The sequence below is a fragment of the Paroedura picta genome, chromosome 6 (genome assembly GCF_049243985.1).
Source record: "Paroedura picta isolate Pp20150507F chromosome 6, Ppicta_v3.0, whole genome shotgun sequence".
NCBI lineage: Eukaryota > Metazoa > Chordata > Lepidosauria > Squamata > Gekkonidae > Paroedura > Paroedura picta.
This window is the reverse complement of record NC_135374.1, coordinates 58,950,936-59,022,427: the sequence shown is the minus strand read 5'-3', so window position 1 is coordinate 59,022,427 and position 71,492 is coordinate 58,950,936. Positions and strand designations below refer to the sequence as shown.

Genomic DNA, 71,492 nt, shown 5'->3' with positions numbered 1-71,492 from the left:
AGACTGGAAAGGACAGCAAAAATATAGTGCTGCATAGAATAGGTCACAAGCATTAGATTGCAGTCTGGCTGCAAGCATTACATTGGGCATTTTCTTTATGACATCTTGTCTATTAACAAATAAGGATGCCGAAATCCAGTCAGTGAAGGTCCGTCCTCCATCCCCCCCCCCCCGCCCCCCGTTACTGCATCTCCACAATGGGAAAAATACATCCCCTACTCAGTTTCTAAAGTTATGCAAACATGAAAGGTTCAAAAGCCCTACAAGAAGAAAATGTTAAGACTGCATCAAAATTCAGCAAGAGCTAGTAGTCATACTGGAAAAGTTACAGTGAAATCCTGATGGGATGTTCAGCAAACTTGGCCTGCCATGGTACATGTTAAAATTAGGCTGCAAAGGCCAAAAGGAGCTCAGGAGATTCAAGAAGATCAGTTTATGCTGAGAATTATAGATTTACAGAGCAAGTGCTAAGGAGGAAAGACTAAACTTAAAATACAGACAGAAAATTGTTAGTCATAACTTATTTTTACCAAGTACTGTTGTTCTTTAACTACCCCACCCTGCTTTCCCAAAGGAAATCTAAATCAGCAATAATCACTACAAAGGTTGCTAATCCAAATGAATCACTGCATGAATCAGCTCCTCTGGTGAAAGTGGCTGCTTTGGAGGGTGAACCTTGCGGCAGTGCACCTGTTTGATATCCCATCACCTAACCTCAAAGAATATTGCCAATCCAGGGGTAGCCATTCTCCAGGTGGGGCTGGAAATCTCCTGGAATTACAGCTCATCTCCAAACTATGAAGATCAACTCCCCAGGAAAAATGGCTGCTTTGGAGGGGGGGGGGGATCTGTGGCAGTGTACTCCACTGAGGTTTAGGGATGCTAGGCTCCAGGTGGGATCTGAGGATCCCCGGGAATCTCATCTCATTGCCAGGTAACAGAGATCTGTTCCCCTGGAGGTAAAATCCATTAGAACAGTTTCAGGGTTGCCAGGTCCAGGTTGGGGAAAACCTGGATACTTTAGAGGTGGAGCCTGCAGAGGGTGAACTTTGGGACAGGGAAGGACTTCAAAAAGTTATGAAGTCATATAGTTCCCCTTTTTCTCCTAGTGAGCTGATTTCTGGTCTCTGGAGGTGAGGTGTAATTTCAGGGAGATGTCCTTGCACCCTCTTTACCACAATCCTGTGAGGTAGGCCAGGCTACTAAACAAAATCCATGCGCATACTCAGAGGTGCCCTGGAAGCCTCCCTGGTTTCCCACCTATGGCCTGAGATTAGGAGGGAGAGACAACTGGTGAGGTGATGCATGGGCAGCACTCTGGGGTGGTTGTGGACCTTCCCCCATGCTCTGTATCTCCATTCCCAGCAGCAGTTATGGGCCTGCTGGTCCTCACAGGGCCTGGCTCGGGCACTCAGCTGCTTGCATGAAGCCCCTGGCTACCATGGCTGCACTCAAGCTGGGCAGAGTCAGGATGGAGCGCATTGCCCAATTGGCCTGATCAGGTGGACCTGTGAGGATGCTGGGGTGGGATGGGCTGCTGAGCGGAGGCCCCGGCAGGATGGCTTGCCTGGGAGTAAGTGGGAGGAGGGGAGAAGGGCACTGCTTTGGGTCCTGAGTGGGGGGAATTATAGAAGCACAGCTGTTTCTGTAGCCACCCCACCTCTCCTGCCTCCTTGGGGGGAGGATCCAGCCAGGTACCCAGAGGGCCAGTGGGAACAGCCGCAGCACCATGGTCCATTGCTGAGGACCCACCTCACCGTCTCATGCAAATGCCCCGGACTGGGGAGCTACAAGTCGCCCAGAGGAGAAGGCCCAAGAAGGGCAAGGTGGCTGTGGCCTCCCTTAGCTCAGCACTGCAGGCAGGGCATTTCTGGTAATGTGCAAAGTATGCAAAGTATGACTTGCATGCGACAGAGGAGTGGCTTACCCTCTCCCCCCCTTCCTCACAGTGCCACCAAGGCCTGGTGAGGCCACAGCTGGGGCAGCATGGGGTGGGGGTGAGCACTGGCAGGGGGCACTTTCCCTCCTTCTCCACCTCCACCCCCACGGAGCTCATATTCCCAGGCATCGCACCCTCCCTCCAGCTCTCTCTCACCAGCTGGCACTTCTTCCACATGGAAGAAGCTGGAGGGGCAGGACACCCTTCCTGATTGGCCATTCGTTGGTCAGAAAGCAGGGATGGGACAGTGCGGCAGCATACCTAGATTGGTTAGCAATGAGTGCCAACTCCTCCCAGCACCCTCTTACCGCTTTATTTATATGGAACCATTATGATAGAGGTCAAGCCCTGACACTGTAATTAAAATCACATTTCCCCGGAAGTAAGCCATATAGCTTTTCTATAAATATTATTTTCAAATGAGTAGCTTTGGGCACTCAAGGTCTAAATATGGTAAGCAAAAAGGAAGAGTTCCAATAAGAGAAAAACAGGGACTCTTTTTCCTATCTGTAAAAAGAATTGAAAACGATTCCTTGGGTTAGAGGTGCAATTCCTGAGAATTGCTGCCCCACTATGTGGAGAAATTATATTACAGCAAGAAAATTGTTTGGCATTTAATTTCCTTTAAAACAATTCTCTTATCTGTACAAGTTCTGGCACTTTCAGTAATTAGGTGAAAGGTATAAGTTTAATCAATACCAGAAGGAAAATTAAGACTTTTCAGCCAGAAATGTGTTTCCTATTTAAATTTATGGGAAGCAAAACCACATCAAATGACAGCTTAACTAAACAAAACAAAAATTAATATTAAAAATGAGTTGGATCCTGAATATATTTTCTCAGTTATCAGGAGGAAGGTAATTTTTTTTCCAAAATTCCTCTCTGCCTTCACCTTGCCAGTAAGGTGAATGAGAGGGGATGGCCCTGGATTCCAGCCCATGACTGGCCTGAATACTAGGACAATCCTCAGCGAGGGAGCACCCAACCACATCCATCTATTGCCCAGGAATGATCCGTGAAGTTGCCAAGCACAGGTAGTGGGCAAATGACACAGCCTATGTGTTGTGCCCTGGGATCCATGAAAGTCCACCAAATCACGTATACATTATGTGACACTGGTGAGAATCATGGCTTGGGATGGAAGACAAGTTGCCATAGGAAGGAAGTCAAGTCACCCTGAGAACTAGGAGGACTCTGGCCTTCCATACCTGATTGACTGTTCCAAGATTAACCTGCCAATGCTGTGGAAGAAAGGAGCTTCCTCCACCGCAATCTTTCCTAGGTGGACTCAGCCACTGCCCCGTGCCTCTCCACCCTCTCAAATGAAAACCAAACAACAGCACTTGCTGTCTCAGGGACTGCAAACAACTTCCACTATCCAGTTCCCAAGAAGGATCTGTCTGCCAAGCATGGGTTACATGGGCAATTGACACAAGCTGCCTCCAGTCCTAGAAGTCTCCTAAATTAGCATGGAAAAATAACACGAGGACAACTCACATCTGAGAAATTCTATGAGCTAATTCTATAAGGAGACTATTGTGCTAGGAAGTACTAGGGTTCTTCTGGGTGAAGTTGATGTTGTTTGGGTTGGCTGTAGGGCAAACCTAACCCCACCCAGCAGAGGCAGCCATCATCCCAACCAAGAACCAGGGGCATGACTGGGCCACATGCCAAGAACACCCAGAGGGAAAACAAACAGGAGAATGACAGGAAATAATGATCTTATTCTACCAGGTCCAGAGAAGGATGGCCTAGCAGGGTTAGGTTGACTTTCAAAAAGCACAACTCATCCACCCTGACTGGATCCAGGTGGGATAGATGGGAGCTGAGGATGTCTCCCAGGAGGGAGAAACCCCACTCACTCTGCTGAAGGAAAGGCAGGAAACACAGTTGATAACTATACTGGAAACATCTGGCCACACGCATGGCTCTGGCCCTACCATTGTGTGGCAAAAGTCACACTTCCATTGAAGGAACTGTGCATTACCAACACTGATGCTGCCCCTAATGCGGGGTTCACACATGTAAGCCAGCTTGTATTCTTGCTCCTTGCTGCGGAACCCCACGCGCAACCTGTCTGGCCAAGGCCCTGACCTGTGGGAGAACTGACGTCCCCCCCAGGGCCTAGTTGTACTGCAGAGTGCAGCACCCATTCCAGCCCTCAAATGAGGGTGCTGACATGCCCCAGGCTGGCTGTGTGGGTGCAGACCAAGTCGGTGATGTCCTGGAACAGCTTTAAGACATGATTCATTCAGAAGAGGGTCATCCGGTCATTGGAGGACTGTTTTCACACTGGGAACTTCGCTGCTTCAGTTCCCATATAGGAGCACAAATCTGGGGTGGACGAGGTGCACCAAGTCAAATGCTCCCCCGTGTGGTAGCAGGAAGAGGTGAAGCAACCTGCCCCAACTCAAACTCCAGCCTGCAGCCCAGTGCAAAGCCTCCAGTGTAGAAACAGTCAAGGTGATGCTGCGCTCTTCTTACACATGCTGTAAGATCATGGAGCTCCTCTAGTTGCTACCAGTAGGCAGGAAGGGTGTCCAGCAACAGTGCTGGCTACTTCAGAGGTCTGCTGGCAGATGGATGGTTTGGCCTTGCACACAAGAGAGTTCGGCCTTGATCAGCTCCACTGTAGAGTGATGCAATTTTTATTTTATTTATTTAATATTCCATTTGTATACCACCCTTCTCAGACTTATTTTATTTATTTGTTTGTTTACTTATTTATTTATACCCCGCTTAAATAGCTGTCAGCACCATGATATGTCATTTCATTTCTGGCAGTGCCGTTATGCAGAGAGGGTGTGAGGAATCAGGAGGACAAGGGGAGGGGAGGGTTCTGATCTCCCCTGGGAGCTCATTTCACCAGGGCCAGGGATCCTCAGCTGGTTGGCCTTACTAGAACAAAGTGCTCTCCGGGGGACTTGTTCAGAGAGACGGTCCCTCAGATACACAGGGCCCAGACTGTGTAAGGCTTAAAGGTTAAAACCTTGAATGAAACACTAGTATCAGCTTCAGAAACAACATACATGAACACACATGACACTGCCTTATGTTGAATTAGACCATCAGTTTGTTAAGGTCAGTATTCTGAACTCTCCAGGATCTCTGTCTTTCATATTACCTACTGCCTGATACTTTGAAATAAAAACCCTGAATTGGACAGGGGACCTTCGGCGTGCAAAGCAGGCAGAGGCTCTTCCACAGAGCCACATTCCATCTCCTAAACCAACAAGGTGAGAGAAAACACAGTTTGAAAAGCCTCTAAGTATCATCACTGTTCTCTTTGGTCTCAAGGCTTCAACAACAATTAAATGCATACCAGTATGGCAACAGGGAAGTTGTAATGAATGCCTTTTGGAGCAAAACAGCCTGTGTATTTTTCCTCAAGCAGCAGTTTATGCATTGCAAGCTATTATTGGCTTGTACTAAAACAGTTATTAACTTTTCTCATTCTGAAAGAGAACGTGTAGCGCTTGAGCTGATCATCCTCCTCCCACACCTCCATTTCTTCTCCCTCCTCTCGTTATCGGTGTCACTTCACACACAGTGGGTTGCAATCGCACCACCAGAGGGCAGTCTTTGCCAGCATTGCACACAAATAGAAACTGAATGCCTCAACCTGTGGTCCTCCAGATGTTCATGGACTACAATTCCCATGAGCCCCTGCCAGCCCTAAACAAAAATGGGAGTGAGGTGACCTAATATATAACTGGGAATTAATCCCACCGACTACATTAAATATTTGATGAAAAGAGTCACAAGGTAACCAGGCCATCTTTTCTGAATGTTTCTTAACGCCGTAATAGACTAAACGCATTACTGCAGAAATTATGGTTGATGTTATAACTAATGCTAATTTTATTGTCACAATAAGCTGCTTGAACATCAAACCATAGAGTGATTCTTTTGATAGATTCATGTGGGTGGCCATGTTCGTCTGAAGCACCAGATCAAAGTTTGAGTCACTTTTAAGACCATCTAAGTTTAATCTTGGTATAAGCTTATGTGTGCGCACATCCTTCTTCAGATCCATTGGAATGGAAATTACCTGTCCATACATATAGGTAGAGGATAATCAGAAAATTAGCATAAGCATAATAAATGGTGTTTAACAGATGCAGTGACCCAACCGGAACAAGAAGCTTGGGTTATATGGTCACCATTTCTCTACATAGGACAACCAGGTCAAACCCTATCCCAAAGGAGAAATAGACACAAATCTGACATCAAGAATCACAAGACTGAGAAACCAGTAAGAGAACATTTCAACTTTCCAGGACATTCAATGGGTGACCTTAACATAACAGTTTTATTGCAAAGGAATTTAAGGAAAGGAGTGGAAAGAAACAAAGTTTTGAGTCCAGTGGAACCTTTAAGACTAATAGTTTTAGAAGCTTTCATGTTTATGCACACTTCTTCAGGTACAATGAAATGGAAGTTAGACTGGAATGTATTTCCCTGGTCTGGGGACAGGGGAGATAACTCTATACCACCAATTGTTCTCAATTCAAAAAAGAAGATGCTGTAAGGGCACCTCTGTGCTTAAAAGGAGATGGGTGGAGAATAATAGCAGGGTCTCAGTTAATTACTCTTAACATTTCATAATTAAGGATACATCTGCCCATCATTATCCAATTTTGACATATTTATTTCCTACTCGATGTTCTCCCTTGGAATTAAACCCAAACAAATGGTAACCATATAAACCAAGCTTGCAATTCCTGTTTAGTCCTTTAATCTGTTAAACATCTTCACTATGTTGTATGCTGATTTACTACTCACCCTCGACTTATATGCACGGACTGTTAACTTCTATTTCATTGCATCTGAAGAAGTGTGCATGCACACGAAAGCTTATATCTTGAATAAAACTGTTGGTATTAAAAGTGCTACTGGACTCAAACTTAGTTCTACTGCTTCAGATCAACATGGCTACCCATCTAAGACTAGAAAGACAATTGCTGAGTTATTACAACACCCAGAACAGTAGAATCCTCAGTGATTTAACAGGGATATTGGTTTCTTATCTCATGACATATGCTAACTACATTCAGCCCTTACATCTGTTTGGTGTAGTGGTTAGTAGTGTGGACTTCTACAGCCAGTTTGGTGTAGTGGTTAGTAGTGCAGACTTCTACAGCCAGTTTGGTGCGGACTTCTACAGCCAGTTTGGTGTAGTGGTTAGGAGTGCGGACTTCTACAGCCAGTTTGGTGTAGTGGTTAGGAGTGCGGACTTCTAATCTGGCATGCCAAATATGAGAAATTTATCTTCTTCACTATGAATTCACTATGACCATATAAACCAAGCTTGTTATTCCATTTTGGTCCTTGCATCTGTTATACATAATGTACAATTTGTTCACAATCTGTTATACAGTTTGCTAATTTACTGCTCCCCTCTACTTATCTGTATGGACTGTATGGACTGGTAACTGAAGAAGTCTGCATGCACACAAAAGTTTATAGCTTGGATAAAACTTTGTTGGTCTTAAAGGTGCCACTGGGCTTGAGCTTTATTTGCTGAGTCATCTGTATCATATATGATCAATCAAATTTCTTTGCATCTGAAGCACTAGTTTGAGTGGTTTGATATCTGGACATTGTCAGCACCCAGCATTTGGCTGGATGTTGGAAAACAGCCACAAATGCAGGGCTTGATGGGAGCTCATGGGGCCAATTCTAAATGATTTACAGCTGGCAACAATCAATTTTATATGTTATATCTGGGCATACTGGGAAGCTGGCAAGCACGCTGGGAGCACAATGGTTTTATGCATCTGGTTACCATGCTACCTGAACAGGACCACATTTTTGTATGCACAGGCAGCTTCAGTATGTGCAAACTAGAACTGAACTATAGGTGGCAGTATGAGAATGTGTGATGTACTTCGATCCACTTGTGTTTTCTGTTTATACAGACGATATAGATACAGACAAGCTCTATTTGAAAGCCAGGCTGGCAAAGTGGGTAAAACTTAGAGAGGTAAACCTTGCAGTTCTACCTCCTATTTCAAAGGTCTGAGACAACCAAGGAAAAATCTCTTTTGTAAGTTTTGTTGATCATAACATGGGTAAAGGAGTGGCAATGGAAAACCACAGGAAACCACAGGAAAGCAAAGTCAGAACACACAAGTATAACACTTTCATAGTAAAAATTATTTGGAGTGCCTGATATTAAAAGGTAACATTTTCTCCAATGTATCAGGATGCTGTTTGTAATTGGCAGTTTTAACAAAAGGATGTTCATGTAACTTGCTATGACTACAAAAGCAGCATTCTGCCACTTTTTCTATATCCAGACTCTTTGTATTGAAAATGGAGAGAAAAAAAACGTATTTTATCTGACAGAGTCGTGAACCGCTTCGGTAAGTGTATTTTCCCTGATGCAGAGATGCAGGGAGGAGAAACTGGCACCTGTACAATATATGGTTGCCATACCACTTTCAGAAGAAAAACAGTGGCAATTCTGTTCATAGTCTTTGGGTAAATTTATCTAGTCACGTTATGCCAAACCCCACTCCCAAAAAGCTACTGGCTGACAATCCTGTTTCCAAGGAATCTCAGTGTTAACCAGAATTGAGTTTGAAAACTACTTTATAATTTAAAAAATCATGATTTTATTTTTATCTTGATATAGTGTAGTGGTTAACAGCAAGGGCTTCTAATCTGGAGAGCTGAGTTTGATTCCCCACTCCTCCACATGCAGCCAGGTGGGTGACCTTGGGCTACTCACAGTCCCATCAGAGCTGTTCTCACAGAGATTCTGTCAGCCACCAACCTCCCAAGGCATCTGTTGTGGGGAGAGGAAGAGGTGATTGTAAGCTGCTTTGACACTCCTTCTAGTGCAGACGTAATGGCAGTAAACCCAGAAATAACTAATTATCTCATTATGTGTGATAATGTATGATGGGAAAGGAAAGGAGGTATTATGTGAGTAAGTCCTGGGTTCCTTAAAGTTATACCATCGAGGCAAACTATGATTTGCCATTAAATCTGAGCCAAACTATTACAGGAGACATAGATATTCATTTTGGGATCTGTCTCTGAGGTTTAGATTCTTTTCTTCAGTTAACCTATTAAAGCTTTGTGACAAATATTGAGGGTGTTCTAGCATCTAAAACAGAACTTAAAGAAATTGTGTATAATAACTGTTCTTACCATAACAACTGAAGAAAACATTAATGTTAACTCTTAAAATATCATTTATCTTCAGCAGATGGGAGAACATTTAGGAAACCTTATCTGACCTCAGAATACCTAAACCATGGAAGGGAAGATATCCCAGCTACTGGAAAAGGTGAAATGACTTTGGGTTTGGTACACAATGTGGCATTTATAGAGTTGGACAGACTTCCGACAAGTCCTTCTGAGCTGACTTTATCGTCCTACATTTATCTAATCATTTCCTTTTGTGCCAGTCTGTGTATAGTTCACTTTTGAATTTTGGTTATTTGTTTTGTTCCTGAGATGTTTGCTAGGTCGACCACTGGCGTCAGCAGTGTGTTTGAAACCGTAGCTTTTTAATGAGCATCCTCATTAAGAGCCAGAATGGAGACAATAGAACACATGAGATTATTTTCTATGTCACTGATAGCTGACCTTCCGTTAATTTATCCCAAAGTTTGCGCACATGTTTTGGAGGTTCTCCTGTTCAAGCAATGATAACACAAAGTTAATGTGTTTGCTTAAGAAGAGAAAAGAGCTCTGACGTTGGAGACTATCACTAGAAGGGCACAGAGTAAACCTCAGAACAGAGAAAAAGACATGTCACCAAATGTCAAAATGCTGGTAAGTAAAGTGAAATGTGATGGGGAATTTATTTTCTGGCTAACGAAAGGAAATGAGGGTTTAAAAGTAGATAGCCAGACCTATGTACTTGACCAGACCGAAAACTGGGGTGAAAGAGTCTTGACGGATGCTGTGGAAAGACATCACCAAAGCAGCTCTGAGAAATCTAGTGATTCCACTTGCTAAAATGAAAAGCAGCATTTTGCTAGTCTTACTCTTTGTAGCCTTTTCTTCAACATTTCAGACAATTTCATCTGATAATTTGCAACATCAGGAAGGTAAGTAATAATCTCAGACCTGTAGTGCCAATTCAGTTCTTGTCTTGTATAATTCTATTATTTTAATGGTTTTCTAGATGAAATACCTTAAGAAAAGGAAGAAAATATATTAAATTAGTTAACTGTTGTAAAAGCAACATTTAACTGAGGTCAAAGTTTCTGCTATAGAAAGTAACACAACTGTACCAATACACTTGCTAGTTTAGACTCAATATTTTCCTCTGTGTTTTCATCACAATGTCTAAGTTCTTTTTAAAGCCCTTGAGAAGCAGGAAACTATTTTTGAACAACTGTTTGAACAACTGGCTGCCTTCAACATTCTGCCACCAAATTATCACAAAAATATATGCATTGATTTTCTCATGTTCCACTTATAGTATAATGAGGAAATGCTTGTTTCAATAAATAGCAAAAGGAAGATATGGCTCCAATTTTTTATTCATGTATGAGTGAAAAGTTGGGCCATTCTGCCTCCAATCAGAACATACTCATATGTTATAATATTAGTCTTTTCCTTATTTTCAGATAAAAAACAAAGAGTAGTGAAAGAACACCGAGACAATCAACAAAGGAAGATAGCAGAATTTTTATCAGCATTTGATAAGGTACAGAAAAGTACCAAGGCCAAATTGTTTCCCAAGACCACAGACCTACAAGGTAATTAAACAAAAACAACTTGATTAATACAATCATTTTCACACTATCAATTAAATGCTTACATCAAAACTGAATGAATGATATTTAAGTAAGTTATGATATTTAAGTAAGTTATGTCTGTAATACAGTTAAATAATTATCTCAAGCATATCTCACTGCTTTGGTTTCAGGTCCAGTATTAGTACAAAATTTGTTAATATTATTATATATTCCTTGAAATGAGCTAGAAACCACCAAGTTCAGTTAAACTATCTCTTACCTACCCCCTGTTGATATTACTAGATATTAAATCTCAAAGGATACATTTTTGTCTGTTCTAATTATATTTATTTATATTTACAATTTATACGCCATGTTCCTCCCTAATGAAGATCCAAAAGTAATTTATTTAGATCTCCTCTCCATCATTTTATTCTCACAACAACCCTGTCAAGAATATATTCATACAATTCACATATCAATATCTTGAAGCACCAACATTTTGTAATTGCATGAGGAAGAAGGCACACTAATCCATCGATCTGATCAAATTATAATGCCAGCGAACAAAACTGAACTTTTTGCATCAACTCTCCATTTTGCAGGTTCCATTTTGAGTCACAGACATCCATGAATTATGAATTAATCACAGCATATTCTTCTGCATAATGCCTATATAGGAATCTAATGATCAGCATTAATTTACCACGCACTGGTGCCTTGTCCCATATGTATAATGATGTGCTGGCTATATTTGAACTACATCTTTATTAGTGCTATTAGTAGCCCTGACATAACAATTGGATCTGATGACAGATACTGATCTGGAATAAATTACATTTTAACCACCTGATCAGAGGCAGTATTCAAAGTAATCCAAATATCATTAGTATCACAGATTGCAATGATATTTGATTTGTATGCCTGTAAAGATATTGCTGTACTGTATGTTAATATTTTACGCCAAATTAATTCTACATTTCTAAATGTGAAGATGTCTTCTATTACATATTTATATATGACCCTTTTATAAAATTAGTCCCTTTCGAACATAACAAAGCTGCCCATGCTCACTTCATTGAGGACCAGAAAGTAGACAAACAGAACCCAACTGCAGACTTATCTGAAAAGTTTAAGGTAAATCTATTGCTAAGATACTGGATTCCTTTAAAGGAAGAATGTGACTCTGCGTACTAACCACTGCTCTAAATCACAAAATAAAAGGGCTGGCATGGGAAGCAGCAGTAAATGCTACTTATCTGAAAAGGGTATAAAGTCAAGGCAACCAAGCCTTTCTCTTAAGCATCAGACACAAGAAAACAGATATTTTTCATCCCCTGTATTATTGGTCTCAAGGTGAAGATGACAGGGAGTGGAAGCAGAGTTGCTTCCAGCATGTCCCACAAACAAAATGCAAAGCAAAATTGTGTGTAGTGATGGGGCATCCTTGGAAAAAAAACATCCCAGGAATGTCAAGAGAAGCCAAAAGAATACTGATAAAACCATCAAAATATCTTATGAGTTTCAGCCGAAACAAAATTCTACGTGAATTTCCAAAGTCCTCCTCACACAATGAAAAGCCATGAGAGTTTCTATGGAAGCTGGAAAATATTGGGGAAAGGTATAATTTCAGATACTTAGAAGAACTGCTTTGCTGATTTGGTCTAAGGTTTCATCTAATCATTAGGTGTTTCTGTTAGGCAAACAATAGAACCATGTGTTTGGATGGCTCACTTTAAGAATATCTTGACATGTACAAACTTCATAGTTGTGCATGGACTCAAATACCAGGTGGTATTTAATGAATTGATCCCTTTATTGGTTGGTAGTGTCAATTCCAAAGAGTTAGGTGGAGCCCAAAAGTCAAGACAATCATCACCACCATGTACAGTAAACAAGAGCACTACAGAATGGCAATCCTTAACCGCTGTTGCTCTAAAAAAAACCCTGGAAAGGCCAGAACAGGCGGCATCTGTCCGGGGCCCATCCAGCCATGTCTGGACTTCACTTCCAGTCCACGGCCCAATCAGGATATGCACAGCGCATCCTGATTGGGCCGTGGACTGGTTGCAACCACCCCCACCAACCTGGTGCCGGGCACTCTGTCATGATATATGCCAGTGTGCCCCTGCCTGCCACCATGGAAGGAAGTAGGTAGTCTGGGGACAAGCCAGCCCTCTTGGGGGTGGCAAAAGGGCAGATGGCAGTGGCCACGGCTGCCCCCATTCCCTCAAGCCCCACCGCTGCAGCCCTCGCCGTAGCTCTGGCAGGTGGTGCAGGGTGCTGCCAGCCCTCTTGGCCTCCACTGCAACAGAACAGGGACTGCCCGCCACCTCCACCTGTCCACTCAAGCCCTGCCATCACCTGACCTCTCACTGCTTGGAAGCTGGGGCTGGGACTGGCCCACCCTGTGGATCACCCTCCCCCCACTAGGCTCTATTCATATGCAGATGCCAGGCTTCTGTCCCGTCCCCCACTCCCTCACAGCCCCCTTTCCCCGAGACCAGATGCCCACCCCCTCCCCTCCCTTTTTGTCCCCAGCAGCACCACCACCACCATGCTTGCTGCTTCCCTTCCTTCCCTTCTCTGCATGCTGTCACCCACCTCGCTGCCCAGCACCCAGTCTGCCTGCTCCTTGCCTTGTGTACCCTCCCTGCCCTCCCCAGATAGCCCTCGCTCACTGCCTGCCTGGATGCCTAGGAAGCAGGTGCTGGGCCACACATGTGTGCCACCCTGCCCACAGGGATCTCCCTGCCCACCTGTCACTGACAGCCACCAGCCAGGGCTGCCCAGGCCTCACAAGCCTCCTGGCTGCAGTGCACCGACACCTCCAAACACCGACACATTTGCAAGGCCTTGGGGCTGCCTGTCCTCAGCAGGAGAGAGAGGTCTGCGGCTCTGATTTTCCCCCACATCACCAAACTTGCCCCCTGAACTCTTAAGCTTCTTGCGCATGCCTGGGAAGAGAGATCATCCCCTCGACTGTGCCCTGACCCACAGCACTCTCCCCCATTCCCTGAGCCAGATCCCTGCCTCCTCTGCTGTCCGGGGCCTGCCCACCACTCCCCCCCCCCAGCATCCATTGCATCCTTCAATGCAATGGGCTTGCAGGCTAGTACCAAAATAAATTCCTTTAGATGATTTTAGGAAGCAAGACAAATCACAATATCAATAGGGTGGCACAGTATAGTGGGTACTAATTGATTAACATGACCCAGAATTATAGTTATTCTCAATCAATAAAAATGGCTACTTTCAGAATGTTAATTAATAGCAACCATCGTTGAATTAAGACCTATTCTCTATTCTGTTCTCACTTTAATATTATTGCTTCAGCATTTCTCGCACACAGTCCTTAATACTCAACTTTGCCTCTATGTATACACAAGTAGTTTATATAAAACTTGTGCAGCTCTCCTAGAGTAGATAGTTATGCTGACCTACTTAGCAATCTACACCAAAGTCTCTGGCTAATATAAGGAACTGGAAATGTCAGAGGGCTAAAGGAGGGCTTATTACCAATTTTTTTTCAGTTTTGTCTTTTAACAATCCACTAAAACACCTATCTACCTACTTGTATCTCAATTAGGAACTACTTCCAAAAGAATTCCCTACAAACCAGATTGTGGATATACTTCTTTCAAAATGTTAAATTAAATAATATATTTCCAATTCCTGTACAGTTTCACATGTCTCAGTATGTACTGTAAAGTGATAATAACTTGAACTACTATTTTGACAGAAACCTACCATATTATTCCCATATTTTTGTTTCAGTTTATACCAAGATGTTTGGGAAGACAATCAAAATGGTAAGACATGAGTAATTTAAAAAATCAACCAGTATCCCAGTAACAGATTAAGTTTTTCTTTTACTACAGAGCTACTTTATTCCCACTCTGACCTGGATGGCTCAGGTTACCCAGTCTCTTTGGATCTTGGAAGCTAAACATGGTCAGCCCTGGCTAATATTTCCCCTAAGGAATATCAAGGTTGTGACACAGAAGAAAGCAATATCAAACCACCTCTGTAAGTCTCTGGCCTTGAAAATTGTACAAGGTTGCCATAAATCGGCTGTGGCTTGGCACTTTTCACCACTTTATTCCCTACCACCAATATGCTGGTGAGCTCCTCTGCATACATAGGATACTTATGAATATAAGCTCTCCTTGTATATTACTGGAGGTGCCAGACATCAGCATGCTCAAAATATATGTAGAGCTCCTCCATCAACTGAAATGAATCAGATAAATGTGACACCTGAAACACACTTTTTCGAAATCAGCACATCAAGAACTTGGTTGTATCCTTTCTAGTTTATATATTTGTAATCTTAAAACATATTTTCTCTTATGTGCTTCATTCTGGACAGGAAGAGTTTGATGACAGTCAGTCTATGCCTCCTATCTCTCATGAAGAGGCCATTGTGGATTTTCTGGAAATATATCCTTTAAGTGGAAAGAATTTCAGGAAAGCAACACCATTGTCTTCCAAGAAATCAAAGAAAAGAGGTACATCTTCCAGCAGACAAATTATATTCCTTCCCATATTGTAACTTGGAGTTGCTTCATATTTAAACCACTGCAGATTTAGGTAGTCTAGGGTTATAACGGTTGCATAGGAAGGACAAAATGTGAAGACTCACTATAAAGCCTAGATAGTACTGGGAGACTGATTTGTGGGCCAACACAACCTCAGCGTCATGACCATGTGGGGGAAGGTGTTTAACCATTAAACTTGAGCAGAGGCTCAGTTCAATAAATGAAATGGGCTCTATCAGTTTTTTTGGGGGGTGACCTTTATAAATTACAAAACTGAGTGGAAGTTAAAGATTAAATTGCCATCACCCTTTCCTATAGGGCCAAGAGGCAAATTACTGGCTGCCATTCTCATTTAAAGATGGACAGAGATGTGAGATCATGTCTCCTCTGTTAAGGCTGCAAACTTTCACTGCAACCGGAGGAAGGGAGCGCTTGCGATCTTTGATATTTTATGGCGTTGTTTACCCATCCTGAGCAGCATGGGAAGAGCACGCTAGAAAAATAAAATATTTATTTATCTATATATCTGGCATCATATGTGTACATTTCATGTATGAATGATAGCTCTTGGGAATCTCTGCATTTTCCAGTATGGCATTACAATAGAACATGTCAGTTTTGGAGGTATGTCCCAATGCAGCTAGAGCTCCCCCGGTTACATGTTCTGAACATTTGTTTGGGGCTATGGAAATATGGGCATATAAAACCATAATTAAACTCCCTACATCTAAACATTTCCAAAATGGAAAGGGAGCAAAGAGAAAATAAAATATGCCCAGCATAAGGAAAGCTTTAGATTACCAAGAGATCTATGTATACCTTATTTTAACATGTATTTTCTTTATACATTGCAGCCTGCTTTTGGAAGTACTGTGTTCAAAGCAAGTAGGTTTTGTGTGTGTGTGTTTTTAATTGAGCCAACGAACCATTCTGGTGATTACATCCGACAAAGACATCTTCAGATACTGAAGACTTTCTACAGAGAAAATTAAGCACAGAATACACATAACTATCTGACCATATTTGCTCTGAGCAAATATATTTGTAAAAGGTTCATGACAGTATTTAAGAGGCATACCAATTATTTTTTATTTTAAAATAATATAATAAAATAATTTTATACAATGATACATAAAGTAATAAAATAGTTGGGAATATTTATGGGATATGTTAAGCCTGCCATACCTGAGTTTTGGGGAAAAGATAAATTGCAAGCAAGTCTGTTTCTTCCACAAGTGTGCCTAATAGAAAAAGCTTGAACTTTCCCACAGAAGGTACTGGGAAATTCTCTTACCATGTCTACCTTCTCCAATGGGAAGGAAACAGGAATCAGTCTCTTATACATGTTTTGTGCTCCATTGCTCCTGTACATACATGGAATACCACTATCTTTCATTCTTCCTCTTCACTTCCAGAGAGTATTTTCAGGCACAGGAAAACTAAAGGGGAAGGGAGAAAATAGAAATGGAACAAAAGCAGACACAGAATGATGTACTAGTTTGAGTATTGGACTATCATCAAGAAAACACAAGTTTGAATCCCCACTCTGTCATGAAAAGTTGCTGGGTGACCTTGGACCAATCATACACCCTCAGTGTAACTTACCTCACAGGGTCCTTCCAAGGACAAAATGGTGGAGAGGAAAATGATGAAAACTAGTTGTCCCCACTGTGAAGGGTATAAATAAAGTAAAACAAATAGATAATATTGCATTGGAGCCATGCTACAATTTGGTAGCCTATACAGATACAGAGCCTCTTGTGGCGCAGAGTGGTAAGGCAGCCGTCTGAAAGCTTTGCCCATGAGGCTGGGAGTTCAATCCCAGCAGCCGGCTCAAGGTTGACTCAGCCTTCCATCCTTCCGAGGTCGGTAAAATGAGTACCCAGCTTGCTGGGGGGTAAACGGTAATGACTGGGGAAGGCACTGGCAAACCACCCGGTATTGAGTCTGCCATGAAAACGCTAGAGGGCGTCACCCCAAGGGTCAGACATGACTCGGTGCTTGCACAGGGGCTACCTTTACCTTTACCTTTTTACAGATACATTGGCATCTTACCCCTTCCAACTACAAGTTGGAAGAAAAAAAAGGCAGAACAAGGTTTTTATAATGTTTTATGAAGGGAGGTTATATTGTACCCCACCACAAGTTCCTGGAGAGTGGTAGGCTAAAAATCTAATAAATAAATAAATAAGGTAATGTGTAGGATTTCAACCTTGCCAAACTGGGGTGTGTGATTTGCAATGGCATTCTTCTCAAGACATACGCAATGATTGGGTTGAAGGTGATGACTGATTCTCCCTGAGCAGGATAAAAAAGTGTTGCTTTTCTCTATGTAGTAACTTCCACTAGTAACTTCTACTGCAGTTCACAAACATCTTGACATCAAATGACCACACACACACACAGACATATACTTGTCCATTGCCATCATTCATGGGGTAGATGAAGGTCAATTGCTTCATTTGGTTCCTGTTGCTATAGTGATGAGGTAGGCAGACTGTGTCAGCCAATGGGAACAGGTACTAGGCTATCTCTGATGTTGCTCCCAGTCACCATGCCTTCAGTCGCTCATAAATGCCACTCCCAGGAGGGATAGAAGTTTACTTTGCAGCACAGGATAGGGAACTCTCTCACCAAGGTTTCAACAAGGGCTGTCAACTCTGGTTTGGGAACAACTTTGAAGATGGAGTCAGAAGTGGGCTGGATTTGGGACAGGAAGGGACCTCAAGGGAGTATATGCTATGGAGTCCACCCTCCAAAGCAGACATTTTCTCTAGGGAAGCTGATCTGTCACCTGGAGACAAGCTGTAAAACTAGGGGATCCCCGGGTCCTATCTAGGGACTTCATCCCTAATTTCAACAGATGAGAGCAGATGGCTGATTCTCTCCATTGTCACATCCAAACAACCTTAGTTACGTTCTGCTCACTGAATGTATTCCTGGGTCTCTTCCTCCTGACTTCAGACCACTGTTTCCTAATATGCTCAATAACAGGATGAACTATCCTTAGGAAGGGGCACAATAAGAGAGCTGTCTGAAGAATGTAGCTTGTACAGGAGAGTATCCTGGAAGGTGCAGATTGAAGCACGAGGATCCTAAACCATGAAGGGCTTTAAACGTATTAGTACTGAATTGAACCCTGAAGCTACAGCACTGGAGTGCTACTTCTAAGCAGCTGAACCCCCCAGACAGCTTTGCTGCCATATTTTGTATCAATTCTTCAAAGGCAGGTCCATGCAAAGCATATTACAGTAATCTTATTTGGAGGTTATGGTAGTATGGATCAGTGTCACTAGGTCAGAAGTCTCCATGAAGGGTTAGCCAATGAAATAGTAATTGAACTAATGTTATGTCTACAGGTTTTTTAAATTGTTGGTGATGGTGGCATGATATACAAATTGCTGAGTTTTTAGAAATTGCTACATGTCTTTCTGAGTACAGTATATAAATTTTAAGTTGTTAGTTGCCTTGAGTTTTGAGAATGGTAGAATATGCCCCCCCTCCAATATTATCAGTATCATTAAAAAACAAGCACAGCACAAGATATTTAATTCAGAATTTGTGTATTTTCATTTAACACTGAAAATCTGTAAGGCATATTAAATGTCTACAATCATTTTATGTGCAGTCTAAATGTATGCATGTATATTTCTAAACATGGAATGTAACAGTAATATCTGTTTAATGAATGATAAAATATAAAATCCAGCATTTAATTTTGTTATGATAAAACATATTAGGTTTTAAACAGAGTATCTTTTCATCTGTAAAGTCAGCATTTAACACCAAATTCAATTTAAACAAAGAATATGAAGTATAATCTGATTATAAACACAGGGTAGCATATTTTAAAAGTAGAAAAAAACCTTTAATAAAATTGGTACGAAAAGTAGACATCCTCTTGATATGTTCTAAAATGAATTTGGTATAACAAATTATACACCTCAGTTAGTCATGATCAGTACAGAAATGTACATACAGAAAATCTGGCCAGTGTTAAATGGACAGGATTCATAGTAGCCAAAATGCAACTTGGTATGGCTTTGATACTGATATACCTGTTTATTCTGTTTTCCTTTTCTTTATATATTGTACATATATTTTCAGTATCCTAAAAACAAGAATCCATATTTTTGCTGCTAGTCAGCTGAGTTTGTTTAGGGTCTCCACATGAATCCTGTACTTTTAAAAAGGAGGATAAAGGCCACCCTGCGGCTCAAACCTTGAACAGTATTTGTAGATTTAAATTTTAAAAAATTGAGAGATAGGGAAAATATATAATTTCAGCAGCTAGAATAAATATTTTCCACTCAAGTCTAGTCATCACTAACTGCATCATGAATTAATGAGCCATCAGAACTTCTATATAACTTGAACATAATGCATTGAATTCAAGGTGTAGAGCCAGTTTGGTGTAGTGGTTAGGAGTGCGGACTTGAACATAATGCATTGAATTCAAGGTGTAGAGCCAGTTTGGTGTAGTGGTTAGGAGTGCGGACTTCTAATCTGGCATGCCGGGTTCGATTCTGCGCTCCCCCACATGCATCCAGCTGGGTGACCTTGGGCTCGCCACGGCACTGATAAAATTGTTCTGACCGAGCAGTGATATCAGGGCTCTCTCAGCCTCACCCACCCCACAGGGTGTCTGTTGTGGGGAGAGGAATGTGAAGGCGACTGTAAGCCGCTTTGAGCCTCCTTCGGGTAGGGAAAAGCGGCATATAAGAACCAACTCTTCTTCTTCTTCTTCTTCAAGGCCAAGTGTTCAACAATCATGTGGATGTTGAAATGATCATTCCTTAAATCACCAAATAGTTATTGGCTAGACCAGGGGTAGTCAACCTGTGGTCCTCCAGATGTTCATGGACTAACACTGGCAGGCGCTCATGGGAATTGTAGTCCATAGTCATCTGGAGGACCACAGGTTGACTACCCCTGGGCTAGACCATCCTTGTTGAGGAAAACCTGACAGAGGCACAGAATACAAAGTTTGCCCATAGTTTTGTAGCTGAAAGAGAGAATTTACCACAGGATGGGATTTATTTGGTGGCACCCCTGTGATTTGTATTCAACCAACCTGATGTTAGCATTCCACTATATAGGAATACCAGAATAGTATGGTGGTTATGTTTATTAGTGGTTATGCTTATCTTGAAAGATAAATATTAGATCATTTCACCTAAAAACACTTCAATCAGTGAATAAATTTGGCAATAGCTCTGAAGTAAAGCAAAATTATCAACACAACTTTGAGAAGTGGGTATTTAACACTCTATTTTACCTGCTGGATTCCTGTCATATAAGAACAGCAAGAAGGCATAATCTAACTAGGGCTCAGCCCTGGAATCGATTCAGTAATAACTATCAGTGACTTGCATGGACTGGACTTTTGTCACCATTGATTAACCATTACACTTTCCAGCAACATCTGGACTAAGGAATATGAGTGTTCAAGACTGTGGGGCTGGCTTACAAGCAGCTTTGAGTTCCAACAACACTCTTCATAAAACATCCTACACAACTCTTGCCACAGTACATTTTCAAATATTAGCAGATAACATTGTTGGTAGTCCCTCTCCTATGAACTGATACAGAAAGTCATGGGGCTGAAAGACACTTCCCACAATATTTAAGCAAGGGCTTGTAGAGTGTCAACCAACATTTAAAGGGGAGCTGCTTGTGAGCCAACTTCTCTGAGATTCAAGGCAGTGTATGAGGTAGAAACATGGCAAACAACTTTTTTATTGTATGAAGTAGCATTGAGTTTTTTAAAAAGTTAATGCAGTCCATATAGGCCCTTGTCCTTTAATAAAAGATGGATTTATCAAACTACTTCTATGCAAAGGGAGCAATTTACATGTGAGAAGGGGGCTTTCTGCAAGGAGATTAGCTGTAGCAAGGGTACATTAGTTGCTGAATGGTTGAACAGACAACTACATATGGTTGTTCTGACTGTGCCATAACAACACATTTTGAAACATCCTATATAGCAGCCTGTTCATAAGAGCTGATTATTCCTCTTATTCTGAATCTTCATAAAGATTCTTTCCATTTATTACCATTCAAAAATTGCAATTACTATTTAATTTGGATCTTATTATTGCTCAAAATCTTTTTTCAGTTTTGATCCTGTACCTAAGTACAATACATATGACATTTGTGTGTGCCATTTACACATCTGTACGCTGATTTATATACAATAAAACTATTCTTGAGTGTGAAGATCAATAAAACAATTAAATTGGGAAAATTGGACAAGTTCATAATTTAAAACCATATGGAGCCCCTTGACTTTGCTGTTTTCTTTTTCATTATACTTAAGGAATATATAAATAAAACATTTTGAATTATTTCATCCTTTTTGCAACATCCAGATAAGCAAATTCTATTTCCCGATCTGCTGGACAAGTATTTGTAAATTCGTCTCTAGCATAAGCATTGTTCAAATATCTCCAGATTCCAGTCATTTCAGATGGAAACTCAAAATTTCTATATTTCTTTGCAACAACCTTAAAAGAAGATAATGGAAGAAATAATTAGATGCATGCATTAGTAATCCATAGTTTAATTCCCTCTTCCCAATTTCCTGGTGGCCACAGGAGAAAAAAGAACAATAGGAACAGAAAATAATACAGAATTTACAAAATTACAGTCAGATAGGTTTTCATGGATTTCATAAACTTTTGTGACCATGATTTAAACATTTTAAATAAACAAATGATTGATTGCATTGTTGGGTAGTTCAGGCTCAGTATTTAAAGAAAACTGAGATTTTAACAGAAAGGGAAGTTCCCTTCATGTGCTTTCCGCTAAATGCATAACTGAATCTGAAGATGAGAAACAAAATACTTTGTATTTTAAAATACATAAATGAAAATATCTTGCATAATAAAAATTTAATATAAATTGGGGCTGAAATTAAAATTTTCTAATAACTGCTTTTCTGGCAAATTTGACATAGACACCAAATTTACATATATCATCAGAACTTGAAATTTTCAGCTATTCCTGCCATATCTCTCATTCTATGCTTTGTACTACTTTAGTGCAAAGGTAAGCAAGCACAATAACTGGGGGTGGGGAGAATCCATACCTTGATAATATGCAGTTTTGGCAAGAGATTACAATCTGCTAACGTGAGCTCATCATCATCCAGGAATTTCCTTCTGGAAACAGTGAGTTCTTCTGTGCTATTGGCATCAATTTCTTCAGGCAAGGGGTCATTTAAGTAGTCATTCAGTTTTCTTAAAGCTTTAAGCAAAGATTTTTCCAAATCTAAAATTAAAAAAATTAAATATAGCAAAATATTTCTTAAAGGACTCTTTTTCCCCGAATAGACCCACTCATCAAGCGAAGTTGGCCTTTCAGGGGGTATCGTTGGCTTCTTTCTCCAAACACTACTTCTTGTTCAGCATCTCTGTTGCAACAATGTCTGATTATATTATATTATTATAAATGTATTATAATTCCTGGTTTAGTAGCACAACAGAAGAAGAAGAAGAGTTGGTTCTTATATGCCGCTTTTCCCTACCCAAAGGAGGCTCAAAGCGGCTTACAGTCGCCTTCCCATTCCTCTCCCCACAACAGACACCCTGTGAGGTGACTGAGGCTGAGAGAGCCCTGCTATTACTGCTCGGTCAGAACAGTTTTATCAGTGCCATGACGAGCCCAAGGTCACCCAGCTGGCTGCATGTGGGGGAGCGCAGAATCGAACCCGGCATGCCAGATTAGAAGTCCACACTCCTAACCACTACACCAAACTGGCTCCTAGGATTACATTTCTGCTATTTAGCAATGTCACCTTCCTTAACTTGTTCCTTTTCAAGTTGCCTGAGCTGGAAAAACTGTCCTACAGAGGTCATGAAAAAGTTCAAAGAGAAATAATGAAAGAATGAAAATGTTGAATTGGAATTTATTTGCAGATTTGACACTATGAAATTTAGGCTCAATAGGTACCGGAAGTAGTGTCGTGGTTCGGTCCTTGGTGGCTTGGGAACCGGACCGAACCCCGCCATCAGAGGCGCCCGCGATCACGGAGGTAGGGCATGGTGATCATAGGCAAGCCGGCAGCTGGGCGCCCCACCCGATCGTTGAGGTGGCAATGGCCGCTAAAGAACCTCAATGTCCCCCTCCACCTTTTGACAAGGGCCCGGAGATGGCCCTTTGTTCCAGGAAAATGGGCCATCAGGAACCCCGGAAAACCTCGCATATGTGCATGAGTCATGATTGTATCAGCATGTTCCCTCCGCAAGTACTGGGTGGGGCAATACAGCCTAAGGAGGTGGGTTTTGTATAAAAGGGAGCTTCCACCTGGAGTTTCGGTGGAAGCTCTTACTCCATACCAGCGGACTCCACGTTGCTGAAATAAAGCTTGTTCCTGTTGTATCGTTCACCAGGCCTGGCGTGACGTTTTCTTCAAAAGGGCACCCTGTTTTTTCAGTTAGCAAGCGGGTCCCCGACATCGTAAGAGCTTCCCACCGAACTCCAGGGTCGGCATCGCATCCGAGCGCTTATCGGGACGGATCCAGAGATGGCGTTTTCAAGCAACGGGGCGGTCTCGACCCCCACGAACCCCGGGAACATGAGTTTAATGTCCCCGGGAGATTTCCTCCGAAAATCGGGGGGCCAGGAGCAGCTGTCCAGGACCCCGAGACCCTCGGCAGCGGCGGCCAAGGGAAGGCGCCGGGCCATGGGGTTCCCAAGCACGGCGGGGAGCGCGCCGAGGTCTGGGGGGTTGGCCCCAACCTGGGACACCCAGCTGAGGCAGGCGCTTCGCCCGGTAGGACCTGAGGAATCCCTAGAGGACCTGCGGCGGGCCATGGCGGACTTGGCCAGGCGCTTGCAGGCAGCTGAAGCCCGTGAGCAAGCTCGGGCCGAGCCCGGAGGGACTGGTAATACAACGGCGGAGGGGATCGCGTCGAGTGAGGACGTCTCCAGCGACGAGGACGAGCCCGGCACTGGTGAGCGGGCCCCGGACCCCGACCCGGAGCAGTTTTCAGTCCCGAGTAGGCGAGACGGCCAGCGGAGAGGCGAGACAGCAGAGGATCTCGGGGGAGCGGGGGAGCCGACGGGGCGGCGAGAGCCGGACCAACGCAGGAGCGACGTGCAAGGCAGGGAGCGGCACGGCGTCGTTGGGCAAGTTGGTAGCCGGTGGAGCGGAGCAGGACGAGACGGCGGACGCCGAGAATCCCGGATCCGGAGGGGGTCGGACTACTCTCCAAAACGTTCCCCCCCAGAGCTTAAGGCGCGTTTCGACGGGACGCCGGACGACCTCCCGCAGTTCCTCCTCCACGCGCTGACGCATGCCCGGAGGTATGGAGACCGGTATGAGGACTCCGAGGACTTGGTCTGGGGGGTGGCCTCGTGTCTCCAGGGCAAGGCGGGTCAGTGGTACCTAGGGTTGGCCGAGCGCGGCGACCCGGCAACGCGGGACCTGCAGGACTTCGTGGTCGCGCTCCGCCGACGATTCCAGGACCCCCAGGCTGAGGACAAGGCAAAGAGTCGGATCAAGGGACTTCGACAGGGTACTAGGGGGGTTATGGACTATATAGACATTTTCCGGAGGGAAGCAGGCAAGGTGTTCTCCTGGAACGAGGAGACCCAAATCGAGTACTTCCGGGAGGGCCTTAACCCGAAGCTCAGGGAATGGGCCGTGATCAAGGGGACGGAAGAAGATCTGTCTACACTGGAGGGGTGGTGTTTTGTGGTCGCCAAGCTGGAAGCCAGCCTGGGTTGGGCCGCCGCACCCCCCCGGGAGGCCAAAGGCGGGTCAGCCGAGGCGCCGAGACCGGGCCCCGACAACTCTCGCCCCAAACGACCCCCGAACCCCGAGCGGGAAAGGAGACGCCGGGAAGGTCTGTGCCTGAAATGCGGGGGGTCAGGACATTTCGCAGCAGCGTGCCAACGGCAAGGGGGGGAGGACCGCGGGCTCTCCCAGGGGGGAGGTGCGACACGCCCCCAGCAGGCACGCCGGGCGGAGGACCTCCGCAACGAACCGGGAAGCGCCCAGGCGACGGGAAACGGCCAGGACCTGCTGTAGACGGCGCCGGGCAGCAGGTCCCGCGGTGCGAGGGAAAACCCCTACAGCATGAGGCGCGACCTCCGAACGTGGTAATTTTAGAGCTCCGGAACCCGGAGAACGGACTAAGTTGGGTGGGGGAGGCTCTTTTGGACTCTGGATGCGACCACAGCATGGTCCACCCCCAGATAGCCCGGGCTTTGGGGCTACCGAAGCGCATTCGGAAGGTTCCCCTGGTTTTCGTCCAGATGGACGGCAGCCCGATTCAGGGGGGACCTTTCGGGGAGGAGGTGGGTCCTATCGCCATCCACATAGGGGACCACCAAGAGCTGCGGTGGCTGATCCAGGTCCCCGTAGCGGGATATCGGGCGGTGTTGGGCCTGGATTGGCTGAAGGAACACAACCCCGTGGTGGACTGGCGGGCGGGGACCCTGAAGTTCGACTTGACGGTGGGTGCACGGCATCGGGTCCCCCACGAGAATTCCAGCCACAAGAGGACGGCGGCGCGTCCCAGGGGAGCGGCGGCGGCGCAGCAGGAGATACCAGAGCCCGAGGTCCCGCCAGAGTACCGAGACCTCGCAGCCGTTTTCAGCGAGCGGGAAGCGGACGAGCTACCCCCACACCGCCGCACGGACTGCGCTATCAACATCCCAGAGGGGGCGGTACTACCCAAAGGGCGCATCTACAAGATGAGTGAGGGTGAGCTCAAGGACCTCCGGGAGTTTTTGGGTAAAAATCTGGCCCGAGGTTTCATCCGGCCCGCTTCCAGTCCCATGGGAGCTCCAGTCTTGTTCGTCCGGAAAAAGGATGGGTCCCGACGGCTGTGCCAGGACTACCGGGGCCTCAACGCCATCGCAGCGGGGAACGCTTACCCCCTCCCGCTGATCCCGGATTTGCTGGCCCGGCTGGGCAAAGGGACTCTGTTCACTAAGCTGGACCTAAGGGAGGCGTACTACCGGGTACGCATCCGGGAGGGGGATGAGTGGAAAACAGCGTTTAACTGTCAATTGGGACAATTCGAATTTAAAGTGATGCCGTTCGGTTTAAGCGGGGCACCTGGGGTTTTCATGAGTCTAATTAATGAGGTGTTGCAGGACCTTCTGTTTCAGGGGGTGGTTGTTTATTTGGATGACGTCCTGATCTACAGCCAAGATCCCCAAGAGCACGTGACCCTGGTGAGGGAGGTGTTAAAGCGCCTGCTGGCAAACCACCTATACGTGAAGCTGGCTAAGTGCGAATTCCACCGTCCCTCCCTGGACTATTTGGGCTACCGCATCTCAGCCCAGGGCATAGCTATGGACCCCGAGAAGGTGCAGGCGGTGCTGGCCTGGGAAAGGCCCCGCACCCGGAAACAGCTACAAAGCTTCCTGGGGTTTGCTAACTTTTTTAGAGGCTTCATCCCCAGATACTCCTCCGTAGTGGCTCCCCTCACGGACTTGCTAGGTACCAAGGGGAGAGGTCCTCGCGCCACGCGGCCCAGCGCAGCGCTCGGCTGGAATGAGAAATCGGAGGCAGCGTTCCTGGCCCTCAAGCAAGCTTTCGCGTCTGAGCCCACGCTACTGCACGTCGACCCAACCCAGCCGATGGTGGTACAAGTCGACGCCAGCGACGCAGCAGCCGGGGCGGTTCTCCTGCAGCGAGACAAGGCGGGACAGCTGAGGCCGGCGGCCTACCTCTCACGAAAATTCGCCGAAACGGAGCGGAACTGGTCTACCTGGGAGAAGGAGGCGTTTGCGATTAAGTTCGCCCTCACCGAATGGCGGCATTGGCTGGAGGAAACAGAGGAGTCGTTCGAGGTCTGGACAGATCACAAGAATCTGGAGGCGCTCCGGCAACCGCGATCCCTGAACGCCAAGCAGATGAGGTGGGCGGAGTTCTTTTCGCGGTACAATTTCAAGCTTGGTCACATCCCCGGCAAAGAGAATTTCCTCGCGGACGCCCTCTCCCGTCTGCCGCATTATGGGGAGGGGTACGCTCCCTGCACCAGGTCCGTGTTTGGTGAGGAGCAGCTGGGACGGGGGGTCGTCACTAGGCGTCGGGCCAGGGAAGAATGGGAGCCCGACCCGGCGACCGCCCCGCTCCGAGACCGCCTAGTGGCAGCCTACGGGACAGACGAGGAGCTGGCTGAGCTCCGGGACTCTTTGATTTTGGACTCCGGTCTCTGGCGGAGGGGGGAGGCTGTCTACGTCCCGGAAGGGCTACGACGGGAAGCCCTCAGCCTCTGCCACGATGCTAAGACCGCCGGGCACTTCGGTTTCGTAAAATCCTGGAAGTTGGCCCGGCGGCGGTTTTGGTGGCCCAGTCTGCGGCGGGACACAAAAGCTTACGTCAGTGGTTGTCCTGTCTGCCTGACCTGCAAGCCGGGGGTTGGCAAGCCGAAAGGTCTGCTGCACCCGCTCGAGGTCCCGACCCGGCCGTGGTCAGTGATCTCCATGGACTTTATAACAGACTTGCCTCCCAGCAAGGGGAAAACGGTGATCTGGGTGGTGGTAGATCTATTTTCCAAACAGGCCCATTTCATTCCTTGCACCAGTGTCCCCAGTGCTTCACAGTTGGCTCGGATGTTCCTGGATCACGTGTTCCGACTGCACGGGCTGCCGGACAAGGTGATTTCCGATCGGGGCTCACAATTCGTGTCCCGGTTTTGGCAAGCTTTCCTGCGCCTGTTAGACATCGAGCAAGGGCTGAGCTCCGCTTACCACCCCCAGACGGACGGGCAGACCGAGCGGGTTAATCAAGTACTGGAGCAGTACTTGCGGTGTTTCGGTTCCTATCATCAAGACACCTGGGTGCCCCTGCTCCCCCTGGCCGAGTTCGCGTACAACAACGCAGACCACAGCAGCACGGAGATGTCGCCTTTTGCCGTCGTCTACGGGACAGACCTGAGACACTTCCCGGAGCTTGGAGAGGTCCCCGCCCGGGAATCGGCCGACCTTCGCGAGTGGGGGAAGCGTGCCGGGAGCTGCTGGAAGTCGCTGCAGGAGCAGCTCCACAAAGTCAAGGCAGCGCAGAAAGAGGACGCCGACCGGAAGAGACGACCAGCTGAGGAGATCCGACCGGGGGATCGAGTTTACCTTTCCACCCGGAACCTACGGTTGAATTTGCCCAGCAAGAAGCTAGGCCCTCGGTTTTTGGGGCCTTTCGAGGTCTTGGCCCCGATCAACGAAGTTTCGGTCAAGCTCAAGCTCCCCAAGAACCTCCGGCACATCCATCCCGTCTTTCACGTGAGCCTTCTAAAAAAAACTCCGGACGGTGACGTTTGGCACCCCGTGTTTTCCCCGCCAGCGCCCGAGGTCCTGCCGGGGGGGGAGCACCACGAGGTGGCGGATATCCTGGACTCTAGACTCCACAGGGGGAAGTTGCAGTACCTCGTGGAATGGAAGGACTTCGCTTTGGGGGACCGGGAATGGGTCTGGGCAGCGGACGTCCTTGCGCCCCGACTCACTGAACGTTTCCACAAGCGGTATCCTGGCCGTCCCGGGGGGTTGGAGAATGGACCTTTGGGGGGGCAGAATGTCGTGGTTCGGTCCTTGGTGGCTTGGGAACCGGACCGAACCCCGCCATCAGAGGCGCCCGCGATCACGGAGGTAGGGCATGGTGATCATAGGCAAGCCGGCAGCTGGGCGCCCCACCCGATCGTTGAGGTGGCAATGGCCGCTAAAGAACCTCAATGTCCCCCTCCACCTTTTGACAAGGGCCCGGAGATGGCCCTTTGTTCCAGGAAAATGGGCCATCAGGAACCCCGGAAAACCTCGCATATGTGCATGAGTCATGATTGTATCAGCATGTTCCCTCCGCAAGTACTGGGTGGGGCAATACAGCCTAAGGAGGTGGGTTTTGTATAAAAGGGAGCTTCCACCTGGAGTTTCGGTGGAAGCTCTTACTCCATACCAGCGGACTCCACGTTGCTGAAATAAAGCTTGTTCCTGTTGTATCGTTCACCAGGCCTGGCGTGACGTTTTCTTCAAAAGGGCACCCTGTTTTTTCAGTTAGCAAGCGGGTCCCCGACAAGTAGCTAACTCATAGGTCATTTTCAAGCAGCCTTTGCATTCCATTTTAGTAACTGGTCACTAATGGATTTTTCAGTTCAAGCAGACCCAGCAAATGGCTGTTAGTGGGATTTATTTACTTGTTCATATCATTTGTGTGAGGTTAGCAAAGCGTGGTTGAGCCATTTTCAAGGGAAACTACTTTCCTCCATTTCTACCCCATTGCACTTCTGAATCACTGTGGTATACTGTTTAAAATGTCCTAACACTTTCTACAATGTCACTTCCCCCCCCCCCATTCTCTTTTGCCACAAAATCTTCTGTGGCTGTTTTTTTTTACATTCTAAGTTGAGCTCTATAGTGTTATACCAATATATCATGGAGTAAAGGTATCTCAATGGTGTCATTATATATACTGGTTTAGTGCTATAGTGCTCAATTTAGAACATTTAAAAAGACTGAGGAGGTTTAACCAACATAATTGGGAATGTTTGGCACATAATATGAATTTGCTCCCCCAGAAGTATGGTTTTAGCTTCCCCATGTCCCAAACTATTACCAAACTTTCTCTTTTGATAACAGAGGTGTTGTTCTCCACTAACATCCTGCTAAGCTTAAGTAAAAGATGTTGGATTCCATCTTCCTCTATCTGGCTAAGCATGCCCCCAATCCCAGTATTGGAAGCATCTGTAAATAGGCTAAAGAGTTTCATGGTCAGGAACCCTCCATACTGGCTCTGCCAAATGCCTGTCTGAGGTGATCAAAGGTGATCTGGCATTCCAGTGTTGCAATGGTTGCAAGGGAACTGAACTCAGTAATGAATCTTCAGTAATCTCTCACAAGGATATAAAGGCTCTTCTGCTTTTTGGTTGTGGGTCCAGGCTATTCCAGTGTGTCTTGTATTTTTCTGTTGTTTGGTTTTATTCCCCACGTCTAAATATATACCCTAGATCGGGGGTCGTCAACCCCCAGCTGCCCATGCCTCCCCCCCCGCCCCTGCCTCCCCCCCTGCAGCGAGAAGCTCACCAGGCCACGAGCAAAGCAGCCGCCAAAGCCACTGCTTTGTTCGTGACCCGGCAAACTTCTCGCTGCGAGAGGGGGGGGGAGAGGCAGGCACGGCCACCGGCATGGCAGCGACACAAACACGCATGCATGGAGCTGCTGTGCATTTGTGTTTGCGCCCCCTGCTGGCGAAAACACACATGTGCAGCAACTGCGCGTGTGCGTTTGCACGCAGCTGCCGTCCATGCGTGGCACCCAGGCCGCCGGCTCTCCCCCAGCCCCGGAGGCAGTCCTTGACCACAAAAATTTTGGGGAGTGCTGCCCTAGATATTTCACTTGGTACATAGCTATTTGGCATTTGGAGACTTTTTACTGTTAAACCAGTTTCCTTTATCCTTTGGAACACAGTGGCTAGATGCTGAAGATGTTCCTTCCACGTTTGACTAAAAATCACAATATCATCAATATAAGCAAGTGCAAATTCTTTTAATCACTTCAACAGTTTTGATGAGCCTCCAGAACACGGTTGGGGCGTTCCTAAGACCAAAAGCCAAAATCATGAACTCTAAGTTACACATGCTGTTTTTGGTTGGTCTTTGGTTGGTATTGGCCATCTGCCAATACCCTTTTATCAAAACCAAAGTGAAAATAAAATGAGCAGCACCAAATATTTCCACTAATTCAGTATCAATTTTGTGCAAAGCTAATTTAGTTCTCCCTGGGAAATTGGAAAAGATTTGTTGATTCCTAAATTCTCTAGTTTTGTTGATTCCTAAATGACCAGAAATGGGCTAAATGTACAAGTCTACTTTCTTGGGATCACTAGCTGGTTATGTTTCTTCCATACAGCTGTGTATTTATTCCTCATAAACACTTCATATAGTCTTTGGTCTAGGATTTCAAACAAAAAGATTTTCTATCACTTCTTCTTATGAGAATTTTTTTGGTCACAACTCTTGTAAAGATTCATCTTACCTTTGTTCAGTGAGAAATTGTGCAGCATGGATCTTTCACACTGCTCTACCTGTGATTGTTTAGAAGAGTTGCTACATTTGGTTTTCTGGAGCAACCACTTGTGTTTCTGGCCAGCAGGCAGCTCTGAAACCTGAATCTGAGGCCTATTCCTGGGTACTACATTCACCAACTTAGCCGGTGAGGCCAGGTCATTTCCCAGTATTATTGGAACTGCAAGTTTTCCCCCACATTCTCATTATCCACTTGCACTGAAATCCTTTGTATTTGATGGGGATTTCTGCAACGTTTATTTCAAATTCTGGGCCACTGATTCCCTTGATTCTGTCTGTCTTTACAAATGTTGGCTTTATTCAGCCCCTGTAACTATTTCTAGTTCCATACTTCTTTACTGTTAATCCCTGGTAGCAAATATATTATGAAAGGAAAGCTATTTGCAGCAGAACAAAGAAAAGGTGAGTCCTTGCTAATTGTGAATTGTGTCAGGAACCAGCAACCCAACTCATGGATTTCATATTGTATATTTAGAACTATATTAGCATCCCTGCCAAGCAATATACTACTCTATAGCAAAAGAAACATGCAGTATTCTTAACAGACATGCAAAGAATGTGGACTCAAGAGATAAGCAGGTATAGCAAGTATTCCCGAAGTTGATAATAATAGCACAAAGTGTATAGGTACTTACTTTCATTGGCATCTTTTCTTGTGTTTTTTATGAATGCAGAAAATTTAGCAAATACATCATTTCCTGCAGAGTATGATTCTGGATGGTTTGGTGCAAGTTTGGGATACCTGAAAAAGTTAAGACATAAGAACGTTATCCTAATTCATTATTTCAAAACATGGAGACTTAGGAAAATCCTGATAGGGTCTTATCTTTCGGCAAAACAAATCTGGCAACATATTATAACTATAACAATTTATGTGGAATGGTCTTCATAAGCCAGTTGTCTATCAGAACAGTCAAGACTATCTGCACAATATCAAATCTGTATATACCGAATCCAGCACAACAGGCAGTACCTTGGTGGTGCTAATTTATCTTCTAAGAACTCCTCAATTTTATTCACATCTGTTTTCACTTCACCATCAAAAGTCATAAAAGGAGGGTTTGTTCCTGGTGCCAAATTCTGAAGGTCAGCTGGCTTCCTAAAAAAGGTAAAATTGTGAGCAGGACCTTGTCTTACTATATAGAAGCTATTTTAGGTTAATTATCTATTTTGACATTGATATTATATCTAACTGATTCTTACTATTTCAACAATTATTTCAACAACTAGAAAGTAAGCCCGCTGTACTGGGAATACAGCGGGCGCTAGCGGACATTGTGAGTGCGGTGGGGCGGCTCGGCGACTTTCCAGATGCCGGCCCCGCACCCGAGGGCAGCTGTGGTCCGTGCAGAAAGGCCGCCGCTGCCCCCCCCTGGGCCAAGGCCTACCTGTTGGAGAAGTGGCCGGGCTGGGGTCTCGAGTGGGCGGCAGCTTCACCGTCGCGTTGGCGCCACTGCTGGGGGCCGCAGAGTTGCGTTTTCTGCAGCGGGCGGCAGCGGGCGCTCCTGGAGGCATGGGGTGGCGGGTGAGCTGGCCTGTTCGTGAGCGGGGTGAGGCCGGTGCTGCGGCCGCAGCAGGCTTGTCTTGTGGGCAGGCTGCTGCCGGCGCTGCTCCCACAGCTGGGGGCGGCCTACGGCCGTGGCCTTGTGGGCCGGCGGGCGACTTGTCCTGGCTTGCGCCGTTGGGCCCTCCTTGTGCCGTTGCCCATGTCCCAGTGCCAGCTTGCGCCGTTGGGTGCCACCAGGTCGTGTGAGGCGTGCGGCCAGGCAGTGACCTGGCCTGGCCGCGTAGAGGCAGCAAATGGTGGTGGGCGGCCGCATGCAGGCCACAGCGGAGGGGTGGATCGGGAGGCACTTCACGCCTCCCAATTCGTCAGCCCAGCAGCAAGGGACCAATCGCAAGCCGCACTCTGTGATTTGGTTGTTTGGTGGGGGGGTGTTTTAGAGGCAATTGGGGAGTGGGGGTTAGTGTTGTAATAGTTTTTACTGTTTTAATCAATGTTGTAAGCCACCGCAGGCCAGCTGGTCTAGGAGCAGCAGCAAAAAAGTATAATAATTATAATAAACAAGTAAACAAACAAAGCAAGAGGCATCTGTATACAATAGTTACTGAAAATATTGAACTGGTTTTGAGTTATCTGAATCTGTATATAATAATTGCCATGATATATTACTATTGGGATATTTAGTTAATATAGCAAGTTTTGCCTGTCATAGATGTATGATACCAAAAGGTAAAAATCTACATTTATTCAAGTAGATATCCTACATGTTCAGGGGATGGTGGTATATAAATAAAATAAATAAATAAAAGAAGTATTTCAGTATCTTAACAACACCACATTTTATTTCCCCCCTCTCCTCTACCGGACAGAAGGCAGTAGTTCCTTGATTTAAAGTCAATTATTAAATTCCTTTAAAATAATTTAAGTCTGTTTTATCCCATGAAAAGTTGTAAACCACCCTGAGCATTCAGGGAATGGCAACATAAATGTGAAAATAAATAAATGAATAAGAGAAAGAAGAATCACAGAACAGAATCATAGAATCAGAGTTGGAAGGAACATTTAGTCTTACTCCCTGCAGAATGCATGAAATTCACAATTACCTGCCTACCACAGTAACACCAATTCCACACCCAGATGATATCGCTCCACATGAACACTCCCCCACGACACCCTAAAAACCAGAATTCCTGGCTAGTCTGGCCTGGAAGAAATTCGCCTTCTGACCCCAAAGTGGTGATCGGCATTTCCTTGGACAAAAGAGCCAAACAATCCATTCTACCCACCCACTTACAATCTGGGTAAGTTCACAGAATCAGCAATTTTGTCAGATGGCTATCTAGCCTCTGCTTAAAAACTTCCAAAGAAGGAGATCCCACCACCTCCTGAGGAAGCATGTTCTGCTTAGGAACTGCTCTAACTGTCAGGAACTTCTTCGAGATGTTTAGTCAAAAATTCTTATGAATTAATTTCAACCGATTAGTTCTGGTCTGACCTCCAGGGCAACAGAAAACAACTATGTTGCATCCTCTAATTCCGTGTCCCTCAACCCCTGGGCCACGGTCCGGTACCGGGCCATGAGGCCCTCGGTATTGGGCCGTAACAGGGGGGGAGGTGCCGGTGCCAGTGCGCCACTGGGCGCACCTCCGTCCCCCCCCCACGGCACAGCCCACGCCATGGAGGGAGGCACAGTCGCAAATGCACAGGCGCGGCAGCTCCACGCCTGCACCCACCAGCAAGCATCGCGCTGAGGGAGGGCCTGCCTCCCACTGGCACCCACACCTCCCTTTCCCCCCCCGGTCCCGGGTCTCCCTCTCCTGCCCTTTGGTCCCCAGCCCGGAAAAGGCTGGTGACCATTGCTTTAATTGACAGCCCTTCAAGTACTCGAAGATGGCTATCATATCTCCTCTTCTCTCCAGACTAAACAGAACAAGCTCTCTCAATCTTTCCTCATACATCTTGGTCTCCAAATTCCTTAAGATTTTTATTGCCCTCCTCTGGATGCGCTCCAGTTTCTCTACATCCTTGTGGTGCCCAAAACTGAATACAGTACTGTAAGTGAGGTCACCTCTTGCACAATCTGGACACTGTACACCTTTTGATACAGTCCCCGATCCCATTTACCTTGTTAGCCACCAAGTCACACTGATGGTTCATGTTCAGTGTATGTTCTACTAAGACCTCTAGATCCTTTTCACGCATAACACTGCCAAGAAAAGTTTCCCCATTCTATAATGATGCATTTGATTTTTCCTACCTAAATGCAGACCTGTACATTTTTCGCTACTGAAATCCATTTTATTCAAGTTAGCCATGTTTTCCAGCCTGTCAAGATCATCCTGTATGCTGTATTCCAGTTTAATATCATCTGCAAATTTAATAAGCACTCCCTCTATTCCTTCATTCAAATCATTTATGAATATTTTGAATAACACAGGGCCTAAGACAGATCCCTGAGGCACTCTTGTCACTCTTCTCCGAGAGGATGATGAATCATTAACAAGAACCCTTTGGGTGCGGTCAACCAGATATCAACCCACCTAGCAAAGAGTAAAGAATATTTTCCCTATCACAAATAGCCAGCTTGGCTAGCACTGTGTGTATGGAAAGCCATAAAGGGGAAGTGAGAAACAAAGAGAGAGAGGAGGGGTCAGAGGGCAGATCCCAGGTTAAGACAAAGAGAGGCATCCCATTTAAGGAGATGACACCTATACACACTTAGAGTGATTGGAGCCTGAGCGCCCAGGCATGCTGTCTGACTCACTCCAACAACTAGTTCCCCTGAATTACCACCTTTCATTTTTGCTTTAGTACTTTTTATGGTGAAGATATAAAGGTAAATATTCCAATCCTTTTTGTATGGATTACCTGGAAAGGAATGGGGAGGTAAAACTGCAAGATGGCTGGAACAGGAATGCTCAACAGATTGTATGTTTGGCCACTCTATTGGCACAGGAGAAACTTTTGCATTTGTAATGACAATGAATGCAACATGAAGAATTGTCATTGTGCAGCTGAATCCTGCCTGCTGAATTGGATTTTTATTTATTATCTATTTACAGAATTACAGTACAGGCAGGATTTCGAAGAGGCAGAGGAACTAGAGATCTAATTGCCAACATACGCTGGATCATGGAGAAAGCTAGGGAGTACCAGAAGAACGTCTACTTCTGCTTCATTGACTATGCTAAAGCCTTTGATTGTGTGGAGCACATCAAATTGTGGCAAGTTCTTAAACAGATGGGAATACCAGAACATCTTATTTGTCTCTTGAGAAATTTATATGCAGGTCAAGAAGCAACAGTGAGAACTGAACATGGAATCACTGACTGGTTCAAAATTGAGAAAGGAGTTCGGCAAGGCTGTATACTGTCACCTTGCCTATTTAACTTGTATGCAGAGCACATCATGAGAAATGCGGGATTAGAGGAGTCACAAATTGGGATCAAGATTGCAGGGAGAAATATCAACAACCTCAGATATGCAGATGATACCACTCTAATGGCAGAAAGTGAAGAGGAACTAAAGAGCCTGTTGATGCGGGTGAAGGAGGAGAGTGCAAAAGTTGGCTTGAAACTCAACATCAAGAAAACAAAGATCATGGCATCCGGCCCTCTCAATTCCTGGCAAATAGATGGGGAAGAAATGGAGATAGTGACAGATTTTATTTTCCTGGGCTCCAAGATCACTGCAGATGGGGACTGCAGCAAAGAAATTAAAAGACGCTTGCTCCTGGGAAGGAAAGCTATGGCAAATCTAGACAGCATCCTAAAAAGCAGAGACATCACCCTGCCAACAAAAGTGCGTTTAGTCAAGGCTATGGTATTCCCAGTTGCAATGTATGGCTGCGAAAGTTGGACCATAAGGAAGGCCGAGCGTCAAAGAATTGAGGCTTTTGAACTCTGGTGCTGGAGAAGACTCTTGCGAGTCCCTTGGACTGCAAGGCGAACAAACCGGTCAGTCCTAGAGGAGATCAACCCTGACTGCTCTTTAGAAGGCCAGATCCTGAAGATGAAACTCAAATACTTTGGCCACCTCATGAGAAGGAAGGACTCCCTGGAGAAGAGCCTAATGCTGGGAGCGATCGAGGGCAAAAGAAGAAGGGGACGACAGAGAATGAGGTGGCTGGATGGAGTCACTGAAGCAGTAGGTGCAAACTTAAATGGACTCCGGGAAATGGTAGAGGACAGGAAGGCCTGGAGGATCATTGTCCATGGGGTCGCGATGGGTCGGACACGACTTCGCACATAACAACAACAATTTACAGAATTTATGCCCCACCTCTGTGCTCTCATGAGGACCACAAAGACAGCTAGTAGATTAGAAATACACACACAATAAAAACACATCTTAAAACCATATAACATCAGACAACGTAGGGGTATCTAACTACTATAAACATACTATAAACTATAAATATGACTCTGTAAATCATCCATAATTTTAGAAAGCTGTTGTATCTTTTACATAGTCAATATTTTTAAAAAGCCTAAAAGAACTGACCCATTGAGGACTAAACATACTCCAGGAAAGACAGTATGATAAGAGAACTTGAGTGTCAGCTCATGTTGATGAGGTTTAAAAGGTTGATGAGATTTAAAAAATTTAAAAATATAGAAATGTCTGGGAGATTTTGTGGAAGAAATTTCCAAATTATTTGTCAAACAGAAGTTCCTCAAAGACCCACAGTTTGTCCTCTGTGTGTGTGTGTGTATACACACACACCTATACAGAGAGAGAGAGAGAAAATGTGGGAGGTTATAAACTCACCGTTTCAAGTCCACAGTTGTAACATTAAATATAACACCCTTCAGCCACAGAATCATAAAGAGGCGCTGGGAAAATGGGCAGTTTCCAATACTTTCTCCATCGCTACCAGCCTACAACAAATAAAAGTATTGATTGAAAAGATTGTACTGTTGAGATGAAACATTTGAACAGGTACTCAAATTGTATAATACTAGACTTTCTAGTGGTGCTCTAATATTTGGAAGTATGATGTAATAGAAATGTTCAATTGTTATTATGGAAAACTGGATCTATAGTACAAAACATGGTTCCAGAAAATCAGTTTTATGCCTTGAATTTCATTTATAAGACCTTATCTTAACCATAAATTATCTAAATATTTACTGTTAGACTGCCTTCATAAATATTTTAACAACCTTTTCATCTGTTCACAAATTCTTAAGTGTTATAGTTGAATGAGAATAAGAGAACAACCTGACAACAGACATCATCTGGCTCTGGCCAAAGAAGAAATAAATTATTTCTTGTTTTCTTGGACTAAGTAAGCCTCAGTAGAATCTGTGTTTGCTTCTCCCTTACTTATGAGGCAATTGTCATCCTCACTCTTCTATAACACTAATAGACATTAATCACTAGCTAAATAGTGCTGCTGACTGGATATATTTTAAACTGGAAGTCATTACTATTACTATGTTTTATCATGTTTTAATTTTAATTTTTTAAAATCTTTCTGTATATGCATATGCAATGTTGTATACCAGCCAGAGGGCGGCTGGAAGCGGACATGACTGCTCAGCAGCCTGTCCGTGGCGCATACTGCATTAAAGCAGCACAGGCGTCAATTAGCAGGGCGGGACCCTCATCGACTATAAAGACACCACATGCATGGGTCCCAGCCCAGGATGCTGCCGAGAGCAGCTTCCCTCCCACCCACCCTGTGTTAATGGAAAGACAGCATTGCTATAGTGTCTGAGATGGATGTTTTCATGGTTAATGATTTATCACAGCTGTGGGTCCGCATGGGATGGTGCCTGTTTGCAGAGAGATTGTGTGAGATTGGACCCAGGGCTTCCGTATGAGGCAGCACATAAATGAGCATGGATGACCCCGTGGGGCAGCCAAGAGTTCATTGCCAGGCGGCCTGGGGGACAACCAGCTGAGGTTTGTGCTCAATTGGCTTCCCCTCACAGGTTGCTTTCCTTAGCAGCGGACTCCAGTAGGCAAGGGGATCTGCTCTCCCATTGGGGAATGTTGTGGATCCCCAGGGTGCCTCTAGACTCTGTGGGTTGTGGTGCAGTCCACTGACTACGAGGACAGGATCCCCCTCCCATGCTGCGCCAACCCTCCTGTGGGGAGGTAATAAAGCTGTGGCCTTGTTTATACCCAATATTCGTATTTTGCCTTTTATTTCAACCCAAAATGCCTTCCTGCAAGTCAGCAAAATTTAAAGCAAGCCACAATTTAACCGAAGAAGGTTGTACTGTTGAATACAGCCAGCAAACCTGGGTACTATACCCTTTTACGGAAGACTGGATTAAACAGGTATGTGATATTCTTTATCTACCTAGCTCAAAAACAAAATCTTTATCATGAACTCTGGCAAGAGATCGATATTCTATGTTTTTTTTAAACTGCATATAAGGTCAGAAGTACATAAACAACGCATCAAATTCTATTTGCTGTTTATCCTGTTACAAGAATTATAGCTTCAATATGCCAAGCTATTTCTAATCCGTATTTAATAACATGGCAGGAGACCAGCTGAACATTGTACATCAATAAGAGAAAAAAAAAGCCCTTATAGCCTTGTTAAATTCTTAAGGGGAATTATTTCAACAAAAGGGCATTATATTCTGGAACACATTATAGGGCTGGGAAAAGCAGATTAACTAGTACTTTAATTACACATCCTGCTTTATATTTTAACAGACGATACTTCACATGTTGTAGATTTTTCTCTTTAGATGCAAGCCACATCTAAAAATTTTTTTTAATCTAATATATTTTGAACAAATGCCTTTAATGACTGATGGGAAAAATTTGGCAGTGGTAAGGAGGAAAAAAGAACCTTGCAGTGATAATCCTAATTCCTGCCTTGGAGCCAAGTGGTAAAGTTAAAACATGAAATGAATGTTTTCCCTTTGTGTGCAGTGGTAGTTCCCCATCCCCTTCTTTAAAATTTAATATGCCTTAGATATATATTATTAATAAAGAACTTCAACAGAAAGCAATACCATGAGAAACTTTTGCAATCTTAGTAAAACTGGTTGAAAATAATGTTTTAAAGAAGTTAATCCTTTATGATCCTAGTTGTTTGTTCTTTTCACTTAGACTTTTAAATTAAAGAAAACTAGGACATTGGGAAGCCAACCTCAAGAGGTGGGGAGTTTATTCAGCATTTATGGTCACTTAGGCCATCCAATTGGATGCTCTGGCACAAACCATAGCTTGTGTTACAGGAGCCAAATTAGCATACTTAACATACAATTCCATATTTTTAAATACAGAAAATAAAGGTGTTACACGGGTTATACAAGGCTACTGGATACTGAAAAGTATGTAGGCCAGCGTATTATAGTGCAACGGGCAGTTACTTTTTTCAAGTTTTAGAAAAAGCGTTTTAAATGTAGCATTGTGATTTTTAGTAATGCATTTATTTTATTGTACTTTTTGTCTTACAGTAGCTATTAGGTGACTTAAACAAAGCTTAGCAGAACTACAGGACAAAATTGTTCTGATTAATTAAAGAAGGGCCATCATCAGCCCTTTGCCTGCCAGTTCTAAACTATATGAAGATTTCAAAAATGTTTGGATGGAAGCTGAGTGCTGCAAGCCATGCTGTACAATACCAAAAAGTCAAAAAGATAATCATATGAATCCTCACAGCAGAGAAAAGAATGCAGGAGTACATTTTAAAGTAATGTTTTTATTGTGACATGGACATGGACTTTGTGAGACAAGAACCTATTTCTGGACTGTCTATTGTATAGATTCTATAATCTATGCAGTGCTAGATAAGAGGCACCATTAATACAAACAGAAGATGTAGTCTTCTTCATTACCTTGTAAAATAGACCAGAGCTGAACTATCACAAAAGCAAAATAGAGCTCAAGGCAGATTTGGCTCAAATTAAACCCTGATTGCCCCCTCTATTGACTGCAGCCATAGGAGAGATGGTGGGAATTCCAAATCACTCCATTGCTGTATCTGTACTGCAACTGGAAGAGGATTATTTGTGCCATTACACTGGAGTTATGCCACATTCACAGTTGGAGAGCAAGGGAGAAAATGTTATTAGGACATAAAAAGATAATTGTCAAATAATCTATTGGCACATAATTCTTTCACTCTTTTATCAGCAAACAAACATAGTAAATGGAATTACATATAGTTCTTTGTTCAGTCATGGGATTTTATCCGCACCAGAATATGATAACATTCTTATGACACTCTTAACTCAAAATAACTTGTGTCTAAGAACAAGAGTTGTGTGATTCTTTCAGAGAGCAGAACATTAAAGACAGAGAAGACTTGTAAAGTTCCAGGGCTTTGCGGGCAATTTACAGCCTGTCAAGAGTCAGGGCCATTCCGCACGACTTAAATGTAGCAGAAGTCTTACCTTTGGTAAACGCTACTAATTCAATGTTCCACATGACTTCTCACACAATCTGCAACACTCCTGCAAAAAGCGCTTCGTTGTAGCGCTTTTTGGGAAATTGGGAAAAGTGGATTCCCCCTGAGAAAACTGCTACACTTCTGCGCACAAGCTGCAACACATCAGCAAAAGGCATGTGCATTCTCAATGTAGCGGCAAAAAGAATGTCCCTCCCCCACTCTCACCACCGAACTTCCGGCGAAGCGATCGCCATTTTTTTTCCTTAGACAGGGAAAGCAACGAACGAGCGAGGCTTCTCAGAGGCCTCTCCAGCTAAAGTCCCTCCACAGAAGTGATTAAAAGTTAAACAAAGCTCCCTACTGCAAGTGTCTTTAAAGTTCCCAAGCACAATACAGCCCCTTGTTCGACACAACATAATTTCGGCCACAAATCTCACCCATGGGGGGGGGATTTTTGTTTCACTTGAGAAGCCTGTAAATGATTAAGTGCCAGCTTCTATGCCTGCGAAAAAGGTCTTTCTGATACATTGAAGGAACAAATATGCGTTGATACAGGTGTTTTCGGGTTTAAAAAAAAGAGTTCTTAAAGGAAAACACGAACATGACAGTTAATTGGCTGTTAAGGGGTGGGAGGAATTGTGGAAAAATATCGCCTCCCCTATTGCGATTTCGGCGAGACCAGAAACTTGTGCGTTACGAGAACAGCGCTAGTGGGAGAGCCTTTTTTCGCTAGAAACGGCTGTGTGCGTTACCACAATCTGCCACTTTTGCCTGCAGTGCTTTTCAATAGCGCACAGATTTAACCACATTGCCCTTTGTGCGGAAATCCCCTCAAATTTTGCTTCCTTAATCCCAGTTGCAGCTCTTAGAGGAACAGGACATTTGTGGGGCTCGTTCCTTGTCACTCACCTTTCTGGTCAAAGTCATTCAAGGTGGTTAGGTCACACCTCTGCTCAATCAGGCAGGTAGGAGGAAGCACATTTTCCCCCTCTGGCAGGGACGCAACTTAAGATCGCACCCCAAGCCAGAAATTTGGGGGTGACCATTGATGCCTCCTTAACACTCAAGGCTCAGATCAGGAAGGTCGCCAGCCAGGATTTTTTCCATCTGTGCCAAGCCTGGCTACTAGTGCTCTACCTGTCATCCAAACACCTGGCCACAGTGATCCATGCAATGGTCACCTCCAGAGTAGATTTCTGTAACTCGCTCTACACTGGCCTTGTGCTTGATACGGAAGCTTCAACTGGTGAAGAATGCAGCTGCTAGGATCCTCACAGGTACATCTTGAAGGGCCCATATCCAGCCTGTGATGAGGCAGCTGCACTGGTTACCGGTTATTTTCTGGATTCAGTTCAAGGTTTTCGTTTTGATCTTTAAGGCCTTTTGCGGTGTGGGACCAGTGTATTCGAGGAACAGCCTGTCATTCTATGCCCACCGCAGGGCTTTTCGCTATGCGGGTACAACTGTATTGGTCATTCCCAGCCTCAGAGTAGCCTGTCTGGCCTCAACCAGGGCTTTTTCAGTCCTGGCCTCGACCTGGTGGAATGAGCTCCCAGAGGAGCTGTGGGCCCTGCGGGAGCTTTCAGCATTCCGCAAAGCCTGCAAAATGGAGTTCTTCTGACAGGTTGTTGGGTGAGGCTGGGCTGCAAGATCAATCTGCCCCCCCTATAGCAGCTATAGCAGCAGTAGCAAAGAACAACTGGCACCCTTATCTCTCCCCCTCCCCCGGATGGGTATTGGAGGTGAGTTACTTTAGGTTTATGTGTTTTTTGCTGCATCTTGGTTTACTGTGTTTAATTATGTTGATGTTGTTTGTAATTTTATTGTGTGGGATTTTTATTGGGGGTTTTATCTACTATAACTTGCCTCGAGCCTCTGGGGAGAGGCGAGTAACAAGTCTAATTAATAATAACAACAACAACAATAGCTGGGGGGTTGCATGGGATGGAGCCTGTTGTTAAGGAGTCCCATGGGCAACCAGACTCCCCGGGGTTTTGACCTCCCTTATGAAGTTGCATGTAAACAAGTGTGGCGGATCCTGCTGGGTAATCAGGGGATCATTTGCCAGGGGGCTGGGGGATAGCCAATAGAGGTGGGCATCTGTTGGCTACCCCACATTGGTTGCTTCCTGTAGGGCAGATTTCAGAAGATAAGGGAATCAGCTCTCCTGGCGCATCTCCCGAGCGCCTTTGGATTCTGCGGGTTTGAGTGCAGTCCAATGACTGCTAGATCAGGCTCCCACTACTATGCTGCGCCACCCCTCCCATGGGGAGGTAATAAAGCTGTGGCTATGTTTATATCCAACATTGTTGTGTCACGTCTTATTCCAGCCTAAATGCCCACCTGCAAATCAAAGAGAGAAGAGCTTACGTTGTATGCAAAATGAAATTCTTGCCTGCATGCAGAGTCAAAGCACCTGTATACAGCACCTGCATTCATGGCAAGGATGAGTATTTCACAAGTCATACGAGACTCAGATGGAAAGGACAAGGACACGGAAGTCCTCATTGACAGCACCCATGTCCTAAAAAAATATGGGTGATAAATGCTGTCAGCAAAAACATAAATACAACGGAGCGGATATTTTTTAATGCAGAGGTCTCCAACCCCCGGTCTGCGGCCCGGTACCGGGCCGTTAAGGCCCTGCTGGCGAAAACGCGCACATGTGGCTGTTCTGCACATGCATGTTAGCGCCACCTAGTAGCTAAAACGCGCATGCGCGGCAACTGCACGTGCGCGTTTACGTGCAGCTGCTGTGGCCGGGCCGCCCTCGGAGGCGGTCCCCGACTACAAGAAGGTTGGGGACCGCTGTTTTAATGGACTCAATCTACTGGGAAGTTTTAACATGCAATGAATAAGAAAGGCAAGCATGACTGCTATGTAAAGAACCATGTAAGGAAAGCAAGAGGGAAAGAGATGTTTTGGTACTTCTGTAGCTCAGGAAAGTCAAGTGGAGGAGTATTTAAAATGAGAATGGGAAAAGCATCAGAAAAAAATGCTCTGGGCATAATGCTGTATTGGCAGGAAGATGAAGTAAATTACTTTAGAAGAAGAAGAAGAGTTGGTTCTTATATGCCGCTTTTCCCTACCCGAAGGAGGTTCCAAGCGGCTCACAATCGTCTTCCCATTCCTCCCCCCACAACAGACACCCTGTGCGGTGGGTGAGGCTGAGAGAGCCCTGATATCACTGCCCGGTCAGAACAATTTTATCAGTGCCGTGGCGAGCCCAAGGTCACCCAGCTGGCTGCATGTGGGGGAGCGCAGAATCGAACCTGGCTTGCCAGATTAGAAGTCTGCCATCCTAACCACTACACCAAACTGGCTTTAGAGATCATCACCCTTTCTCAACTTTTACAATTTGGATTTTACACTATGTAGTCATGCAGTTAATGTGACATCAATCATTACATCACCATTTAAAAATGCCTGGCACATTTTAAAATGCCTGGCACACTGAAATATACCAGCAAAGAAGGGAACGTTTTAGTGTTCCTTTGTTTTGAAATGCCCCGTAAATACACACTGTATATCTCTTTGAAGATATGATTAAAGTGTCAGTGCTTATTGTTTTAGTTGCATATAGAGAGTCTTAGTTGTTCATCAGTGTATTGTGATTAAATGCTGCTTGACACCTCTGAAATATTGCTTTGTTCTAAGGAAACTTTTCTGATTCTGGAACTGACCTTTGCCATGTTTCCTTGCTTTAACAGATGAAGTCTGGACAAAGCTATTACTTCTGGTGCATTGCTTCATTTAGGGTAAATTGGCTGTTAGGACTCAGTTTTGGATTTGGACATAATTCCATATCTCTTAGTCAGGAAAGCTTTGGACAGTTTAATACACACACACACACACACACACAATAAAGTTTCTAAAATATTAAGTGTTTTAGACATGGCAGGTTAACCAACATTTTACTTTCTTGCAGAACAAAGCTCTCAGAATGTTAGCCACCTATATTTTATAAGATAATTTAAAACTGTCATTTTGTCTGGGATCAAACAAAGATGAAATTTTTGTGGGATAAAATTAATGCCTGACAAAATTAGTTCTTAGTTTAGGCTTACATGAACAAGAGCCCACTTGTGCAGAATCTATTGAATCTATTGAATTTCCACACAAGGACCAATTTTGCTGAATGTTTGCAGTATGCAGAAACGCTATATTTAATAGTGAAATTTCGTCATTCCACATACCTTTAATTCTAGTGGAATACTGAAGTCCCAGTAGCGGTCTATTCATTCCCCACAATTTCTGGTCTTGCTGGAATCGCAACAAAGGAAGCAATATTTTTCCACGCTTCTTCCCGCCCCTGGCCATCAATCAAACAGAACAGCCAATGAACAGTTGTGTTCATGCTCCCAAAAAGCCTCTTTCCCTTTAAAAACTTGAAAAAGCCGAAAACACCAGTAGCAATGAATATGTGTCCATTCGTAGCAACAAATATGTGTTCATTTATTGTCTCAGAAAGACCTTTTTTGCTGGTGTAGGAGCTGGTGCTTAATCGTTTACACGCTCTTCAAGTAACCCCCCCCATGGGCGCGACTTGTGGCCGAAATTACGGGAAGTGTCAAACAGGGGGCTGTATTGTGCTTGGGAACTTTAAAGACACTTGCAGTAGGAAGCTTTGTTTTACTCTTAAGCACTTATGTGGATGGACTTTAGCCGGAGAAGCCTAGCTCGTTCATTGCTTTCCCTGGTCTAAGAGGAAAGAAATGGCGATCGCTTCTCCAGAAGTTTGAGGGTGAGAGCGGGGGAGGGACATTCTTTCTACCACTACATTGAGAACGCACATGTCTTTTGCTGATGTGTTGCAGCTTGTGCTCAGAAGTGTAGCGGTTTTTTCAGGGGGAATCCACTTTTCCCGATTTCCCTAAAAGCGCTACAATGAAGCGATTTTTGCGGGAGTGTTGCAGATTGTGTATGACATCATGCGGAACATTGAATTAGTAGCATTTACCAAAGGTAAGACTTCAGCTACATTTAAGTCGTGTGGAATGGCCCTCAGTTAGTTTTCATTTTATTTTTAAAACTGTGGACAGTAGGGTCAAGCTATCATGAAATACAGAAAATACAGTGTGAAATGTGATTACACAAAATTAAAATCTAATCAGGAGAAATACAGAGATTATTCACTAGTTATGCTAATCTGTTCAATATACCTGTAATGTGAAGGGAATCACAAGTTTCCTGAAGACAGTGATAGTTATTGTGAGACAAAAGTTCTAGTCATGGTTCACCTGGGACACACAGATAGTATGAATGATGCCATATGATGCCATATGTGTGCCTATGGCGGTACTATTGATTGGAAGGAATCAATCTTCACCAGAAGTTACCGCGATCTGCCGCTTCTGCCTGCAATGCTTTTCAATAGTGCATAGATTTAGCCACATTGCCTTTTGTGCGGAAATCCCCTCAAATTTTGCTTCCTTAGTCCCAGTTACAGCTCTTAGAGGATCAGGACATTTGTGGGGCTCTTTCCTTGTCACTCACCTTTCTGGTCAAAGTCATTCAAGGTGGTTAGGTCACACCTTTGCTCAATCAGGCAGGTAGGTCTATGTATGTAAATTTTTGAATAGCCTCTTATGGGAGTGACCACTAGGTGACCCTCCATTCTGGATAGCCCTACTGTTCGGATAGACCAGAATCCTAAGGAGTCTTGACTACTTAGGCTACTTAACTAGGGAGATTCAGAGCAGGATCATGGACATTAAGGAAGCAACAGGGGCTGCTTCAAGGAAAGGAAGCATTTCCAAAGGATGGTGACCACAGGGTCCTCCCCACCTTCTCAGATGTGGGACACGGTGGTGGAAGAGGGAGTCCAGGAGACAACTGAAGCTCTTAGGGAGTGGTCTGGAGCTCCAGTCCTCATTTCTCTGACTGATGAAAACCTAGCAGTTCCAGAGGAGGATGCACAACCTCAGAAGACACTAACTGGTGCCACAAGGAAGCTTTGAGCCACACCACAGGGCTGCAGCTCCCTGGGTGCCAGCCTTACATCAAAGCCAATGAAGCACACAGAAGTTGGCCACGCTGCAGGAACCAAAATAGACCCAATAGAGGAGTTCCTTCTGCACTTGTATGAAGAAGAGGACAAGGAAGATCTCTTCTTGGATTTAAGTGTTGGAAAGAGTTCAGAGTTTAGGCCTTCCTGTCACCACCACCACCACCACCACCAGATAATCCAAAAAAGGACTTTGACTGGGAAGGCCCTAGCCCCCACCAAAGTAATACTGGGGGCCCTACCCAGAAGCAGAGACAGAGTCCCTTGCATCTGAGGCCTCAGAGGAAAAGGGACCCCAGTCCAAAGGGAGCAGGGGAGCAAATTCCAGAGCAAAAGATCATGCTGTTGAGGCAGCACAGCAGTACAGAGCTAGGCCCAGAGCTAGGCTAAAGCATAGGGCATACACCTTCAATTGCCTCCCTACCTGAAATGTTTCAAAACATGAGAAAAGTTAATGGTTAGGAGAGGAGGCATCCACTAGACTTTCCCAGGCCGAACTTTTGCAGCATTTGCTACCCTAAGTGATTTCAGCTCTGAGATACAAGATGGAGATACAGGGAAAACTCCTTTCTATTTGAGGGGAGAAAACAAGGAATCCAGGCAAATACTCTGAAGAGGCACTCAATGTCAAAAGGGACAGAAAAGGGAAAGAAAAAAGTCAGAGGAAATGGAAAAGGACCAACAGGAAAGAAAATCTCTCTACAAGCAGGGCTTGGCCAAGACTATAGGGTCTCCTAGTGGTCACTTAGATAGGAAACTACTCAGCAAAAATTTACATACACAGCCCTACCTACCTGAGCAAGCAGAGGCATGACCTAATCACCTTGCATGATTTCACCCCATTGAAGAGATGAAACCTTCAGGTAAGTCCAATGTACTATGTTAGCAAGTGCTGTGTGGGAAAAGACAGAAATATAAAAAGAAATATTTTCATGCATGGGATAACATAAAGGTATGAAGAATAGTATAGCCACTGCCTCTCCTCTGTAACAAAAATAAAGAAATGGGAGGGGTGGGTCCCAGTGAAGAGTAATTCTTTATTCTTTATATTTTCATACAAGTCCCGACGCGTTTCGCCTTACAGCTTTTTCAAGGGACAATGATTTATATATTAAAGGACCAACTTCAACTTTATAAAGGAATCTCTTGACAGAGTACAAGGTTATACTACCGTATTTGCCGGCGTATAAGGCGACTGGGCGTATAAGACGACCCCCCAACATTTTCACTCAAAATATGGAGTTTGCCGCCGCCGTGAGCCCATTGGGGAGGGGAGCTGCCGCCGCTCGCCACCGCTGTGAGCCCAGTGAGGGGGAGCTAGCGCTGCCCGCCGCCCGCCACCCGCCGCCTGCCGTGAGCCCAGTGGGGGGGAGCCGCTCGCCGCCGCTCGCCGCCGCTCGCCGCCGCTCGCCGCTCGCCGCTCGCCGCCACTGTGAGCCCAGTGGGGGAGAGCTGCCGCCGCCACCACTCGCCGCCGCCGCTCGCCCAGTGGGGGGGAGCTACCGCCGCCGCTGCTCGCCGCCGCTGTGAGCCCAGTGGGGGGGAGCCGCTCGCCGCCGCTCGCCGCCACTGTGAGCCCAGTGGGGGAGAGCTGCCGCCGCCCGCCACCACCGCCGCGAGCTCAGTTTCGGGGGGGGAGCCGCCCACTGCCCGCCGCCGCATCCAGACTGAAGTGCACCCGGCGTATAAGACGGCCCCCCCACTTGGAGGCATGTTTTTGAGAGGGAAAAAGCCATCTTATACGCCGGCAAATACGGTAACAATAGCTAAACGTAGCTTGTGGCGCTCCAGATGCATTGTCCCTTGAAAAAGCTGTAAGGGACTTGTGTGAAATTATAAAGAATTACTCAAGATAGAAGACTCTATATAAGTCCATTTTGGATATTTTATTGCCATATTGGTTCCCCAGTGCATCTATATTTCTCTCCTCTATAACAAGCATATATAGCAGTTTCAGTGGATATCAGAAAGAAATGCACATTTTTCAGTCAATGAGCAACACTTGACCACAGTCAGCTAAGAACACCTACACATTGTGCAATGTGGGTCTCAGATGATGAGTGTTATGTGACAAAGTCAGTAATTCACAGAAATAACATAAATGATGAAGATTCATTGTTGTACATTTTTTAATATTTCAACATTTTCCAGTTTCTGTGAACCATGTTTACAAAACATGGCCAATAAAGGACCACAGAAATGATCTGTTTCCCCAAACTGGAAACATTTTAAGGCATTATCAGAGCAGACCTGGCAAATTTGGGAATGACAAAATTAATTTAATGACACCAATTGACAGTCATATTTTACTGTCCATTGGAAGTAAGATTTATACTGTTCATTGGAAGCATGTACTGATCCATTGTAAAATTAATAACCAACAAAACAGATGTTATTCCTCTTCAGAAATCACTTCAGGAGTTTGATACATAATGTTAGATGCTGCCAATGTTATTTTTTTCCTACAGAGAAATTCATGTTCTAGTCCTCTTTCTTGCACATTTGCACCTCTGTACACTAATCTGCAAAGGGTTTTGAATCAATTAATGAACACATATGAAAAGGAAATATCAAGTGAGAAGATCACAAACACTTACTACTAGAGTGTGAGACAGCACTTTTGTTTTCATGCTCTGTTGGGCTACAACAGTTTTCCTGCTCTAATAACCAACAAAAATATAAGCATGGAAAATATTTATTACCCATCACCCAACTGGAATGGCTTAAGTGAAGGTACAATGATGACAGATAAATTAGCTGATGGTGAAAAATGTATTTCAACTGCATAATGATGAAAATGTGATATCTGTCAATCAATTTTATTTATTAATAGTCTGCCTTTCTCACTAGCACTCAAAGAAGATAATAAAGAATAAATCAGTACAATCAACAGACTTGTAGGGATCTGGAAAACCACCCAGAAATGAAGCACAGAATAAGCATTAATACGACACATCAAACAAAAGCAAAAATTGTGCAGTAGGAGCCTACTTAACAGGAACAGACAGTACAAACTATACATAGTGGTGGGGTGTGGCTAAAGATGTCGTCCTGAGGGGATTGCAGTGCAATTACTGGAGCCTGACAGGGGCCAATTGTGGAAGCAATTGGCAGAAAAGAGGAGGGGTATGCAAACCCCACCTCACTTTTCTACCCAGGAAGTCCTAGTGAACTCCAATCCTTTAGGGAGTTTATCTCCCCGGATTACAGGCTGTCAGCGTTTCAGGTCAAGAGGACAACCTCCATATTCTATCTTGGACTTTTCTTTCTTTCTTTCTTAAAAGAATCTGCTTTAACCCTCCATTACGATTTACTGCAAATGAACGCTGTGGACTGAGGGGAGGACAGCATCTGGTAGCCTCAACGAAAGCCATTAATCAACGCACAGAAACTACAAGCCATTAATCAACGCACAGAAACTGCAAGTATTTCTCCATTTTTTCGCCTCTCTCCTTCCCCCCTCTAGCTCTGCCTGAAGCCACTTCGTTTTGAGGCAGGCTAATTTTCCTTCTTAAGCAGAAGAAGAGGACTTAAATTAATTAGCAATAGCTCTTACTGCAATTGTTTTGGTTTTCGGAGATAAGAGATAAGAGCCGTGAATGGGAAGATCCCACGAGAACTCTGCTCCAGAACGAGACTATTGGCTTCACTGACTTCAAAATGTCATCTACTAGTGCCAGGAACGTCGGAGGACAAAACAGACTTTTGCTCTCGACTAGGGCTGTATAGGACCTCTACTGGCTATTTGCAAAATTGTCTGAGATTGGTTGCTGACTTATAAGCCTAAAACATGTTAAAAAGAATGGCTCATCTAATAGAGAAACAAACCCAAGATTTGAAAGCATCTACAGAAGGTTTGCTTAAGAATATTTTCAAGGAGATCCAAGACGGCAAGGAAGAAGTTTTTTTAACAGGAATGATGGATCAATAACAGTGGTTGATGACAGCACTAAACAAGGTGGAAAACCATCAGCAGAATTGAAATCTGAAATTTTGGAGATGGAAAAGAGGATGTTGGAGCCTTGCAGCCTAGATAAGGACACCCTTTTAAAAAGACATACAGCCATTTCAAAGCAACAGTACACAAGAATCAACCAAAAAATACATGGATCTGTTTTTAAAGTAATCGATTTAAAGGAGCTTTTCGGGGGGAAATTGTATTGATATCGGAGTCCAGGAGGTGCAACTGCCTGAAGATTCATCGATGAATACTCTGCGGAAAAGAGTACAACTGCACCTTCTACGCCAAAGGCTAACTGTACAGAATATAAGTCTTAGGGAACAACAAGATGCAGCAAGCCTCGATATGAGACCCCCTTAAGAAGACCAGGGAAGGGAAAGGAGAAGCAATGTTTGAAACTTTTCTTTATTTTTCTTCTGTACATTTTTAAGGCAATATAATCGTAAGTGCTGGAAATGTCATGACAAAATGGTTTTTTTCCCCTTTCTTTCTTCTTTATTAGTGTATTGTTATAGAGCCAAAGTTCATACTGTTCTGCAAAAAATGTTCAATGTTAAGCATTTGATTCAAATCTGAAAATATGGTGTTGAATATCTGTCAGGATGGCTCTTAGACTGTGTCAAGTATAAAATGTTTTATAGAAGTATGTGACACAAAAAGTGACTGTTAAAATTACTAAAAACTATGCTAACAAACGTTGGAAATGTGGTTACAAAGTAGGCTTCTTTTCCTAAATGTGGCGGAAATGTGAAAAAGCGTATAAGTTTTGGGCAAAAGTTTATACCATTGTGTAGTTAACGTGGGGTCTTAGATTGCCTATGTAAGCTGAATCTGTATTTAGGGAAAGAAGAAGCAATGATTGAAATATTCTCATTATTCTTTTTTTGTACACTTTCAAGGCAATATAATTGCAAGTGCTGGAAATGTCATGAAAAAGTGGGGCTTTTTCCCATTTTTTTTTCTTTTTTTATTAGTGTATTGTTATAAGGCCAAAGTTCATACTGTTTTACAAGAAATGTTCAATGTTAAGCATTTAATTTAAATCTGGAAATATCTGTCAGGATGGCTCTTAGACTGTGTCAAGTAGTTAACGTGGGGTCTTAGATCTTCTAAGTAAGCAGCCTAAACTTAAAGCTTAACTAAAAGGAGACACCTAATGGAGTGGGTTTAAGTATAACAAATGAAGGCAATATTTTACTGTTCTTCGTATTATCAACTTATACTATCTTGTTTCTATATTTCTATCTTTATGAAAATAAAGAAATAAATTAAAAAAAACTATACATAGTGGTATAGTGCACAGTATCCAACCCTCTTCCAGGCCTTTCTCTGAGCCACGCTGTTACAGTGCCCTATTACCTGTGCAAAAAAGCACTCTTGAATAATTTGGCTTTGCATAGTTTGCAGCAAATAAGGAAGGTAGGAGTTTTCCTGATCTCATCAGGTTTGCACAGTATGATACTCTCAACAGCAAATAAATCAGAATCCATGTTATCCACCTAGGATGCTGCGGCAGACTGTCAAGGATTAATGCCTAACAGTCTGAGAACTTTTGAGTGGCAGCCTGTTCAAATGAAATTCTGTGGAGAGAGTCTATTAAGATATGACAGTTGGAATCTGACAGCTGAAAAAGTGTCAGTTAAATACTAACTGTGGACTGGGAAGTAGGCAAAAGGAGAGAGAGGATCAGAGACAGTTTCTGCAATCATGAAAAATGCCGCAGTGGCCTTCCTAAAGCCCCGCAGAATAACAAACCTTTCACATAAAAGATGCAATCCCTGTTTGCCGCACAGTTTGAGAATCCTCAGAAACCACAATTTCTCCCCACCATACCTTCACCTACCAATTTTCCATGAATCTGACTAGTCACTTTATGAAATTCTGCCACTGGCCAAACCATATTGTATCATTTTGAAAACCAATCTTTAAAACATAAATTATTACAGTTTGTCATCTGAATTGTTTTATTTACACTTCAGCCTTCTTTCTGCTCAATTATTTATTTGCAAGTGTTAATATTCCATTTCAGAAGCCTTACTATCAAAATAAATAATATCTGTATAGGACCCAAAGTTCAATTGCATAATATATTCACAGTCTCATAGTAGCAATAAGTTTGCCCTACTCTCAAAGTATCAGCAACAACTTGCTGCTTACACTGTGAAGCATCCCAGCTTTACTTTAAATAAAAAATCCAGTCACCTTAAACAAACTTGGAGCAATCTGCTTTGCTGTGGATAAGCAATTGAGCTTATTCAAACTTTCACAAATTCCTTTTGTGAACAGAAGATTGCTTTCAGTTAGCATGAAACTGAGGTTCTTCATTTCCACGTTTGTTCTAGATAGACTATTTCAAAATGTTACAGTTCCAGTAAAGAAAACAATTGGTTTCCTATTAATGTTTGATATTGAATCATTAAGTCTTGAGTTTAGAATATTCATACCATTCTTCAAAAATGCTATACATCACCCAGTATGTTTTCTTCACTTGTTTCAATCCTGCAGACATATTAGGGAATTTGTGCAACCAGCTGTTCTAGATTAAATAATATGGAAACCCTATATAACATTCCAGGTTCCAATAAGTCCATAATGTCACACTCCTTTGATTCTGCTTACACACTGTGCTCTTCCACATTTTACAGATGCAGCATGTTCTGCAGACCACCACTATTAAATGTTTCCTCAGTTTGGTGCTATCCCCTCCCATAGTGTTCAGTCCACCAGTGAGGATCCGCCTCCCAAGCCCTGTTCTCTGTGCTTCACCGTCAAAAATGAGGCAGATGCTGACTACGAACAAGGCACTTTGAGAAGGCATCTCACCTTTGGAATGACCTCCCCCATTCTGGCTTACCTGGCATCTCCTTTACTTTCTTTTAGGCACCAGGCTACAATACATCTTTTTACTCAGGCTTTTAATTAGAAGGTTTATCTCATCAACTTTTTAATGGTCTGCTGTTTTTTCATTGTAGGGCACATCAAGCAGAACTCTGAAGAAGCATAGAAATATTCTAAATAAATATTTATTTGACTCCCAAACATAGCATTGCCTGGTCTAAGGTGAGAAATACTTGGGGATTTTGAGGGTGGAGCCTAGACTAGAGAACATGATGTTTGGGAAGGGACCTCTGCAAGTGTTAATGCTATATCCCCTACCTTCCCAAGCAGCCATGTTTCCAGGGGAACTGATCTCTATCATCTGGATTTCCTGCTATCACCTAGAGTAGCGGACCCCAACCTTTTTCCGGTTGAGGACCGCCTCCGGGGTTGAGGGAAAGCTGCCGGCCAGGTCGCGCGCATGCACGTTTTCAGAAGCAGGTGGTGCTAATGCACATGCGCAGAATAGCCACGCATGCGCGTTTTCGCCATCAGGGATGCTAACGCGCATGTGCAGCAGCTCTGCGTGTGCGCATTAGCGTCTGCTGGCATGCTGGAAGCCGCGCCTGCCTCTCCCCCCCCCCCCCCACTCTCACAGCAAGAAGCTCGCCGGGCTGCGAGCGAAGCGGCCGCCAAAGCAGCCGCTTCGCTCGGGGCCTGGCGAGCTTCTTTCAGCGGGGGGGGGGAGAGGCAGGTACGGTTGCTGGCGGCCCAGCACCAAGGCCTTCACGGCCAGGTACCGGGCCACAGACCGGGGGTTGGCGACCCCTGACCTAGAGCAGGCTTTCTCAACCAGGGTTTCATGAAGCTTCTTGATTGCCTTGAAAGGGTTTCTCATGTAGGTGGAAGTTAATAATTTTTAATATATTTTTACATTTATTAATAGGGTGATGTTCACCCACCTACTCACCCCTCCCACAATGGCCTATGATGTGCCTGGAGGGGGCGGAAAAGGGAGGAGCCCCAGGCAGGAATGTACACAGCTATGCTTCCCAACCGTATTCTGCATGATCTCACCACTTCTGGGGTCTGTTGAAGCCTGAAGAATGTGTCAGGGGGTTTCTCAACAATAAACAAGTTGAAAAAGGCTGACCTATGGACTAGCAACCCTACTCAGGCAGCTTGCAAAGATCACAGTGTTTCTCATGCAATGCCACTGATAAAAGTCCCACATTTTTCACAATGTAACAAAAACGTTCTTCTTTAAAGTGAAATTCAAATTGCTTTTCCAGACAATTTACTGAACCAATGTCAGTGACACTTCTGTTATTTAAATTTTTATTCTGCTTTGTCTTCAGAAAGGTTGAAAAATTGGAAGAAAATTTAATGCTAAATTAAAATGCTGTGTTATCATTTTGTAGAAGATTATATTATATTATATATTATATATATCAGTGGTCTGCAACCTTCTTGAGGCGTTTGTGCCATGCGCGGACGCAAATGCGCATGCGCGGCCCTGCTTCCCTCTTCCCCCCCTCCCACAAAAAGAAGCTTGCCAGGCCGCAAGCTAATCAGCCTGGAAAGTTTCTTACTGGGGGAGCGGGGAGAGGGAGCCGCGGCCTGGTACCAGGGCCTTCGCGGCCCGGCACCGGGCCGCGGCCCGGCACCGGGCCGCAGCCCGGTGGTTGGGGACCACCAATATATATTATATAATATAAATAAATAAATGTATGACTATTGTTTTCAATATGTGAGTTTGGACTTATCAGAAGAAAACTGCATAAGATTCTCCCTATTTCCCCCACAGACCAATTCAACTTTCGAGGACTATTTAGGAAGAGAACGAAGCATTGGCACTCCTAGATTATCCTCCAAGAACCAGACAAATCACACGATTTATTATGTAACACTAAAACTTGCATTTAATTTATGAACAGTATATATTGTTGTTCGTACGTGCGAAGTCATGTCCGACCCATTGCGACACCATGGACAATAATCCTCCAGGTCTTCCTGTCCTCTATCATTCCCCGGAGTCCGCTCACTGACTGCTTCAGTCACTCCATCCAGCCACCTCATTCACTGTTGTCCCCTTCTTCTTTTTCCCTCAATCGCTCCCAGCATTAGGCTCTTCTCCAGGAAGTCCGTCCTTCTCATGAGGTATTTGAGTTTCATCTTCAGAATCTGGCCTCAGGAACAGTCAGGGCTGATCTCCTCTAGGACTGACATGGTTGTTCGCCTTGCAGTCTAAGGGTCTCGCAAGAGTCTTCTCCAGCACCAGAGTTCAAAAGCCTCAATTCTTTGACGCCCGGCCTTCCTTATGGTCCAACATTCACAGCCATACATTGCAACTGGGAATACCATAGCCTTGACTAGATGCACTTTTGTTGGCAGGGTGATGTGTCTGCTTTTTAGGATGCTGTCTACATTTGCCATAGCTTTCCTCCCCAGGAGCAAGCTTCTTTTAATTTCTCTGCTGCAGTCCCCATCTGCAGTGATCTTGAGCCCAGGAAAATAAAATCCATCACTACCTCCATTTCTTCCCCATCTATTTGCCATGATTTTAGGTTTCTTGATGTTGAGTTTCAAGCCAACTTTTGCACTCTCCTTCACCCACATCAAAAGGCTCTTTAGTTCCTCTTAGCTTTCTACCATTAGAGTGGTATCATCTGCATATCTGAGGTTGCTAATATTTCTCCCTGCAATATTAATCCCAATTTGTGACTCATCTAACCCCACCTTTCTCATGATGTGCTCCACATACAAGTTAAATAGGCAGGGCGACAGTATACAGCCTAGCGTACGATCCAGCATATGTTGGCAATTTGATCTCTAGTTCCTCTGCCTCTTCGAAATCCTGCCTGTACTTCTGGAAGTTCTCGGTCCACATATTGCTCTTGTAGGATTTTGAGCATAACTTTGCTAGCATGAGAAATGAGTGCAATGGTGCAGTAGTTTGAACATTCTTCGGCATTGCCCTTCTTTGGCCACTGTTGAGTTTTCCAAATATGCTGGCATGTTGAGTGTAGCACTTTTACTGCATCGTCTTTTAAGATTTTGAATAGTTCAACTGTCACCTCCACTAGCTTTATTGTTGCTCAGACTTCCTAAGACCCATTTAACTTCACATTCCAGGATGTCTGGCTCCAGGTCAGTGACTACCCCATCATGGTTATCAGGGATGTTAAGCTCGCTCTTGTATAGTTCTTCTGTATAATTTTGCCACCCTTTTAAATCTCTTCTGCTTCTGTTAGGTCCCTACCATTTTGGTCCTTTATCATACCCATCTTTGCATGGAACGTTCTCTTCTTATCTCCAATTTTCTTGATAAGATTTCTGGTCCTCCCTATTCTATTGTTTTCTTCTATTTGTTTGCACTGTTCATTTAAGAAGGCATTCTTATCTCTTCTAGCAATTCTCTGGAATTCTGCATTCAGTTGGGTGTATCTTTCTCTTTCTCCCTTGCCTTTCACTTCCCTTCTCTCCTCAGCTATTTGTAAAGCTTCCTCAGACAGCCATTTTGCTTTCTTGCATTTCTTTTTCTTTGGGATGGTTTTAGTTGCTACCTCTTGTACAAGGTTGTGAATCCTCCGTCCATAGTTCTTCAGGCACTCTGTCTATTTGTCACCTCTACTGTATATTCGTCAGGGATATAATTTAGTTCATACCTGAGTGCCCTAGTGCTTTTCCCTACTTTCTTCAATTTAAGCCTAAATTTTGCAACAAACTGATGATCTGAACTACAATTGGCTCCTGGTCAAGATCAGGAACAGTATATATTACATATTATATTATGTATTTTATAAATTATTACTGACCTTTGGGGTTTTGCAAGGCTCTGGGTGTTTCTGCACAAGGACCAATGTTGCCAATTGGTTCCACAAAGTGGAAATGCTATTTTAAATAGTGGAATCTTGGTGTTACGCATACCTGCATTTGTAGTGGAATCCAGTAGCGTTTCATTCGTTTCCCACAGGTTTCCGGTCTCACAGGAATCGCTAGAAAGGAAGTGATTTTTTCTGTGCTTGGTCTCGCCCCTGGCCATCAATCAAATGAACAGCCAATGGATGGTTGTTTTCATGCTCCAGAAAAGCCCCTTTCCCTTTAAGCACAGGTTTTTTAAAAAAACACACACACATTGCAACGAATATGCATTGATTCGTTGCAACGGAGAGACCCATCTATCTGGCGTGTGAGTTGGCGATTCATCGTTACTATGCTCCCCCAAGTGAAAAATCGTGCACGGGCACGATTTTCGGCCGAAAATGAAGGGAACTTGCAAACGGGTCTATGTTGTGCTTGGGGACTTAGGGGAGCTTTAAAGCAGCAGTCCCCAACCTTCATCTGGTCAGGGCCCGCCTCCGGGGGTGGGGGAGAGCCAGCGGCCCGGCTGCCGCGGTTGCTCAAAAACGCGCATGCACGGAACTGCCGCAAAAACTGCGTTTTGGCCACAAGGGGGCGCAAACGCGCATGCGCGATAGTTCTGCGCATGCGCATTAGCGTCGCTGGTGCGCCGGCTGCCGCGCCGGCTGCCGTGCCGGCCTCTTCCCCCCCTCTCGCTGCTGGGGGGGAGGTAGGCGCGGCCGCTGGCGGCCCGGTAGGATGGCCTTTGCGGCCCGCTACCGGGCCGCGGACCAGGGGTTGGGGACCCCTGCTTTAAAGCACTTCTGTGGAGGGACTGTTGCCTCGCTGGTTCGTTGCTTTCCCCGCTCGCTCTGAGGGGGAAAACTGGCTATCGCTTCACCGGAAGTTCAGAGGAGAGAGCCAGGGGGAGGGACTTTGTTGGAACCACAACAATGAGAACGCACAGGTCTTTTTCGCTAGTGTTGCAGATTGTTCGCAAGAGTGTAGCGCTTTTTGAAGGGTCAATCCACTTTTCCTGATTTCCCTAGAAGTGCTACAACAAATCGCTTTTTGTGGAACTGTTGCAGTAGTGTTGCAGATTGTGTGCGACGTCTTGCAGAACTGCAAATTAGTAGCGTTTACAATATGAAAGCCTTCTGCTACATTAAACTCATGCGGAATGGCCCTCTGTCTTTTCCTCTATTCTTTTCAACATCTACAGGAAATTGCTGGCTGAGGTCATCTAAAGATCTGAGCGGAATTGTCACAAGTATGTAGATGAAACTCGGCTCTATTTGGCATTCCTAGCCAATTCTAACGAGGCTCCAGAAACCCTGACCTGGTAGCAAGTGTTGAATGGATGTGGATTGATAAACTGAACCCTAACAAGACAGGTTACTGATGAGCAGAAGGCCTAACCCAGTGCTTGGTGTCTGCTCTGGAAGGAATAGATCCATAGTTTTGAAGTACTCTTGAACATTTATTGTTAGACAAGCAGCTAGCAGCTGTGGCCAGGAGTGCCTTCTCATCAGCTTCAACTGGTTAGCCAGTTGTGACCTTTCCTAGGTGGAAAAGACCAGGACACTGTGGTACATTGTTCAGTTAATCTACATCTAGATTAGATTACTATGGTACACATTAGTTGGGGTTGCCCTTGAAAAGTATTCAGAAACTTCAACTGGTGCAGAATATTACAACCAAGAGTAGGTCACTGATACCATATTACTCCAGTCTTGGCCAATCTGTACTGGCTCCAAATTGGTTCCCAAGCACAAATCAGGGTGCTGGTTTTGACCTACAAAGTCCTACACAGTTTGGAACCAACCTATCTGAAGGACTGCCTACATGCTTATGAACTCCTCCAACCATTTTCTAAACTCCTGCTCTGTGATTGGGCAGGCAGCAATGTAGGAGAGATTCTTCGCAGTTATGGCACCAAAACTGAAATTTTCTTCCCAGGAAGATTTGTCTTTCCTGTTCTTTTGCCATCTTCAACTAACAGGTGAAGACCTTCTTGTTTTGTCTGGCAATCCCTCAATAATCCCTCCCTCCTGTCTTGTTTTTAATTGTTGTTTCTGTGAGTTTTTAAATTTTTAATTCTGGGTTTTTGTTTGGCTTTAATGGGTTTTCAGATAAGTTTTTATTTAGCATACCTTTAAACTTGCTGGCCCCGATGAGGGCAGAAAGACATGATATACCTTTTGGAAACAATAAAATATAAAGGTCAACCTATTTTCTCATGTTATGCTTAGTAGATGACTTCTGCTAGGACAAAAAGCTACATCCACATACCTGATGAAGTCCTGAGCACTTATGTTATAGTGCAGTGGTCCCCAACCTTTCTGAGGCTAGAAACCGGCAGGGCATTGGGCCGCGCCCGCGCAACGGACCACGCCCACGGGCCGCGCCTGCGCATCAGGCCGCGCCCGCGGGCCGCGCATGCGCGATGCGCGGCCCGGCCCTGATTCCCTCTCCCCGCCCTCCCGCAGTAAGAAGCTTCCCAGGCCGCAAGCTTGCGGCCCGGGAAGTTTTTTACTGCGGGGGGGCAGGGTGAGGGAGCCGCAGCCCGACGCCATGGCCTTCGCGGCCCGACACCGGGCCGCTGCCCCCAGGTTGGGGACCACTGTTATAGTGGATTGTATCCAGCAATTCATCAGTGGAAAGAGCCTGGGTTTTTTGCATATCTTAGCAAACCCTTTTGATGATTAGAAAGCTAATTCCTCAGGCCCAAGGCCTATGTGGACAAAAGCCATGGAGGTAGAGGATAGAGTGAGGTGGGGGGGGGGGACAAAAATCATTTCCCTATATCACAAATGTAGCTCTGCTTGTTTCTTGCAGCCCGCAATCTGCATGACTATTTTTCCACGTGGATCCTTCAGGAATCATCTTTCCAGGAGTCAAGGGGGTCTACTGAGTAAAGGCAAGATCTACTGAAAGATTGCTGGATCCAAGCCTCAGGGATGTCATACTGGCTTCAACAGACATATCACAACAACCTCCCCGGAATCTTTCATCTGTCCTTTAGACAGAATTGTGAACTTCTGAAACAGCCTTCTGAACTTCTGAAACAGCCTTTCCAGTTTCTAACAATTATCATTAGTCAATTATAACTATACATCCATATATCTTTTCCTCCACTTGAGTGATTTGCATTTCTTGAAAATGCTGCCCTAAGTCCAGCTTTGAATCGGCCACAACTTGTGTTTTTCACCACTGCCCTGTTTTTAATACACTTAATTCTCCTCTCCAGAATACACTGGTCCTTCCAATTGTCACATCTGCAAGTTTCAAGAGAATCCACAGTTCATCACACATGAATTTTGCACTGCTTCTCTGATCAGGTCATCAGTATCTAGCTTTTCATTACATCATCTAACCTTACATATTCTTTACTGGCTCTAAAGCATCGTTATTCAAAAGACAAATAATGCCAAGATAACTTAGAAATGTGCACATGACTATTTGTTGTTACAAACATTATCTATGAAAGATTCTGGTTGTAGATGAGATAACACTATTTGAGCAAGTGACACAGTTCCATAAAATGCATGTGTTTAATTATGTAAGCCTGAAAAGTCCAAAGCATATTTATATTGTTCAATAATGGAACTGTCCAATAAAAATAGATTTTCATCTGACACATTTAAACAGTGCTAGCTTAGCTAATGTACTTTATATTAACAAAAAGGATTTGGGTAACACACATCCTATCTGGGTTATGAAGAGAGAGGTTTGTGATGAAAACACAAAGGAACCCAATTCTCTGGATCAGAAAGAATGTGAAAGCTTCTACTGGCTGAGATTTTAAATCAATGGACGCCTTCACTGATCTCTGGTGCATACCTCAAAAGGATTCCACTGTAGTGTAAACTGGAAACAGTGGGATGTGTCCTATCGTCTCCCAGCGCAATGTGAGAGGGAGGTCCTTAAGGCATGTTGATTGTCATGGAGCAGGGAACACTGGCCTGAAGTCTTCTGCAGGGAAGGAACTGCCCAGGCAGGGAAGGCTCTCCATTCCCGCAGTCTGCCTCATCACGCTTATTTAGTCAGCCCCGAAAGCCAACTTTGGCCCGGCAAAATGGGAGCTTTCCAAGCGGGGGCGCGTGCCTTACCTTGACGAAGAGCGAGATGTCGTGTTCTTGCTTCTCTCCTCCCGGGGCTGCGAACGAGAGGGGTCCCCCCGGCCCCGCTTCTTCCTCTTCCCCTCCCTGCACGCCATTGACCCCCACGGCCTTCTCGGCGTCCCCTTCTGCAGGTTCCTCCCAGGGCTGATCGGGCTCCCCCTCAGTCGGAGGCTCCGCTGCCCCGGGGCGGGCGGCCTCCCCGGCAAGCTCTGCCCCCGATGCGCTTCCCTCGACGCCGGCCTCTTCTGCCGCCTGGCCTCCCCCTGGCGCATCTCGCGCGGCGGCGGCCTCCTCTCTAGCCTCTTCTGCCGGCCGGGCAGGACTCGACGGACTCTCTGCCCTCGGCGGCTCTTCTCCCGGGGGGGGCTCGGCGGACTCCGGCTGCCATCCCGTCGCGGCGCCGTTCTCTTCCTCGCCTGGCTCTTCCTGCCCAGCTGCTGCCTCCGCCGCCGGCTCCTGCGCGGCGCTCGCGTCCTCCGGGATGGCCTCTGCTTCGGGGGACCCCCGGCCGTCCCCCGCCTCTTCGCTCCCTCCGTCGGGCTGCTCGGCGGCGCCCCCGCCCTCGACCCCCTCTTCCGAGCTGCCCTCTCCGCTCGCGCCCTCCAGGCTCGGACCCGCCGCTGGCCCGGGCTCGGCGGGCTCTCCGCTCGCTGCCGCGGGATTTCCCCAACGCTCCTCTTCGCCCTCCGTCTGGGACGTCGGCTCGTCACCTTCGCTTTCAGTCGCCTCGGGAGTGGCCGCTTCCCCTACGGGCGCTGGGTGCAGTCCTCCGTCCTCTTCAGCGGAGGAAGCCGGGGGCTTCTCCGTCCCGCTCTCGGGGCTCAGAAGCTCTTCTCCGGCCGCACAGGGGTGGGTGTCGGCGGGCGCTTCCGGGCTCCCAACTTCGCCGTCCTTTTGGATTTCCTCTTCGGGCGCGAGGCTGGAGGCCAGGGTCTCCTCCGTCGCCTCCTCTTGCCCCTCGGCCACCGCCTCTCCGTCCTCATTCCCGCCTTTGCCCAGCCTCTCTTCGGCGTCCGCCGCCGACTCCAGCGGCCCCCTAGACTCTGCCATGCTGGGCTCCTCCAGGGAAGGGCTGGCTGGTTGCAGGTGACAGGTGCGCGCCGTCCTGACCAAGGGCCCAACTCTGCTGCTAGCTGGTGGCTCAGCTGTGGGTGAGGTCGCGCTGTGGGGACAGCCCCGCCGTCCTCTCCTCCTGGCTCACCGTGGGATTAAGTCTGGGACTTGCTCGGCGCCAAGGGTCACATTCGACTCCCCGCCAGGGCGCACGCTGGACTCGTGCGCGCATGCTCGTGAGCAACAGATGAAGCCTCTGCCTTCACCTTTTCTCCCTTGGTTAAAGAGCGTATTTTACGGGGGAGGGAGGGGAGAGGAGCGAGGAAAGGTGGAGAAATTAGCCTGGTGCCAGGATGGAGACAGAGGAGAAAACGGGAGGGGGTGGGTGGAAAGTGAAGAGGATTCAAAGGAGGATATCACAGCAATGCCGGGAAAAAGAGGCAAGAGAACAGGTGGCAAAAGGCTAAGCACAAAAGGGAGCAGATGGGCAAAACTGGGACACAGAGTTAGTAGAGCAGCTCTTTATTCTAGAGCTTTCTGCATTATTCTTCCGAAATGTTTCTCCTGCCTCGTTAATACTAGCCTCTTCCCCACTTTTTATTGTTTATTTATTTATTTTTTTGCTGAATGGTTTTGCTAAATTCCACCAATCTGAGAATGGAGGCAGACATTTTGTCTTGTTCAAAACGGGGTTATAACCAATCCACTTGCCATGCTGTGAAGGTTGGTTGGGCACACATACTTTGCACAAATGCAATTAACACACCCATGCCAACTATGCAACCAGTTTGGGGTAGTTTTGTAATACGTGCTATCAGTGCACACAACCCACATTCAGTCAAAATATGTGTGTTAAACTCATAGTTGCAAGGGGACAGATCTTGGCAATTCTATTCAGAACAGGGCAGCAGTAATTTAGTAACAGAATGGTGGTGGTGCTTCTATGCATAGAGGACATATTGCACCCTTTTGATCATATGAATCACTTGTTACTGCAGAATGCAAAGCTTTTTGAAGGGCGTACTTGAAGAGACTATCCCTCGGATAGGCTGGGCCCATATCGTAAATGGCCTTAAATGCTTCACTGGATAATGTTTCTAAGTTTATAATTGCTGTTTTGACTGTTATAATTCTTTCTTACTGTTACAAATGGTTCCAATGTATAACGTACCTACTGTTATATGTACACTGCCCCATGACTTTATAGTGAATACATCAAATAAAATAAATATTGCCATCTCAAACACTGATTATGGAGTCACTCACTCAGTTTAACAGGGAGTAGGTGATAATCTTAATGTTTGATAGATATCTTAGCTGTACCTGTTTCAAAGCTATTTCATCTCTAGCATCATAAATAAAGGAATGCAGACTCTGGCATGCCAATCGACCAACAGTCTTATGTACAAGCCCTAAATCTTACCCTGGGGGGATAGAAATGCAAATGGTGTGTCACTGGGAGGGGAGGGGAAATACTTGACAATGAGGTGCAATAAAGGATGCATCTCCAGGCTCTGAAACAAAGAAGGCTTTCTCCTTCAAAAGGTGAAATGCAATAAGGACCACATAAAATCAGAGTCCAGTAGCACCTTTAAGACCAACAAAGATTTATTCAAGGTGTGAGCACTGTTCATCAGACTAAGAACTGACCATCGTAACAGTAGGAATATAAGGAATAAGCAAAAGTTAAACCTGTTACATTATATATATTCCTACTGTTGTTGAGAATCATCAGAAACAGTAAACCCTGAAGTATTTCATAAACCAGCAGCTGCACAGCTGAGCAGATGTCACCCAAAGATTATTCTCCAGTGCTTGTGTTCCAAGAAGGAATGAAACCAGTGCAGCACCGAGCCTCCCAGTCCTCCATTAGATAGGTGTACCAAAAGGATATCATGGTCAGTGGTGCTGAACGTCACAGAGTGGTCCAAAGGGATCAGCAGGGACAGGCTTCTCACATCAGTTAACCAGTGCAGGTCATCTCACAGGGCAACCAAGGCAGTCCTTGTACTATTACTAAGTCTGAATACAGACTGAAAATGATGATTTAGAGGTACCTGGAGTGGTTTGGCAAGCACTCTGTCTAAGACCTTCCACAAAAGGGAGAGTGGATAATGAGCTACCTAATGAAGTCCTCTTCAGGAAGGGTCAGGAGGGGCCTTTTTAAAACAACTACAAGCACTGTGCCTTCCTGCAGTGGAATTCTCTGATCTTATTGACTCCATCTAGTCACTGATCTGGAGCCAGACATCCTGGATTGGGAAGTCAAATGGGCCTAAAGAAGTCTGAGCAACCATAAAGCTAGTGGAGGCGAAAGCATTCCAGCTGAACTATACAAAATCTTAAAAGACAATGCAGTAAAAGTGCTACACTCAATATGCCAGCAAATTTAGAAAACTCAGCAGTGGCCGCAGGATTGGAAAAGGTCAGTTTACATTCCAATCCCAAAGAAGAGCAACTCCAAAGAATGTTCAAACTACCGCACCATTGCACTCATTTCTCATGTTAGCAAAGTTATGTTCAAAATCCTACAAGCTAGGCTCCAGCAATATGTGGACCGAGAACTTCCAGAAGTACAGGCAGGATTTCGAAGAGGCAGAGGAACTAGAGATCAAATTGCCAACATACGCTGGATCATGGAGAAAGCTAGGGAGTTCCAGAAGAATATTTACTTCTGCTTCATTGACTATGCTAAAGCCTTTGATTGTGTGGAGCACAACAAATTGTGGCAAGTTCTTAAAGTGATGGGAATACCAGAGCACCTTATCCATCTCTTGAGAAACCTATACGCAGGTCAAGAAGCAACAGTGAGAACCGGGCATGGAATCACTGATTGGTTCAAAATTGATAAAGGAGTTCGGCAAGGCTGTATACTGTCGCCTTGCCTATTTAACTTGTATGCAGAGCACAGCATGAGAAAGGCAGGGTTAGATGAGTCACAAATTGGGATCAAGATTGCAGGGAGAAATATCAACAACCTCAGATATGCAGATGATACCACTCTAATGGCAGAAAGCGAAGAGGAACTAAAGAGTCTGTTGATGCGGGTGAAGGAGGAGAGTGCAAAAGTTGGCTTGAAACTCAACATCAAGAAAACCACGATCATGGCATCTGGCCCTCTCAGTTCCTGGCAAATAGATGGGGAAGAAATGGAGGCAGTGACAGATTTTATTTTCCTGGGCTCCAAGATCACTGCAGACGGGGACTGCAGCAAAGAAATTAAAAGACGCTTGCTCCTAGGGAAGAAAGCTATGGCAAATCTAGACCGCATCCTAAAAAGCAGAGACATCACCCTGCCAACTAAAGTGTATCTAGTCAAGGCCTTTGATTGCAGTCTTCCCAGTTGCAATGTATGGCTGTGAAAGTTGGAACATAAGGAAGGCCGAGCGTCAAAGAATTGAGGCTTTTGAACTCTTCTGCTGGAGAAGACTCTTGCGAGTCCCTTGGACTGCAAGGCAAATAAACCGTTCAGTCCTAGGGGAGATCAGCCAGCACTGCGCCTTAGAAGGTCAGATCCTGAAGATGAAACTCAAATACTTTGGCCACCTCATGAGAAGGAAGGATTCCCTGGAGAAGAGCCTCATGCTGGGAGTGATTGAGGACAAAAGAAGAAGGGGACGACAGAGAATGAGGTGGCTGGATGATGTCCCTGAAGCAGTAGGTGCAAACTTAAATGGACTCTGGGGAATGGTAGAGGACAGGAAGGCCTGGAGGATCATTGTCCTAGGGATTGCAATGGGTCGGACATGACTTCGCACCTAACAACAACACATTAGTCAGACCCTCCCTGCCTGATTTCACTTCACAAAAATCATTGATCTAATGTAATAGGTCTCACTGTTCTAAACTTCTTATCCATATCTTTAAAAGGTAAAGGTATCCCCTGTGCAAGCACTGGGTCATGTCTGACCCTTGGGGTGAGGCCCTCTAGCGTTTTCATGGCAGACTCAATCCATATCTTAGGGATGAATTAATTGAAGATTATCTATGCAAACCTGAAAAAATATAAACCTCAGGAATTACCAGTTCCCTTTCATGAAGTGGGATCCAAGTCAGATTGGATGCAAACAATTTAATCCCCCAAATACCCAGCAAACTGATTATTGTGAGCTGCAGAGGGTTCTACTGTTGTTTTTTTGTTGTTTGCAAGGCCAGCTTGCAAAAATCTTTTCATAGTATAACTGGACAACTCTTGTGGGTGCATTTCTCTGTTTCCATCACCACGACAGTATAGGATTTCAATTAGGCTCTGACCTGCGTTCAGTCAGACTTCACCAGTGCTCTAATAATCTTTCTGTGCCCTTCATATCTCCTGGCTAATTTTACAAACGGGGGCTAAGCACATCAGCAGAAAAGCACCTAGAACAGTCAGAAAACTATTCAAATGCATTATTCTCCTGGAATAGACCATCCTGCAAAGGCTCTGAGTTGCTTGCTACCGAAATCCTACTTAATAATGATCTGTCCATGACATGTCCACCCCAGGATCAGATGTCTTATGTCTATGTACATATGTGTCATCAAATTGCAACCACAGCAAGGAGCTTTCAAGGCAAGTGAGAAGCAGAGGTGGTTTACTATTGGTTTTCTCTTCAGAGTCTTCCTTAATGGACATCCATCCAAGTACTAACCCTACTGATCTTCTGAGATCTTCTGAGATTGTGCTATATCATATAGCCTTCCCTCCCCAGATGCCTTACATCCTGCATAAAATAAAATAAATTTAAATCCCTATCTGTTTCTTGTTCCCCTGGCTCTACAGCAGCAGTTCTCAAGCTGGGGGTTGGGACCCCTTTGGGGGTCAAATGACCCTTTCACAGAGATCGTGGCAGAGCATGCAGCTTGGCTGGGGGGGGCACTGCCCCTGTTGACGCTCCTCCTGGAGGTGCCCGCACTCGGCCGCCAGTGCATCCAGGAGCACCTCCAGCATGGTGCAGTCTCCCGCCAGGTACTCCAGGTGGCAGTGCAGCTTAGCCGCGTCGGGCTCCAGGTGGTGTCGGTGCAGCTCCTGCAGCTGTGTGTCCAGCCTCTCCAGGCGCGCCCACTCACCGTGCAGCGTGTCCCGCTCCAGTGCTGCCTCCCTGCGGGCCCAGCTCAGCTTGGCCACTGCCAGCTGCAGCTCAGCCATCTCCTCCTCCTCCTCCATGGGCTGCCGCTCCTGCATGCACTACTAGGTCCCATGCCAGGCAACCGTTCTCCTCCTACAGCTTCCACACCTGCCCCATGTAGGCATGCAGGTGGCAGTTCAGCTCCCACTTCTTGCCCTTCTCATCCCGTAGCTTGCTCTGCATGGCTGTGCCTCCACCCACTTGCCTCGCTGAGCACGCTTGCCTCAGCAACTGGCGTGCCTGCCCTGCTGCGCTGCTTTGGGTCTGGCCCCAGCTGGGTGGGGAGTGAGTGGCCAAGGCCAGATGGCCCAAGGAGGAAGCCGGATAGTAGCCCCTGCTGGACATGCACCGTGGCCCAGTCCAGATACAATGAGAAGCTGTGCTCTCGGGCCCACCTTTGTTGCCTCCCCCATATCAAGGGTTTTCTTGGCTTCTCCTCCACCCTTCTCTCCAAGGGGAACCCAAAGTGGCCCACATCCCTTTACTGATGTCTCCAAATCAGTTTTGTCTGACAAATGCTCACACCTTGAATAAATCTTTATTGGTCTTAAAGGTGCCCCTGGACTCAATTTTTATTCTTCCAAATCATTGGTTTTCATTACTCGGTTCGTACCCCACTCTTCACTCCAAGGGGGTCCCAAAGTGGCTGACATAACTTCCATTTCATCCACACAACAGCCTTGTGGGGTAGATTGAGATAGAACGTTTGTCTGTCTGGAGCAGCAGAAAAGAACAAGATCGGCATGGTGAGACAACTGAACTGAGAAACCCCAGGGGAAAAAAAACAATTTACATACAATCATGAACAATGGATCTTCACGCCATTGGTCAGTTTTGGTTTAATTTCTGTGAAAGAACACTTGCATAATTTTATGGTTGGGGGTCACCATAACATGAGGAACTATATTAAAAGGTCGCGGCATTAGGAAGGTTGAGAACCACTGCTCTACAGATATAAAATTACAAGGTTCTGAACTGACATAAGTTGTATCTCTCTCTCTCTCTCTCTCTCTCTCTCTCTCTCTCTCTCTATCTATCTATCTATCTATCTATAATAAGTTGTACTAAATGAAAGAGGAAATTTCAAGGGCAACATAAACTCTTTCATAGATAAACAGTGTTTGCTAATGGAGGTTCAGGAGATTTTCATGAAACAATAGATTAGCTATGCAAATACTTGTTAGAAACGGGCAAAGCTATATTCGTAAGCTGTTTAAAAATTAGCTTTGCATCACAGGAGAAGTATATAGGGCATTATTGCAGATAATCTTTAACCGCTCCTGCGGAGCCCTAAGGGGGAGGAGAAAGGGCGGGCTCTGTCCGGGATAAAAACTCGGAGGACCCAATCAGGAGCCGCAAAGTAAGTTCCCACATACTGCTGTTTGAAAACTAGCACCTACATAGCCAGCCTAAGGTTGATGGTAAAATGCAGCTCTTCTGGTACATCCACTGTAATATGCTTGTTGTTGTTGTTAGGTGCGAAGTCATGTCCGACCCATCGCGACGCCATGGACAATGATCCTCCAGGCCTTCCTGTCCTCTACCATTCCCCGGAGTCCATTTAAGTTTGCAATATGCTTATGAAGCCCCAAATGAGGACACACCAGTGTACACATGAAGAGGAAGAGTTGGTTTTTATACGCTGCTATTCTCTACTCTAAGGTGTCTCAAAGCAGTTTTACCATCTCCTCCCCTTCCTCTTCCATTTTTCTATTTTTATCAAATAGCATATTTTTCTGCTCCATGAGCACTTATATATTCCATTAAAAGAATCAAAGGGAACATTCAGTACAGTTAACCTATTTCCTGTAGAAATGGCTCTAAATTCTGGCTTTTTAAAAATTGTAAGCCACTGATACTCATCCACAAGCTAACATGGCTGGTTGACTTAATCTCTGTGACTGTGTTACTTTTAGGAAAGTAAAGAGGGCTTGTAGTCCAGCAGGGCATATGGTTGGCAAGTCATCCCCACTTTGGAACAACCACTGCTGGGGAGGCAGATCTATGAATCTCCCTAAAATATGGGCATCATATTCCAAGGATAGAAGTCCTCTTCAACAACCCCCCCCCCCAACATACACACACGCACCTCTTTGCTGCCTACATGATCTCCTCCTCCAAACTCCCTGACAGCTGCTGAGAGAAACTGGCTACAGAGAAATACCACCACACCTATGACAGCCATCCAAGAAAAGAGTAAGATGGCCATAGTGTTGGAAAAGACAATGTCTTGCATACAAAGAAGACTCTGAAGGAGGCAGCAAGAAGACAACTGGACAGGATAGGACTATCCTTGAAGGGGAAACAGCCACTCACTTAAGCCTCACTTAAGCCCTGTGTGTTTGTTAGGACCCAACCTAGTGAATAATTGGTAAAAGTCTGTTTATGCTTGGAAGAATTAAAGAAAGTTGAAACTACTCACTAAATTGATATGACAGCCAGGTTTCTGTGTGACTTTGAGTTAGTCACAGTCCTATAATACAAGTTCCCACAGAGCAGTTCTATCAGAATTCTCTCAGATTCCCCTACCTCACAGGGTATTTGTTATGGAGAAAGGAAGAGAAGGTGATTTTCAGGCAGTGAAAAGCAGGGTATAAAAACCAGCTCTTCTCCTTTTGTCTGTCTGGAAACATGTGCTAATGATCTGTTCCTTGAAACCTACTTGGAAATAAATAAATCTTTGTTGTTAACATATAATTCCTGCCTCAGTGACCTCCATATTCAGCTTGTGCACCACAAAACTTTCCTCACAGCAACAAACCCAAAGCCTGAACAATCACTACCTTTAGAATGGCTGATATCTGAGGGGAAGGTTTAAAATAAACCTGATTCTCCTTTACAAATCAGGAGGCTATGTGGACCCCCTCAGTTGATAGAAATGGCCTATCGCATGCACACAGGGACCTCATCAGACCTTTGTGGGGAGATCTGAGAATCCTCTGCCCTGTCAAGGACTTGTTGTTGTTATGTGCGAAGTCGTGTCCGACCCATCGCGACCCCATGGACAATGATCCTCCAGGCCTTCCTGTCCTCTACCATTCCCCGGAGTCCATTTAAGTTTGCACCTACTGCTTCAGTGACTCCATCCAGCCACCTCATTCTCTGTCGTCCCCTTCTTCTTTTGCCCTCGATCGCTCCCAGCATTAGGCTCTTCTCCAGGGAGTCCTTCCTTCTCATGAGGTGGCCAAAATATTTGAGTTTCATCTTCAGGATCTGGCCTTCTAAAGAGCAGTCAGGGCTGATCTCCTCTAGGACTGACCGGTTTGTTCGCCTTGCAGTCCAAGGGACTCGCAAGAGTCTTCTCCAGCACCAGAGTTCAAAAGCCTCAATTCTTTGACGCTCGGCCTTCCTTATGGTCCAACTTTCGCAGCCATACATTGCAACTGGGAAGACCATAGCCTTGACTAAACGCACTTTTGTTGGCAGGGTGATGTCTCTGCTTTTTAGGATGCTGTCTAGATTTGCCATAGCTTTCCTCCCCAGGAGCAAGCGTC

General features: G+C 45.1%; 2 protein-coding genes across 6 annotated transcripts; one reads left to right on the top strand and one right to left on the bottom strand.

Annotated features, from left to right (window-relative positions):
• Positions 1-9,436: 9,436 nt before the first annotated feature.
• Positions 9,437-17,153, top strand: LOC143840696 (uncharacterized). 3 transcript variants are annotated; one of them, XR_013232328.1, is made up of 5 exons: positions 9,437-9,730; positions 10,534-10,665; positions 14,422-14,456; positions 15,017-15,155; positions 16,040-17,153. XR_013232328.1 is itself a non-coding variant. In XM_077344245.1 (5 exons), the coding sequence occupies exons 1-5, from the start codon at positions 9,858-9,860 to the stop codon at positions 16,072-16,074; spliced, it is 492 nt and encodes a 163-aa protein (XP_077200360.1). In that variant the 5' UTR covers positions 9,754-9,857; the 3' UTR covers positions 16,075-17,153. The 3 variants fall into 3 exon arrangements, 2 of the variants coding, with proteins under 2 accessions (XP_077200360.1, XP_077200359.1); XM_077344245.1 differs by lacking the exon at positions 9,437-9,730 and adding an exon at positions 9,754-10,008; XM_077344244.1 differs by lacking the exons at positions 9,437-9,730; positions 16,040-17,153 and adding an exon at positions 9,754-10,008 and having other exon boundaries at positions 15,017-15,461.
• A 2,785-nt stretch (positions 17,154-19,938) lies between these two features.
• On the bottom strand, positions 19,939-63,127 carry CLIC6 (chloride intracellular channel 6). 3 transcript variants are annotated; one of them, XR_013231935.1, is made up of 7 exons: positions 61,826-63,124; positions 37,491-37,600; positions 32,190-32,315; positions 31,852-31,958; positions 22,276-22,457; positions 20,129-21,691; positions 19,960-20,024 (listed from the first exon to the last, which is right to left on the bottom strand). XR_013231935.1 is itself a non-coding variant. In XM_077342644.1 (6 exons), the coding sequence occupies exons 1-6, from the start codon at positions 62,885-62,887 to the stop codon at positions 21,530-21,532; spliced, it is 1,749 nt and encodes a 582-aa protein (XP_077198759.1). In that variant the 5' UTR covers positions 62,888-63,124; the 3' UTR covers positions 19,939-21,529. The 3 variants fall into 3 exon arrangements, 2 of the variants coding, with proteins under 2 accessions (XP_077198759.1, XP_077198760.1); XM_077342644.1 differs by having other exon boundaries at positions 19,939-21,691; XM_077342645.1 differs by lacking the exon at positions 32,190-32,315 and having other exon boundaries at positions 19,939-21,691; positions 61,826-63,127.
• Between the last annotated feature and the right edge of the window lie 8,365 nt (positions 63,128-71,492).

Coding starts and splice junctions, on each gene's coding strand:
- CLIC6 (XM_077342644.1), bottom strand. CDS start 62,887: ATGGCAGAGTCTAGGGGGCCGCTGGAGTCGGCGGCGGACGCCGAAGAG. Junction 22,458..31,851: donor AAGAAAAGATGCCAATGAAA/GTAAGTACCTAT, acceptor TTTTAATTTTAG/ATTTGGAAAAATCTTTGCTT. Junction 21,692..22,275: donor CAAAACTGCATATTATCAAG/GTATGGATTCTC, acceptor TCTTCTTTTAAG/GTTGTTGCAAAGAAATATAG.
- LOC143840696 (XM_077344244.1), top strand. CDS start 9,858: ATGCTGTGGAAAGACATCACCAAAGCAGCTCTGAGAAATCTAGTGATT. Junction 10,009..10,533: donor TAATTTGCAACATCAGGAAG/GTAAGTAATAAT, acceptor CCTTATTTTCAG/ATAAAAAACAAAGAGTAGTG. Junction 14,457..15,016: donor TTGGGAAGACAATCAAAATG/GTAAGACATGAG, acceptor CATTCTGGACAG/GAAGAGTTTGATGACAGTCA.